The 72,089-nt window shown below is 38.6% G+C and overlaps 1 protein-coding gene, 1 long non-coding RNA gene and 2 pseudogenes across 2 annotated transcripts; 3 read left to right on the top strand and 1 right to left on the bottom strand.

The window, feature by feature from the left end:
- Positions 1 to 5,946: 5,946 nt before the first annotated feature.
- LOC138868168 (putative pentatricopeptide repeat-containing protein At1g12700, mitochondrial) lies at positions 5,947 to 7,739 on the top strand (annotated as a pseudogene).
- Positions 7,740 to 10,891: 3,152 nt separating this feature from the next.
- On the top strand, positions 10,892 to 13,154 carry LOC104216522 (uncharacterized). Its single transcript, XR_011402464.1, has 2 exons — positions 10,892 to 11,741; positions 11,939 to 13,154. It is a non-coding gene; the product is annotated as an uncharacterized lncRNA (long non-coding RNA).
- Positions 13,155 to 29,641: 16,487 nt separating this feature from the next.
- On the top strand, positions 29,642 to 40,574 carry LOC104216519 (protein Rf1, mitochondrial-like; annotated as a pseudogene).
- Positions 40,575 to 44,964: 4,390 nt separating this feature from the next.
- On the bottom strand, positions 44,965 to 47,788 carry LOC138877136 (inactive protein RESTRICTED TEV MOVEMENT 2-like). Its single transcript, XM_070156698.1, has 2 exons — positions 47,526 to 47,788; positions 44,965 to 46,543 (listed from the first exon to the last, which is right to left on the bottom strand). The coding sequence occupies exons 1-2, from the start codon at positions 47,638 to 47,640 to the stop codon at positions 45,783 to 45,785; spliced, it is 876 nt and encodes a 291-aa protein (XP_070012799.1). The 5' UTR covers positions 47,641 to 47,788; the 3' UTR covers positions 44,965 to 45,782.
- Between the last annotated feature and the right edge of the window lie 24,301 nt (positions 47,789 to 72,089).

The following is a 72,089-nucleotide window of genomic DNA, read 5'->3' as shown; positions in this document are numbered from 1 at the left end:
CGTGCCATCCTTCTTCTTCACAAACAAAACCGGTGCACCCCAAGGGGACACACTAGGCCGAATGAACCCCTTATCTAGGAGTTCCTGAAGTTGTTCCTTCAATTCTTTCAACTTCGTTGGTGCCATACGATACGGCAGAATAGAAATGGGCTGAGTGCCCGGCACCAGGTCAATACCAAAATCAATATCCCTTTCCGGTGGCATGCCCGACAGGTCTGCAGGAAAAACATCGGGAAAATCCCTCACAACTGGAACAAAATCAATGCTAGGAATCTCAGCTCCAACATCTCTCACAAACGCTAGATATGAAAGGCAACCTTTCCCAACCATACGCTGGGCCTTCAAGAAAGAGATCACTCTACTAGGAACATAATCAGTCATACCACGCCACTCGATCCGCGGTACACCCGGCATAGCCAATGTGATTGTCTTAGCATGACAGTCTAGAATAGCATGACATGGAGATAGCTAATCCATGCCCAAAATGACATCAAAATCCACCATGCTCAATAGCAATAGATCTACTCGGGTCTCCAGACCCCCAATAGTCACCACACATGACCGGTACACACGGTCTACAACAACAGTATCATTTACCGGGCTAGATACATGAATATGTAAAGCAAGAAACTCATAGGGCATACCCAAATAACGAGTAAAGTATGATGACACATAGGAAAAGGTGGAACCGGAATCAAATAATACATAGGCATCTCTGTAGTAGACTGAAACAATACCTGTAATGACAGCATCTGAAGCAATAACATCAGTCCTGCCTGGAATAGCATAAAGACGAGCTTGGCCACCGCCTGATTGACCTCCCCCTCTAGGGCGACCCCTGGCTGTGTGACCCCCACCCCTAGCTGGCTGGGCGGGTGGTGAAGTAACTGGAGCAGAAGTCGAGGGCTGACCCCTCTGCTGAAGCTGACCATCACGAAGTCGAGGGCACGACCTCCTCATATGTCCAAACTCTCCGCACTCATAACAACTACCCAGTGTTGGAGATGAGGACTGAAGGGAACCCCTAGCACCGGAATGACCAGTAGAAGGACCTGGCGTGGAAGAACCCTAAGCTGACGGGGCACGAAATGAACTCTAAGCTGGGAGGGCACTAAGTGATGACTGGCCCTGTTGAGTACCGTGATAACCATGACCTGAAGATTCCCCACGATAACCTGGGCGGGGTGACTGAGCAGGCCTGAAAGAACGACATCTACCCTGCTGGAACTGGCCCCTCGAAGGAGCACCACTGTAACTGCCAGATCCTCGAGACCTCTTGGCCTCCGTCTCCTCTCGCTCCCTACGGCGAACCGTCTCAATCTCATGAGCGATATCAACCACCTTCTCGAACGTAGCACCTAATACTGTCTCCCTAGTCATCAAAATACGGAGATGGTAGTTAAAGACATCCACAAATCTCCTGATCCTCTCACAATCTGTCGAAATCATCCAAATGGTATGACGAGCCAACTCAGAAAACCTCATCTCATACTGGGTCACGGTCATATCCCCCTGCGTCAACCACTCAAATTGCCTACGCAGCTCCTCTCTACGGGATTACGGTACATACTTCTCCAAGAAGAGAGCGGAGAATTGCTGCCAAGAACGGGGTGTTGCACCGACATGCCTACACCTTTCAAAATCCTCCCAAGTAAAGGCAGCCCCCGAGAACTGAAATGTGGTAAATGCTACACCACTAGACTCAAGGATCCCTGTTGTACGAAGCATCCGCTGACACTTGTCAAGAAAACCCTGGGCATCCTCGCCCCCAGCACCACTGAACAACGGAGGTTGGAGTCTACCAAACCTCTCAAGACAACGCTGCTCATCATCCGGTATAACTGGTACCATGAACTCCTGAACTGGTGTAACCGACTGAGTTGGAGGTGCCCCCGGCGTTTGTAGTCCCTGCACTACTTGCTCAGGTGTGCGAGTAGCGGGGGTTTGATTGCCTCCCCCGGCCTGTGAAGTAGCTGCTACTGTAGTGGCTGAAACTGCCTCAACCAGGCCAGTGCAGACTGATAAGATATATTCCAAGGCCTCCTGAAGACCCGGAATCACGATGGGCATAATTGGTGCTGTTGGAGCCTGATCTGAAGGCGGGGCAACTGGGGGATCAACAGGTGCTGCCCTCGCTGCTCTGCCTCTGCCACGTCCACGACCGCGTCCCCGGCCTATGGTGACCTTAGTGGGTGGCACTGGTGGTCGTCCACCTCATCCGGTAGCTCGCGTCCTCACCATCTGTAAGAGAATGAAATAACAGAAGTTTAATTCTCGGATCAACAAAGTCGCATGACCAGAATTTCAAGAATATGAAGTTTTTCCTAAAGGTTCTGCAGCCTCTCGAGGATAAATACAGACGTCTCCGTACCGATCCGCGCGACTCTACTAAACCGGCTCATGACTTGCGAGACATATGTAACCTAGGCTTTGATACCAACTTGTCACGACCCAGACCCTGGTCGTGATGGCGCCCAACACACTGCTAGGCAACCTCAACCCATTTCTTATATAGTTCATTATTAGCTAACACAATTAAATTTCCAAACACCATATTAACAGTCTGAAACCAGAGTTAAATAGGAGAAATTTCAAATGATAAAACTATTACTGCATAGCCCATATAGATCCGGTGTCACAAGTCCGAGCCTCTAATACCAGTTTATCACCCTAATACATATCAATCTAGAGAATATGGATAAAACAAAAGGATAAAAGGGAGAGATCAGGCCTGCAGACGCCATGCAACTACCTCGATGCTCCCGGATATGCGCTGCTCAAAACAGTAGTTCTCAGTCCAAAACATCATTTAATATATATCATTTTTGTTTCAAAACCGAGTAAAAGTGGTTGAGTTGTAAAACAATAAAAAACGGTAAGACTGAGTTCAAGTAGTAAATCAAAACAGTGAGGAAATAGTGATAAGACTCCCCAGAGGGCTCAAATAGTTGGCACGAAGCCCAAGTATGACAATCAGTCCAAACAATGATGATAACAAATAAGCTTCAATCAAAATGCGCGGTAAAAGCATCACTCGGGACTGACCAAGTCACAATCCCTAATAGAAAATGACCCACGCTCATCATCAAGCGCGTGTCTCACCTCAATATAGCACTGCGATATGCAAATCCGGGGTTTCAAACCCTCAGGACATCATTTACATTCATTACTCACCTCGAACCGGCTAACTCTCTAGCTCGCGACGCCTTTACCCCTCGAATTGGTCTCCACGCGCGTCGAATCTATCCAGAATTAGAACGAATACATCACAATATGCTAAGGGAATAAAGACCAAGCGAAAACATTCGAAAAATATCAAAAAATCAGAAATTAGCAAAACCCGATCCCCAGGCACATGTCTCGGAATCAGGTAAAATTTACATTTTCGGAGTCCTCATACCTTCACGAGTCTACCCATACCAAAATTATCCAATTCTGATACCATTTGGCCCTTCAAATCATCATTTTATATTTTTGAAAGGTTTCCCAATTTTCTTCCCAAATCATGAATTCGATGATTGATTCATGTACTCTAGCCAAATCTGAGTTAGAATCACTTACCTCGATGAATTTCTTGAAAAACTTTCGAAAAATTGCCAAAATCCGAGCTCTCTAGGTCAAAATATCAAATACAACCCAAAACCTAGTATTTATAGAGTACCCCTTAGATTTCAGCCTGCACGGGCCACACCAAATCGACCGCGGTCCACACAAGCCAGTGCGATCCGCGCAAAAACAACCGCGGTCGCATATGCCTTCCTTTGCAGTGACAAGCTTTAGTATTTTGGCCATAACTTGTCACAGATATCCAAATTGTGATATCTTTACCTTTCTGGAAACTAGACACGAAGGGTTACAACTTTTGTTTTTAAATCATCTCGAAAGTCCTTGTAGATCAAAAGATATGAGCTTCCGAAGTAGGACCAGTGAATCATTCCCCACCGCGGCCGCACACCATTTTGTGCGGTCCGCATGACACCTACCGCGGCCGCACTTCTTTTTGTGCGGTCCGCACAACACATACCGCGGCCGCACTTCTTTTTGTGCGTACCGCGCGGGTGATTTCCGAGGCCAGCAACCCTCCTAGACCTGCTACAACTATGATTTTCGGCCTAAAACATCCCGGAATCTACCCGGGACCCCCAAAATTTCAAACTAATTGTACCAACACATCCCATGATATCTTTTAAACTTGTTCCACACTTCGGAACACTTACAACAATATCAAATCACCAATTTAACATAGGATTCAAGCCTAAGAACTCCAAGAACTCTTAAATTATGCTTTCGCTCAAAAAGTCTATCAAATCTCGTCCGAATGACCTGAAATTTTGCACACATATCCCAAATGACACAACGAAGCTACTGCAATTCTCAGAATTCCATTCCGATCCTTATATCAAAATCTCGCCTATCAACCCAAAATTATCAAAATATCAATTTCGCCAATTCAAACCTAAATATCTTCTACAACTCCAAAACCCATTACGATCGCCGCTTCTAAGTCACAAATCACCTCCCAAAGCTAACCAAACCATCGGAACTCACTTCCGAGCCTTCTAACACATAAGCCAACATCCAGTTGACTTTTCCAACTTAAGCCTTCTTAAAATAGACTAACTGTCTCATTTCTTACCAAATTCTCTCCGAACTCGAACTAATCCACCCGATTACATAAAACACGGATAACGAAGCGTAAAGAAGCTAAAATAAGGGAAAACGGAGCGGTAGCTCAAGAGACGACTGGCCGGGTCGTCATAGGAAGGAATGGTTATGGGGGCACGCTATGATTTCCTCCTTTTACTGAAGGACGTGGGTTCGAGACTCCGTTCAAACTTTTCACCTTCCTATTCCTATTTTTTACACTAATTCCTATTTTGTACACTAAATCAAACAAGTTTAAATCACCCTCTTATTCCTATTGTGTACACTACTTCTTAGTGTACTAGAGAACTTTATTTATTATTTTTATATTTTGTTGAAGCAAATTATAGTTTAGTATTACTTAATTAATTTTATTCTCTTCAAATTCCTCCCTTAAAATTAAAAAGCTTCAAATTGCAACTTATTACTCCATAAATAAAAAAATACAAATCATTTTGCCACCGCCTTCTTTTTTTTTAGAAGAAGAAGGATGTGGCTTTATTTATTATTTTTATATTTTATTGAATTCAAATGTAGTTTAGTATTCATGCATAATAGTCAAGTTAATTAATTTTATTCTTTTTCAAATTCCTCCCTTAAAATTAAAAGCTTCAAATTACAACTTATCGCTCCACAAATAGAAAAATATAGATCATTCTACTACAACCTTCTTTAATAATCACTTTGACAAGGGAGCGGATATCCGTCAACTCCGACTCGGCAATGGAAACTAAGAGTTTGAGACTCTTTTTTAGTTCTTTGACTATTAATATGCCCTTAATCTTGATTTCTTTCGTAAGTTTTTGTTAATTTTTGAAGTTTGAACACCTTTTTGATCACTGACCCTTTTTTTATTTGAGAAAAAAAATTTAAAAATTTAAAGTTTGAAACAGGTTTAAATCAAACACTTTTCCTTCATGTAGCACCAATTTTGCTAAAAAAAATTCTTTCTTTCGGTGCTTTCTTTTTGTTTATACTTGGATGATTAGTCATAATACTTGTTAAGATTTCAAAGAGTTGCACATCAAATTTTATTGCTAATAATTAGTATACAATGGTACTCCTGCTGTGCTAAAATTCTGGGTCCATCTCTAGATGTATAAGGGGTAAACATGAACCTAATGTATAATTGTAGGGATATTTTTGATAGAAAACTTAAATGACTTATAAATAAGGCCTATTTATGATAACAAAGGGGGTAAATGAGACCCTTAACCGTATTTTAAATTAGGGGAAACCGCGATAGATCAGAACACCACCCGCTAAATTAGGGCACACCGCGATTCCTTAGCCAAATCGAAGATGAGGAGAATTCCTCTGCTGCATTACTGTTCCTATACTATTCGCTTTAGCTCATGCTTTGCTATTTCCCGTTCTGTTTCGGCATTTACAACCAGAGATTGTTCTTCTTCTCATAGCAATACATCCATTCCGCCAAAGGGTAAAATTGGGGTAGCTAGCAGGTTTGAGAACGTCAAGTGTTTAGATGAAGCTGTGAGTCTATTCCGTCGAATGCTAAGAAAGCAGCCTCTTCCTTCTGTTTTCGACTTCTCCCAATTATTAAAGACTCTGGTAAATATGAAGCATTACTCTTCTGTTGTTTCCCTTTTTCGAAAAATGCTGAAATTAGGCACCCAATTAGTGATTCCATCTTGAATATAACGATTAACAATTATTGCCTAATGCATTGTTCTGACTGTGGATTTTCAGTGTTAGCCATTTACTTGAAGAATGGCATACATTTGATGTTATCACCTTTAACACCTTATTAAGGGGACTCTTTGCTGAAAATAAGATCAAAGTTGCAGTTGTCTTGCTCAAAAAGTTAGTGAGAGAGAATATATGTGAGCCTAATGACGTCACATATTTGACCGTCATCAGTGGGCTTAGCAAAATGGGCCATACTCAGAAAACTTTTGATTTGCTTAAGGTAATGGAACAAGGAAGCGTTAAACCCGACACACGTATCTACAACATTGTTATAGATGCCCTATGCAAAGATAGAATGATAGATGCTGCTATTAGCCTTTTCGAAGAGATGAAACAAAAAGGCATGCCTCCGACAATTATCACATATAATGTGTTGATTGATGGTTTGTGTAAGTTTGGTAAGTGGGAAAAGGTTAGGACTTTGTTCTTAGAAATGATAAATCTTAATATTTATCCCGATGTGCACACCTTGACCATGGTGATAGATGGATTATGCAAAGAAGAAAAATTGAAGATGCTGAGAAGGTAATGAGACACATGATCGAAAAAGGTGTAGAGCCAGATGTGGTCACCTACAATGTGATAGTTGATGGATATTGCTTACGCGATCAAATGGATAGAGCAAGGAGAATTTTTTATTCCATGATTGATAAGGGCATTGAGCGTAGCATTATTAGCTATAACATATTAATAAATGGATACCGTAAGAAAAAGAAATTAGAAGAGGCCATGCATTTGTTTCACGATACTTCTCAAAATGGATTGAAAGCTAGTATTGTTACCTACAATACTATCTTGCCATATCTATTTTAAGTTGGAAGAACTGACATTGTGCAAAAATTCTATGATGATATGCTTTCTCAGACCTGATTTATGCACTAATTGTGTTTTGCTCTGTGGTTATATTCAGAATGGACTTGTTGAGAAAGCTATGTTGCTTTTTCATGAGTTGGAAAAAGAGAGAGAAGATATTGATATTAAACTTTACACTGTAATTATTGACGGATTGTGCAAAAATGGTTAGCTCGACAAAGCTCATGTTATTTTTGAGAAGCTTTCTTTGATTGGATTATTTCCCAATGTGATTACATACACTACAATAATAAATGGATTATGTCTATAAGGGTTGTTAGATGAAGCCAAAGATATGCTAAGAAAAAATGTAGGACAATGGTTGTTCGCCAAACAACTACACTTTCAATGTTATTGTGCGAGGATTTCTCAAGTTTGGCAAAACTAGTGAAATGACAACTTTTTTAAAGGAAATGACTGAAAGGGGATTCTCATGTGATGCAAGTACAGTAAAGTTACTAATAGATGCTATAGCGAATGATCCTTCTTTGCTTAACATGATACCTCAATTTTGCTTGGTAAATAAGAAGTGATTTATTTCACTTGATTTATTCAGCTATACTTATTTTCACATTTATCGTCTTCTTTTAACACAAGAGGCTGAACTGAATGAAGGATGATTCTACCATCTAGTTAAAGCACTTGTATATTTTATTTTCTCAAATATTAAAGTGTTGTGTGGAAGTTAAGTGGCTATTAATATGATCTTAACAGGGTAATTCTTTGTTATGCCCCTTAGTTATTCTTTTTGTTCTATTCGGTTGTGATTGCTGTCTTCTTCAGGATTAGGTGAAAAAAATATGACTTCGGGCTTGGAAATTCATCATGTTCCCACTATTGGTCTAGTCTAAGTTAACTCTGTCCATCTCTCTCTCTCTCTCTCTCTATCTATCTATCTATCTCTCTCTCTCTCTCATGTGGAGAAACAGATTAACTTGAGACAATCTTTGCATGCTGTGATTGAGCAGATTTAGCTTTTCAGAAGCACGCTAAGTCAGTTAATCTTTAGACACTTGTTCTGGAGAGAGATTATTGCAGAATATGTTTGCGCATATTTTGGATTAGAAATCCAAAAGATCATCAATAAGTAATCTATTAAGTTGTTGGTCAAACGTGCAAGCAGAGGCAGATGCAGCCTTATACACAATGGGTTCAAATGATCCAAGACCTCTAGTGAGCACACATGAGATGCATACCTCATTAGTGCATGATTTATTCTAATGATGGTTTTTTGATTCATAACAAATGGATTGATTACTTTTTAGAAATGAAAAGGGGATCCTTTGTTAGTTATTCTATTCACAATCATAGCTGGGAGGGAAATGCAAATATCCCAACCAAATTTGAGTTATAGAAGGGCTAGTCCTATTTCTTTTGCTTCGTTTGCAGACTTCATCATGTTGGTGACATAGAACCCAGTACCAATAACCAATAGAGCACCAAGAGTCATTTTCATCATTTTTCTTGGATTCTTCAGGTTTGCTGCCAAACCACTAGCATATCTGGTTGTTTCACCATCAGTCGCATCGTCTGATGATTACTCTCAGATTCACTCTAAGAACTACTTTTATCCGCTGGGGATATTTCTGGAAGACTTTTAGCTTCTTTTGCTGGCTCTTTAGCAGGGGTATTATTATCCTGCTTAGTGAATTCATCTCTAAAGGGGTACCCCTTTAAGGTTTTGGTACACTAATTTAAAAATTTATCCAGTAACAGTAGTCATTTGGGACTTTAAATTTTATTACTCTTATCTTTTCTTTAGACAAGTCAGTCATGACTATTGGCCTTCTTGGAGTAGTATGGGCGGAATTGGGAAGAATAGTTAATCCTTCTTATTTTCTAAAGTGACATATTTTGAACCAATTTTTGTTGTGTGACTAAAGTGGCAAATAAAAGCATGGGAGGGAGTCATATTTTTCTTTCTTTAACGAGATTCTAATCTTCTTGGCCCTTGTTTGTGACAGATTTAGACCCACGCTATTCAAAGTTCAATGACATCATCATCCATTCAATTATCGACATGGATGTTGACGTGATGGAAGCGAAGAAAGTGGCTTACCTACGGTTAGTGGGGAGCACTGGAGAGGAGGAGAAGAGAGCGAACATTGCGAGATATAAGGTTGCTAGGAAGGAGGCAAAGATGGCAGTGACGGTGGCAAAGACGGCAGCTTTTGCTCGTTTGTATGAGGAACTAGGGAACAAAGGCGGGGAGAAGAAGTTACTCCGACTCGCTAAGGTGAGAGAGAGGACGGCTCGGGATTTGGACCAAGTGAGGTGCATAAAAGATGAGGACGGCAAAGTTTTGTTGGGGGATGACCAGATAAAGAGGAGATGGCAGACCTACTTTCATAAACTTCTAAATGAGGAAGGGGATCAGGATATTGTACTAGATGAATTGAGGAACGCCAAAAGCCCCCATGTACTAAGTGATTGTCGAGACATTGAGGTCGATGAGGTCATGGAGGCAATGCGTAAGATGAGAAGGGGCAGAGCCACCGGACCAGATGAAATTTCGGTTGAGCTTTGGAGGTGTGTGGGTAGAGCAGACTTGGAATGGCTTACTAAGTTGCTTAATATTATATCCAAGACTAATAGGATGCCCGAAGAGTGGAGGTGGAGTACAATGGTCCCGTTGTATAAGAACAAAGGCGATATCCAGATCTGTAACAACTATAGGGGTATTAAATTACTAAGTCATACCATGAAAGTCTGGGAGAGAGTGGTAGAAATGAGAGTGCGAAGGACGGTGTCTATTTCAGACAACCAGTTCGGGTTCATGCCGGGGCGATCTACCACAGAAGCTATCCACCTTATTAGGAGGATGGTGGAACAATACAGGGATAAGAAGAAGGATCTCCACATGGTGTTTATCGATCTAGAGAAAGCGTACGACAGGGTTCCTAGGGAGGTCTTATGGAGATGCTTAGAGGCTAAAGGGGTCCCGGTTGCCTACATTAGGGCGATTAAGGACATGTATGATGGAGCTAAGACTCGGGTTAGGACAGCAGGAGGCGATTCAGATTATTTTCCGGTTAGTACGGGGTTGCACCAAGGGTCTGCATTCAGCCCTTTCCTATTTGCCCTGGTGATGGATGCTATAACGCATCATATTCAGGGGGAGGTGCCATGGTGCATGCTATTTGCTGATGACATAGTCCTAATCGACGAGACACGACGCGGTGTCAGCGAGAGGTTAGAGGTTTGGAGACATACCCTTGAGTGCAAAGGTTTCAGGTTGAGCAGGACGAAGACGGAATACCTTGAGTGCAAATTTGGGGCAGAGCCGACGGAAGCGGGAGTGGAAGTGAGGCTTGATTCTCAAGTCATCCCTAAGAGGGGTAGTTTCAAGTACCTGGGGTCGTTTATTCAGGGGTCCGGGGAGATCGACGAGGATGTCACACACCGTATAGGGGTGGGGTGGATGAAATGGAGGTTAGCGACGGGAGTCCTGTGTGACAAGAAAGTGCCACTGTTACTGAAAGGTAAATTTTATAGGGCAGTGGTTAGGCCTGCTATGTTGTATGGGACCGAGTGTTGGCCGGTGAAGATCTCACACATCCAGAGGATGAAAGTTGCAGAGATGAGGATGTTGAGGTGGATGTGCGGGCATACAAGGAAGGATAAGATTAGAAATGAAGATATTCGAGAGAAGGTGGGTGTGGCCCCCATGGAGGACAAGATGCGGGAAGCAAGACTCAGATGGTTCGGGCACATTCAGAGGAGGAACACTGATGCACCGGTGAGAAGGTGTGAACGACTGGCGGTGGTGGGTACGAGGAGAGGTAGAGGGAGACCTAAGAAGTATTGGGGAGAGGTGATCAGGCAGGATATGGCGCGACTTAGGGTTACTGAGGACATGGCCCTAAACAGGGAATTGTGGAGATCGAGCATTAAGGTTGTAGGTTAGGGGAAATTGTGATGTCTTTTTTACAGCGCACTAGAGTGAGACTAGCCAGTTAGGAATTAGTCTTAGGATGCTATTGATCAACTACTGATGATGGGCTTTATCTTCTGTGTATTAATACCTTACATCTTTCTCGTATTTCCTATATCTCTTATATTGCTGTTACTTTGTTTTTTATGGTATTTATGTTATGTTATGGATTTTATGGTATTTTATGTTGTTTTATTATGAGTCTATTGATAGTACTAATATAGTGTCTCTTGTTGCCTCTTTGAGCCGAGGGTCTCCTGGAAACAGCCTCTCTGCCCCTCGGGGTAGAGGTAAGGTCTGCGTACATATTACCCTCCCCAGACCCCACTTGTGGGATTACACTGGGTTGTTGTTGTTGTTGATGTTGACGTGATGCTCCGGTGAGGAGGTGTGAGCGGTTGACTTTGGTGGGTACGACAAGAGGTAGAGGACGGCCTAAAAGTATTGGGGAGAGGTGATCAGGCAGGACATGGCACGATTGCAGATTTCCCAGGACATGGTCCTTGATAGGAAGGTCTGGAGGTCGAGCATTAGGGTTGTAGGCTAGGGTGGTAATCGAGCTTCTCCTTCTCCATTCTGGGGCTGAAGCGAGTTTGAGTAGGTTAGTCTTAGACGGCGTGTGGTTAATGTAGAGTCCACACTACCCTTACTGTTTTCGATAGCTTTGGACCTTAGTTGTTGGTTATTGTTATTGCATGTCATCTATTTTATGATTTTTAGGATGTTGTCACTATTTCTATGGTTATGTTGACGATACTGATGAATTGTCTTTTCTTGTGTTATTTTCATCTTCCTCAGCCGAGGGTCTATTGGAAACAACCTCTCTGCCCTATCGGGATAGGGGTAAGGTCTGCGTACACACTATCCTCCCCAGACTCCACTTAGTGTGACTTTACTGGGTTGTTGTTGTTGTTGTTGGATGTTGACGTGATCACCATCGCGACCTTCAGGTCAGGTGAGAAGCTTATTTTTGTGTTCATCGAGGGAGTGAATTATGGTGTTGGGATTGCGCTGGAGTATACGACATCCATTAGCCAAGGATTCCATTGACAGAACAAATTGCTGACAGGATCAGCAAGATCCTTGCAGTCCTTGATACCAACATCCTCTGGGGTAACCCTGTCTATAGCTTCTAGACGCACAAGTCTACTGAAGTTAAGCCTCCACTCAACAACTTGGTTGCAGCTGCTAAGCTCCTCCGCGCACAGTTGGCCAGCACCAAGTGAGCTTGACTTACCTACACGACAATATCTGACATTTTGAAAGATGATGCTGTGCACAGCAGATGATACTATGTTATGATGCTATGAAGCGGGTAAATTTACATCTTGTTCTGCTTTATCTGTCCTCTGGGATATTCTGCTTCTTGGTCCCATTTCCCCTTATATCATAACTTGTTCTGCTTTATCTGTCATGTTGAATGAGCACACATGAGATGCAGATCATCTCACCTTATTAGCATTTATGATTTATTCAACTGATGATTTTAGATAGTGGTGACAGAGAGTCCAATACCAAGAACTTAAAAAGCAGCAGGAGTCATTTCGTCGCTTTCCTCGATTCATTTTCAGATTCACTGCAAGAACGTTCTCTCTCTCCATCTTCTGAAGTGCCACTTGTACTACTTTTCCTGGACGGATATTTTTCTGGTAGATTTTTAGCTTCTGGTTCCTCACTGGTTTTAGAACTACTATTCTTTGGCTTTTCTTCCGAGTATGTGGTTCATTGGCTGGTTTTTATGCTGGAGTTCTGTTTTGGCTGTTTAGCACAAAGAACGCCATTTTCAAACAATTTGTATGGTTGGCCAAGAAAACTATGAAGGAAACATCTGCATATCCCGGTGAATTCATTTCTCTGCTTCTTTTCTTACTTTTTAAAATCTGGCTTGTGCTATTCCTCTTCAAAAATGATTGCTTCCAATTTCCCATATGTATGAAACTGGGTGAGAAAATTACAGCGATGAGTACGTTTTGATGCCTTGATAGTGAAATTGTGAGAGAAGATGATTGCTCCACTCTCTTCTTTATGAACTTGGACTTCATTTTCATGCAGTTTGAACTACCACACTTCCAACTCGACGAATTTTTCTTCAGAGTTCGAACTTCACCTTTCAAACACTAGGAACATTTTGTGATAAATGTTACTGTATAAAAGTTCCTAGAGTTTTTCCGTATTTTAGCTAAGGATATTTTTGTTAAAAATTTATTTTCGCATTAAAGTGGCTAAATTTGAATAGCTTTGAAATGTTGGCTAAAATTTATTAAAACAAGTCATTTACTAATTTCTTCATATAATACTTATGCTTATTTATTGGCGATCACCACCTTGTAAATTTGCTAACCATTTTTCAAGAAATTAATGAACAACATAAAAAAAATGAATGGATGGAAATTATTTACACCTCCAAACTTTGTTAAAAATCAAATTGCCCCTCTACTTTAAATAATTGTCATTCTCTCCCTTATTTCTCATTTAACTTTTTAAAATGCATATTTCAACCTCTATAGTATCAACATTTATCTTTTTTATATTTTTTATTTTTTATTTTCTTAGAATATCAAGATATTTTTCTCTTTTTCGATATTTATGCTATAAACTTACCTATATAATAACTAAATTTTATTTTCAAAATGAAAAAAAATAAAAATGGTAATCAAGCATATAATTTAATGATGTTTCATAATGAAAAGGATGAGCAGAATAAATATAATAAAAATAATTTACTTTTATCAATAATTTTATTAGTAGCAATTAAATTTCAAAAATCTATTTACGCAATCGAGAATAAAAATAGTGAGAACCTTTTAAACATATAATTCAATACAGATAATATAAAAATTTTATAAATACTAAAAGCCAAGACAAATTTTATATAGTTGTTGGTTCTCCGCTTGGATCCCTAACCTCTCTCCACTTAGCTCTCTTATCCTGGAGAAATTCAAAAATAGCCAGATTTACAAGTGGTCAGTCAAAAACAACCACAGTTTCAAAAGTAATGGAAATTTAGCCACTTTTCATGTAAAGATAAATCTGAACGCAAATATTGTTCAAAATTCGGAAAAATACTCCAGTATATTATTATTAGAGTTCCAGTATAATATACCGGTCCAACATAATATACTGGAACTTTTCGCGTGTTGGAGTTACAACATAATATGCTGGAAGTACATACACAGGTGCACCGATCTCTAGTATATTATGCTGGAACTTTTTGTGTTGCAGCAAAATAGTGGCTATTTTTCAATGACCTTGCAAACGCTGGCTATTTTTGAATGGCCAATCCGAAAACTGGCTAGCCCCTGCTATTTTAACCTCTTATCCACGTACCTCTAAACCAACTAGATTCTTCCCTCAAAGTCAAAGATCTTTGGGATAATAATCGATGGGACCTCTCCAAGATTTCCTACGGTTTATCCCTCCATGTCATCCAAAAAAATCCGCTCTATTAGTATTTCCACCTTACAAGGTTCTAAAGATATACCAATTTGGGTTGTTACTCCTAATGGCTCCTTCTCTAGTAAAACATCCTATAAACTCATCTCGCCTCCAGCTCACATCTACTATATCTTCCACTAGATCTAGAAATTAAGTACTCTTAATAAAGTTAAGTATTTCCTATTGCAATGCTCTCATAACCGCCTACCTACTAAATCATATCTTCATCATATAGGCTTAGATATTGATATAGTTTGTTAAATATGTAAGGGAACCAATGAATCCATAATCCATATACTCTTTGAATGTCCAATAGCCCAATCCTTTTGGAAAGAAATAATCTCGCAGAACCAAACCCTAGACCTCAACTTTGACCACTGGCTCATTAATCTCAAAGACTTGCCTATTAATATTGACCACTTAAATCTCACCTGGAATGAATTCTTCCCTTTCGCCGTTTGGCACCTATCCCTCAATAGGAATAACAACCACTACAATAACCTGTGTAACCTACTCACCCTTAATTTTGTCGCCATGCGATGCATGGAATACAAATAAAGCACTAACTCACCAAACCAAAACAACAATGTCACCAAAAATAGCTGCAAAGTGGCATCCCCTACTGCAACAGAGTTAGAACTCAACATTGATGGGGTGTTCAAAGGTAGTTATAAAAAAGGTGGGATTGGTGGAATTTTTCGGAATAACTCTGAGGACTGGGTTCTAGGCTATCATATCCCCTCTTATGGCTACACATCAACCTACATGGAACTTCTTGCACTAAAGAATGGCCTCCATATTTCACAAACAAATAATTGAAACCGATGCTACAAAAATACTTCAATTGCTTTGCTATAACAACTATTCCCTCTATACTAACCTTGTTAATGAGAGCAAATTACTACTGAAGGAACTCGGTAATCTAATGATCCGGCATAACTTCCGAGAAGGAAATAAAGTTGCACATGTTTTAGCTACGGAAGGATCCAAGCAGTCAAGCACCACTCCCCTATCAACAATAATCTACCCGCCTAATGCATTTTAGAAACTATTTCATGAAGACAGAACTAGAGCACTTAGTATTAGACTAGTATCTACTAATGTATTAAATAGTTTGGCTGAACTTGAAAACCTTAATAGTATTTGTAATCCTATGTCAAGCAGCCCTACTGACTTAGGTACTTCAGATGCTCTCAATTAGAGGCGGATCTAGGATTTTTATAATATGGGTGCACCACTAAAAAAAGAAAAAAAAGAAAGTACTAAATGGGATTTGATCCTTGGTCCTCTAGGAGGATAACTCATCATTCAACCAAGTGCACCATTTAGCCCTTTTGGAGCATGGGTGCCAGCAGAGATACTAGACCAACTCCAAAAAATATATACATAAAATACCTAGTTTGACGGGAAGACCATGGATTCACGTGCCCCGTCAATTGGCCTACAAGTCCGCCCCTGCTCCCAATGAGACATCAATCCCATGTAATGTCACTAGTTAAGTATTAATAATATTTTGTCGTTCAACAAAAAAACAAAAAAAAACTCCAAAAAGATTATTTACCGCTTATAAAATGTAACTTAAATATATACTTAATACATATTATATTATAACAGAAATAATAAACTTTGTGATTAATTTATAAAAGGACCATTCTATTTATAATTTCAATAAATTTAAGTTGTAATTTATAATAAGGTATATAATAATAAAATTGCAGGTTCATAAAAATTATCATATAATTGTTTTTAAAATTTAGAAATTTTAATTAAGATGACACCATTAACTATTTACAATATACAAGGAGAATTAATTTAATTAAGGGAGAAGAAAATAATAAAAGAGTTAGGGGGCATCATCAAACTAATTAACATCGGAAGTACAATAATTTTTGTAGCAGAGTCAACGAGTTAGTCAAAATGGGAACTTTTGAGTACTCAATTATAAAATATTTACTATTATACACACTTAAAAGAGTGTAATGACCCGACCGATCGTTTTGAGCTTTTGCACTTTGATCGCCAGTTCAAGGGCATGACTTGCCTCGTGTGATGTATTATGACTTATGTTAATCGTTGGTTTTGATTTTCAGGGTAATCGAAATGAAATTTGGAAGAACAGTTCTCGGTTTAAAGCTTAAATTTGAAAGATTTGACCAAGATTTAACTTGTTTGTATATGATCTCAGATTGAAATTTTTATGGTTTGGTTAACTCCGTTAGGTAATTTGGGAATTAGGAGCGTGATCGGAATACATTTTGGAAGTCCGTGGAAGGTTTAGGCTTGAATTGACGAAATTGAGATTTCGGCGTTTTCCGGTTTATATGTGAGAATTTGATATAGAGGTCAGAATAAAATTCCGAGAGTTGCAGTAGCTGTATGGTGTCATTTGGGATGTGTATGTAAAATTTCAGGTCATTCGGACGTGGTTTGTTTGGGTTTTTGATCAAAAGCGTAATTCGGAAGATTTTAGAAAGTTTGGCTTGAATCCAATGTATTTTGGGTGATTTGATGTTGTTTGAGGTGTTTTGATGATTGGAATAAGTTTGAATAAGGTCTTAGGATATGTTGGTGCCTTTGGTTGAGGTCCCGGGGGCCTCGGGTGAGTTTCGGGTGGTCAATCGGACCATTTTGTGCCTTAAAACATTGCAGATTTTGAGTTTCAGCTGTTGCAGAGAAATTGCCCTTCGCGATCGCGTAGGGTGTATCGCAATCGCGTATAAGGATTTAGGAAGGCCAGAATTTAAGCCTTCACGCTCGCGTGAGGGGCTTTGCGTTCGCGAAAGGCTGGGAAGTTGTGCATCGCGTTCGCGAGAGGGCACTCGCGATCGCGTAGAGGAGTTTGGGTCTAAGGGTCCAAGGTGAATTGTTCATCGCGTTCGCGTAAGGGAGTCCGCGTTCGCGAAGGTGTTGGAGGCAGAAGCATCGCGTTCATGTAGGCTATGTCGCGATCGCGTAGGGTTATTTTGAGGAGTTTAAAATTTGTTCTTCGCGATCGCGAGGGAATTACCGCGATCGCGATGAAGGAAAGTTAGAGCTGGGCAGAATGTTTTTTTAAGTCGTCTTATTCGCGATTTTTGGGTCTATTTTCACCCATAACTGCTCATTTTTGGAGATTCTTGAAGGATATTAAAGAGGGATTTAAGGGAAATCGACTGGAGGTAAGATTCTTGGACTAAAAACTCAATTATTATGTGAATTCCACCTAGAAAATCATGAAAACTAAGCCTAAAATTGAAGAATTAGGGCTTGAGAAATTGGACTTTTGATTTGGGATTTGAAGGACCATTTGGGGTTGGATTTGAGAACTTTTGGTGTCTATGAACTCGTGAGGATATAAGGAACCCGTTGATGTGAAAATTTCTGAGTTTTGAGAAGTGGGCCCGGGGCTCGAGTTTTGCCAATTTCGGGATTTTTGGGTATTTTTCGATTGTTTTCGCGGGGGCTTTGTTCCCTTAGCATATTGTGACGTATTCGTTCTGTTTTTAGATAGATTCGACGTGCGTGGATGCCGATTCGAGGGGAAAAGGCATTGCGAGATAGAGATTTAGCCGGTTCGAGGTGAGTAATGATTGTAAATGATGCTCTGAGGGTTTGAAACCCCAGATTTGCACTTCGTTGTACTATATTGAGGTGAGACACACGCTTGATGACAAGCATGGTGTCGTGTACTATTGGCGATTGTGACTTGGTCCGTCCCGACTGATGATTTTACCGCGTATTTGACTGAAACTTATTTGCTATCATCATGTTTTGGGTTAATTACCATATTTGGGCTTTGTGCCAACTATTTGAACCTTTCGTGGATTCTTTTATCACTATTTCCTCACTGTTTTGACTTACTACTTGAACTCAGTCATGCTGTTTTCCACTGTTTTAATACTCAGCCATTTTTACTCAGTTTTGAAACTTAAATGATATTTTAAATGATGTTATGGGCTGATAACTACTGTTTTACTAATGCCCGAGGGGCTTGTGATGATTTTCGTACTGAGTACGGCCGAGGGCCAGATGTGAGGATACACTAATACTGATATGGGGCCAAGGGCCTGAGATATATTTATTCGCCACAAGGTGGATTTATTGATATGAGGCCGAGGGCCTGAGATACATTTATTCGCCGCGAGGTGTCTTGACTGATATGAGGCAGAAGGCCTAGATTTGATGCCACGAGATGGCTTGATATTGCGCTTGGACCGTAAGGGCCCTCTCCCGGAGTCTGTACACCCCCAGTAAGCGCGGGTACTCATTGTGATGTGAGATATAGCCCGAGGGGTTGATATTGTTCTATGTGATTGCCCGAGGGGCTGGTATTGTTCTATGTGATTGCTCGAGGGGCTGGTATTGTTCTGAGATATTGCCCGAGGGGCGGAATTGTAGACATTTTTGCCCGTGGGGCGAACCTTTATGTTTTTATCTTTCATATTTACTTGTTATTTTACCTATTAAACTGTGGTATTTGTGCCCGAGGGGCGGATTTCTATGCTTATCTGCACTATCTGTTTTGCAATCATTTGCGTAACTGTTGAAAAGCTATTTTCAAAGAACTTTAAACTGAGCTAAGATGTTTTAAGGGATTTTATAACTTCACTGTTTTCTTACTAGTTTTGAACTGCTTTTATACAGCATCTTGATATGCTTTACGTGATTTCTTGCCTTCAGTCTTTATTTACATTTGTTACTCACTGAGTTGGAGTACTCACTTTACTCCCTGCACCTTGTGTGCAGATTCAGGTATTTATATACCCGGTAGCGGGTTTTGGCTGATCGAAGGTAGAGTCATCGGAGTTTAGCAAGGTAGTTGCCGGCGTTTGTAGCACTGCTTCTCTCCCTTTCATTCATTAGTCTTGTTTTTTTGTATATTTCAGACCTTTAGTTGTATTTATACCCTAGTAGATGCTCATAACTTGTGACACCCCGGTTAGGGCTGTGTCGGGTTGTATTCCACTACTCATTATTGTTAAATCATGTATAGACTGCTTTTATATTGTTTAAATGTTTTAAAAAGTGAAATGGGTTTAATTGGCTAGCCTTATCTTCACGAGAGGCGCCATCACGACCGGCTTCAGGGTTAGGGTCGTGACAAGTTGGTATCAGAGCCTAGGTTACATAGGTCTCACGGGTCATGAGCAGGTTTAGTAGAGTCTCGAGGATCGGTATGGAGACGTCTGTATTTATCCTCGAGAGGTTGCAGAACCTTTAGGAAAAACTTCACAATCTTGGATTCTTATCGTGCGTCCTTGATTCAGCTTGGAATGTAACTTTTGAAATTCCTTCCACGCGTTCGCATGCGCGCATGAGCGCTCAGTATTAGATGTGCATTGATGGCTTGTGGTTCCCTGATCGAGGGGCGAGATGTGATCTTTGTGAGTTGATGTTGGGCCAGTCTGGAGGACTTGAGGCCGGATCTTTGCCTATGGCTTGAGCAGCGAGGTGCTGATTGTGTGAGCAAGTATTTTTGAACTTATATGTTCGGTATTGTCCCTATTAGTGAAGTGACGACTGGATATGTAAGTGATGAGTATGTTAGTACTGCGAGATGTATTTGTACGAATTGGAAGCGATGAGAAGGGTCTGTTGAAGGATAGAAGAACTATTAGGTGCTTGGATTCCATCTTCACTCGAGGTATAGCCCCGAGTTATAGGTGTGTGAAGAACCTTTTCATGTTTCCCAGTTGTGAGTAAAGTAAATTTCATGTTGCGGTATGAGTTCAGACTCAGGAAGACTAAGTGACTGTATACAGTTTATGACGAACAGGAATGTTAATTGAAGGCAAGCAGGTGGATTATCTCCTGCGGAGTGTTATGAGGTTGTGTAATCCTCATGTTGTCTACTAGAAGATCTCATGTACAAGTGAAATATAAGTGTTGAAATTTGAATTTTGGGTCGCTTAATAGAGTGGGATTAACTGTTACGAGAGTGAATGCGAGATTTGCAGAAGGTTTAAAGTACTAGATGATCTGTGTTTTCACAAGCCTACAAAGTATTGGAGTTTAATCTCACTGTGGTATTATGGCATCAATAGAGTATATACGTTATGATTATTGGGTGTGTGTTGATCTATGGCTTCGAGCCAAGTGGGGGAGTCTGCTATTGATTAGTTGACTGCACGGTTATGTGCTATATCGGTTCCAGTTTGAGGCATTCAGGTGAATCAGTTATAGCCTATGGAGATTGAGACCGAGGATGGCTCGAGTAAAGGAAAATTCTTAACAAAGGTTATATTATGCTTCATAGGTGTGTGAGAATCTTGGCATGTCTTGAGTCGTTGTTGGTAAAGGATGCTCGGTGCATAGAGTAGGAAGTTACTTGGTTGTAATAGAATGATGTCACATTCTACGGTGTCAGAGTGCCAACGAGGTACGGGTTGTTCGGTTCGTTCGATCAGGCTAATTACAGTTTGAGTAGAGTGAATAACTCGTGCGAATAATTATGAGAGTATTTAACGGCTTATTGGTCTCAGACGGTGGCTTATTGCTTGGGTACCATGTGGTAAGCTGGGTTGAGGAATTGTGATGTTATAGCAAGAGGGAGTATCAAGTTGAAGGTAAATTAGAAGGAAACTCGGATAGATGGTATAGCTTGGTAGTGGGTCGGATCGATATGGTAAGGATATGAGTAACTCTTTGGATGCTTATGGCGTAATGAGTCTCTGCAGGTGTTTTGCGGTAATTCTTTTGGGTTTTAGAGTCATGCGTAGCTCGGTTGAGTTAGAAGGATTCAGTCTTGATGAGTTAGGGTTGTGCAAATGGAATTCGGGAGTTCTCGATGGTTCCTACCTTGGTTGGAGATGTATATTTTCCTATTGGCATGAGGAGCATGGGATGTATAGTGGTTCCTTTCTAGATGGGATCTATGGAAAGTTCTTGGCTAGTGGAATGCATAGTTGCTTGCGGTTCGGAAGGGATATGAAGTTCTCATGGTTATCCTAGAATGGTATGGGTTACGTGGTATGTTGTAAATGATTGAGAATTGCGTGTGTGAGGTTGCGGTTCGGTTATGAAAGGAAGGTTATAAAATTCTTAGGCAACACGGGCAGTTTCAGATGATTAGAGAAATGAGCTTCAAATGATTAGGGGGATGGTCTTCAGATGATTAAGGAAATGGTATTGCTAATTGGAATGATTTGACGAGGGTATATGTTTCAGAAAAGGCAATGCGATGAAGTTGATGGTACTTCGGTAATATTGCAGCACTTTCTTGTTAGATCGACTGCGGATATTCGAGTTTGCTTGATGGAACAAGGGAATTTTAGAGTATCTTTCATGGAATGATTGGGTATTTGAGATGTGCTATGCATTCGGACGGCGAAATTGGGATCAGGTGTGTTGATTCATGTGCCATATGGATTTGGAGACGGGAAGTTCTCATATTCAGGCTATGTGTGGCTGTGGGTCGTGTGTATCAGCACGGTATGGTGACTATTGGGGTTTGGAGACCCGAGCGGATCTTTGTTTCTTGGGATGTTAGATTCTGGATGTGATATTGGGTTCAGACTGGTTGTCTCAGTGTTGTATTATTCTGGCCTATTGCGCTAAGGTGGCGATGTTGGCTATGCCGAAAATGCCACTGATTGAGTGGCGATGTTCGACGGATTATGTCCTATTTGAGTGGTTTTGTATGTCAAAGACCCAGCGGACGGCTGGGAAGGAGTGTTTTTCTTATTTGGGCTCTCGTGATGGGTGTCAGTGCAAAGGCTCCTCATATTTATTCAATTCTGGTGGTGAGGAACTTTTCGGATGTGTTTCATGTGGCCGGGCATGTCGCCAGGCAAGGTTGTTGATTTCGATATTGATTTGATGTCGGGCACCGCATAGTATGGCGCCGACAGAGTTAAAGGAAGAGCTGAAGAATTTTCTTGATAAAGAGTTCATTGGCAGGCCAAGGTGGATGCGTGTTCTAACTTGAGTCGACTTGGTTGGCATCAAATTGTATTATTGAGGGATGTGTTGATTCGATTGTTATTGAGCTTATCAGTAATCTAGGAAGGTCTATGAGTTACCTTTCTGTGTTGCGAGGTGTATGATTTGTTGGTTATAGGCACATATGGTGCGGTTCTATTGGGGCTTTATAGTGGAAGTTGAGTGGGAAGAGAAATTGGGTGTTGCTCGGTGAATGGTATATCGGTTATGTCCTTTCGCGTTTGTGTGGTGTAGGTTATTTGCTATTCCATAGGTATAATGATTTGCTTTAGTTCCAGACATCAAATTGTGCGTGGTTGTTGATTTCGAGCAAAGTGACTTGACGTGGTTCATGTGGAGCAGTATTGGATAGGATCGCGCATTGCAGCGAAGCTATGTGGAGATATGACCCTGCGGGTTAGATTCGTATGTTATATTTCGATGATGTGAGACGGGTTCTCATCCTTGTGTTGTGATAGTGCAGGTGAGCTTGAGGTACAACTCTTTCATTTGAATCAGTTTCATGATGTGAGTATGTTCAGATCGTTGCTTATTGGTGCACGTATTATGCAAGTTGTGGCTTAGGCCTGTATTGATGTGTCATGTCACTAGAGTAGTGTGTTGGGTTAGAAGAGATCGTTGGGATCATTAATGAATACAAATAGATTTGGTTTCAGTATGTTGGAAGGATAATATCGAGCCTCGACTCAAAAATTTGCTATGGTATTCGCCAAAGGAGAAGTGGGTTCGTGAATGGTTGATCTGGGAAATGGTTATGGCTTACTGCATGTTTTAGTGATCATTGGCAGTATGTGGAAGTGTTGGGATGAGACTTTAGTTGATAAGAGTTTTCTATCGGTATTCGGGCGTTATGAGTAGCTGTGTGATTAGAAGTCATCACTACAAGTGTTTGAGTCATGTGGTATATCATGTGGTTGCACTTGAGATAGCAGATATGGCTTGTTACAGCTTGTTCAGACTTATTCACAGTATAAATGTGGGATTCTGATCGTATTGATGATTTTAGAAGTGGAAATGTGGTTCTATGCTTTATGGGCTAGATTGGGTTGTGAAATTTCAGTTGCAATGTGTTATCGGACCTATATGAGATAGGGTGACATGGGATCACCCCCGGGTATATGCTTGATAAGGTTATTCAGTGATTGGTTGACTTTTAGGACAACTTTGGGCACATTCGAGGACGAACGTATGTTTAAGTGGGGAGGATGTAACGACCCGACCAGTCGTTTTGAGCTTTTGCACTTTGATCGTCAGTTCTCGGGCATGACTTGCCCCGTGTGATGTATTATGACTTATGTTAATCGTTGGTTTTGGTTTTCAGGGTAATCAGAATGAAATTTGGAAGAACAGTTGTTGGTTTAAAGCTTAAATTTGAAAGGTTTGACCAAGATTTGACTTGTTTGTATACGATCTCGGATTGGGATTTTTATGGTTTGGTTAGCTCTGTTAGGTAATTTGGGAATTAGGAGCGTGATCGGAATACATTTTTGGAGTTCCGTGGAAGGTTTAGGCTTGAATTGACGAAATTGAGATTTCGGTGTTTTCCGGTTGATAGGTGAGATTTTCATATAGAGGTCAGAATGAAATTCTGAGAGTTGCAGTAGCTTTGTGGTGTCATTTGGGAATGTGTGTAAAATTTCAGGTCATTCATACGTGGTTTGGTTGAGTTTTTGATCAAAAGCGTAATTCGGAAGATTTTAGAAAGTTTGGCTTAAATCCGATGTATTTTGGGTGATTTGATATTTTTTGAGGTGTTTTGATGATTGGAACAAGTTTGAATAAGATTTTAGGATATGTTGGTGTCTTTGGTTGAGGTCCAGGGGGCCTCGGGTGAGTTTCGGGTGGTCAATCGGACCATTTTGTGCCTTAAAAGATTGCAGGTTTTGAGTTTCAGCTGTTGCAGAGAAATTGGCCTTCACGATCGCGTAGGGTGTATCGCAATTGCGTAGAAGGATTTAAGGAAGGCCATAATTTAAGCCTTCGCGTTCGCATGAGGGGCTTCGCGTTCGCGGAAGGCTGGGGAGCTGTGCATCGCGTTCGCGAGAGGGCACTCGCGATCGCGTAGAGGAGTTTGGGTCTGAGGGTCCAAGGTGAATTGTTCATCACGTTCGCGTAAGGGAGTCCGCGTTCGCAAAGGTGTTGGAGGAAGAAGCATCGCGTTCGCGTAGGCTATGTCGCGATCGCATAGGGTTATTTTGAGGAGTTTAAAATTTGTTTTTCGTGATCACGAGGGAATTGCCGCGATCGCGATGAAGGAAAGTCAGGCCTGGGCAGAATGTTTTTTTAAGTCGTCTTGTCCGCGATTTTTGAGTCTATTTTCACCCATAACTGCTCATTTTTGGAGATTCTTGAAGGAGAGTAAAGAGGGATTCAAGGGAAATCGACTGGAGGTAAAATTCTTGGACTAAAAACTCGATTATTATGTGAATTCCACCTAGAAAATCATGAAAACTAAGCCTAAAATTGAAGAATTAGGGCTTGAGAAATTGGACTTTTGATTTGGGATTTGAAGGACCATTTGGGGTCGGATTTGAGAACTTTGTTGTCTATGAACTCGTGGGGAGATAAGGAACCCGTTGATGTAAAAATTTCTAAGTTTCGAGAAGTGGGACCGGGGCTCGGGTTTTGCCAATTTCGAGATTTTTGGGTATTTTTCGATTGTTTTCGCTTGGGCTTTGTTCCCTTAGCATATTGTGACGTATTCGTTCTATTTTTGGATAGATTCGACGCGCGTGGAGGCCGATTCGAGGGGCAAAGGTGTCACGAGCTAGAGATTTAGCCGGTTCAAGGTGAGTAATGATTGTAAATGATGCTCTGAGGGTTTGAAACCCCGGATTTGCATATCGTTGTGCTATATTGAGGTGATACACATGCTTGATGACAAGCGTGGGGTCGTGTACTATTGGGGATTGTGACTTGGTCCGTCCCGACTGATGATTTTACCGCGTATTTGACTGAAACTTATTTGCTATCATCATGTTTTGGGCTGATTACCATATTTGGGCTTCGTGCCAACTATTTGAACCTTTCATGGATTCTTTTATCAGTATTTCCTCACTGTTTTAACTTATTACTTGAACTCAGTCATGCTGTTTTCCACTGTTTTAATACTCAGTCATTTTTACTCAGTTTTGAAACTTAAATGATATTTTAAATGATGTTATGGGCTGAGAACTACTGTTTTACTAATGCCCGAGGGGCTTGTGATGATTTTCGGACTCAGTACGGCCGAGGGCCAAATGTGAGGATACACTTATACTGATATGGGACTGAGGGCCTGAGATACATTTATTCGCCACGGGGTGGCTTGATTGATATGAGGCCGAGGGCCTGAGATAGGGGTGTCAATGGTTCGGTTCGGCCGGTTATTTTATAAAATTTGTACCATACCAATTTTTTGGTTATTCTATTATCTATAACCAAAATTAGACTTTTCTAAACCGTCCCAATCATGTCGGTTTCTCTTCGGTATCGGTACGGTTCAGTTAATTTTCGGTATTTTTTTTATATCATGTAAAATTCACCAGTAGAAGTAGAATGCAATAACATACATTATTTTATTAGACTTAGCAAAACTATCTAGACATTTTTATTGTTTAAAGGGTGATGAATTAAAAAAAAAAGAAGAGATGGCTAGAGTATAGATCCATCAACTATTCTACAACAACGTAAAAGAAATCAAATAAAGGCAAAGAAAATATAAATCACACGAGTTAAAAGATATATCAAGCTGGGACTCAAGAATAAAATCTATAGAAGATTAAATATTCAAAAAGATAAATCCAAATTATATGAAAGGAAACATATTCAATACATTGTAGTTTGCTACTCATAATCGCTAGAATACTTTGTGTCTTACTAATAAAGATACTTGAAATAACTTAGTTTAAGTAGAAGTAGCATAATAGGTTTTAAAAATTAGTATTTTGAGTTTAATTACTTGTTGGCTTATAATAATTTTCATAATTCCAAGGCTCAAAGAAAATTTAATGCATTATTACTTTTAAACTTACTAAATAAATATATTTTCTATATGTAAAATTTATTCGGTACGGTTCAGTATTTTTTCGGTTTATTTTTATAAAATAAAAAACCTACCCTAATTATCGGTGCGTTTACAGATTTATATAAAAACCTACGGTTTCTTAAAAAGAAACCTAAAAATCAGTTCGGTGTGGTACAGTTCGGTCGGTATAGTCGGTTTTCGAATATCCATTGACACCCCTAGTCTGAGATACATTTATTCGCCACGAGGTGGCTTGACTGATATGAGGCTGAGGGCCTAGATTTGATGCCACGAGATGACTTGATATTGCGCTTGGGTCATAAAGGGCCCCTCCCAGAGTCTGTACACCCCCAGTGAGCGCGGGTACCCATTGTGATGTGAGATATAGCCCGAGGGGCTGATATTGTCCTATGTGATTGCCCGATGGGCTGGTATTGTTCTATGTGATTGCCCGATGGGCTGGTACCGTTCTATGTTATTGCCCGAGGGGCTGGTATTGTTCTGAGATATTGCTTGAGGGGCGAAGTTGTTGACATTTTTGCCCGAGGGGCGAACCTTTATGTTTTTATCTTTCATATTTACTTGCCATTTTACCTGTTAAACTGTGGTATTTGTGCCCGAGGGGTGGATTTCTGTGCTTATCTGCACTAACTGTTTTGCAATCATTTGCGTAACTGTTGATAAAGCTATTTTCAAATAACTTTAAACTGAGCTAAGATGTTTTAAGGGATTTTATAGCTTCATTGTTTTCTTATTGGTTTTGAACTGCTTCTATACATCATCTTGATATGTTTTACGTGATTTCTTGCCTTCAGTCTTTATTTACATTTGTTACTCACTAAGTTGGAGTACTCACTTTACTCCGTGTACCTTATGTGCAGATTCAGGTATTTATGCACCCGGTAGCGGATTTTGGCTGATCGAAGGTAGAGTCATCGGAGTTTAGCAAGGTAGCTGCCGGCGTTCGCAGCACCGCTTCTCTCCCTTTCATTCATTAGTCTTGTTTTTTTGTATATTTCAGACCTTTAGTTGTATTTATACCCTAGTAGATGCTCATGATTTGTGACACCCCGGTTAGGGCTGTGTCGGGTTGTATTCCGCTACTTATTATTGTTAAATCATGTATAGACTGCTTTTATATTGTTTAAATGTTTTAAAAACTGAAATGGGTTTAATTGGCTGGCCTTGTCTTCACGAGAGGCGCCATCACGATCGGGTTCAGGGTTAGGGTCGTGACAAAGAGTTTATAGAAATATCAAGCCTGAGTATGATAAATAAATTAACGTGATAAAAAGTTCGGCATATCAAATGAGCCTCTTGGTTTGTGACACAAATTTCTAAGAATTAAAATGGAATTCTAATAAAAAGAGTGCCGATCGTAGGGCATAATTATTATATCGAGGAATTAATCAAGCATGCACCCTTGTAATCGGGGCTTGGGACTTTTATGTAATTACAATGCTGTTTCAATTGATCTTATTTAAATGTATGTATGAGAGCAATTAGAGTTTAGTTTTAAGTCGAGAACAAATATATGAAAAAGAACTAGTTTAATCTAAGCATGCATTAATTACCATAATGAAATAAACACGAGATAAATTTATTCATATCGATTTGATTCATATTTTCTTAAATAATGGAAGAACATTTTGTTTTAATAAAAAATAATATATTAATCGAAATCAAGTAAATCTTAGTATTATCTAAGAGAGAAAGAAAAAGATACAAAAGAAGAATAAGGACGAATAAGAGAGAATATGGGTGTTTAATAGGTGGGCCGGGCCGAGTTGGGTAGGGAATTTTAGTACCCGTACGAGTTATGGTCCGGGCCGGTTACGGGTTGGGGCTTACCGGGTTTAACAGGTTCGGGTTCATTCGGGTAAAAATTGAACCGTAAGGGTTACGGGTTGAGGGAGCCGGGCCGGGCCGGGTTTATATTTTTTTTTTATTTTTTTTTGTATTTTGTATAACTATTGTAAGTTATATTCATAAAAGTAAAAATATAAAGAATACAAGAAAGATGGGAAAAAATTGCACTTATAAATTGCAAGTGCTACATTTATTTCAAAATTACAAAATTGAAGTTTGCATTTAAAAAGTAAATTAACAAAAAAATAGTAAAACTAAATTTTCATGCATAATAAATTAATAATATTTCAAATTAATCTAACAAACTAAAACATTAAGCATAAATACGTCTAATAATTTTAAAACAACACAAATTTTCTCAAAATCTTAAATACGATTTTTCGGAGGACGCTCAAGACAATACTTTATATGCCTCCTTAAACTGCCTGTGCCAGACTTTGAACGAAGATTTAAGACTTGATCACAGTTCTTGCACTTTACTTTCTGACCTTCTTCATTTTCTTCTACCACCTCAAAGTGTTACCAAACATATGAGCGCACTCTAGAAGTACGAGGCATGATTTAACTTGAATTGAGATTTGAGAATTGAGATTGAGAAATGAGAATTGAGAGATGAGTGTGAAGAAATGAGGAAGAGGGGGAGGGGGTATTTATAGTTTTTCAAAGGGGGGTTAATTTAAAAAAAAAAAACCAAAATTGAGCTATTTGTGCAATTTAGCCGTTGGGCAACGACCATTTTATGAAATTGACAGTTGCCAACAGTCAGATCTGGGCCCAATTTTAAAAAAAAATTATTTTTTTCCGTTAAACCGGTCTGGGCCGCTCCGGGCCGATTAACCGGTTTCATAACACTGTTCATCGATCGGGTTATACTGATCCGGGTAACCGGTATATCGTAGGTGAATGGTGCAAACTGAGAATCACCCTTAACCCAACCCAACCCAGCTCCCTTCTATTGGACCGGGCCGGTTCCGGTTTTAACCGGTCTGGGCCGGTCCGGAACCGGGCTAACCCGACCCATTTAACACCCTTAGGAGAGAAACAAGTTATAATCTCTCTTTTTTTGTTTTCTGTTTTCTTATCTCTTTTTTCAGTTGGGGCTTTAGGTGTGAAATATGTACGTAGAAACTAGTAAAATAATAAAAAAAGTATTACGTAAAGGAGGAAATTCAAAATAACAAGGGTAAAATATTATGCAATATATAGGGGGAGAATGATAATTATTTAAAGTTAAGGGCGAGTTTGATTTTTAGTGCCATTGTTGAAGGGAAAAAGCATTTTGTACTTCGGACTCTCTCTACTCATAAACTGTAGTAGTTGTTACGCAAAATTAGGGCACACCGAGATAGAGCAGAGCACCATCCTCAGCCAAATTGAAGATGACGACAATTCCTCTGTTGCGTTGCTCTTGCAATGGTATTTCCTTTGCTATTTCTCGTTGCGGTTCGGCATTTACCATCAGAAATTATTCTTCATCTCATACCAATATTGAGAATGTCAAGTGTTTAGATGATGCTTTGAGTCTCTTTCGTCAAATGGTCAGAACTCAGCCTCTTCCTTCTGTTTTTAGCTTCTCCAAATTATTAAAGACTATGGTAAATATGAAGCATTACTCTTCTGTTCTTTCCCTTTTTCGACAAATGCGGAAATTAGGCATCCCAATTAATGATTTCATCTTGAATATAGTGATTAACAATTATTGCCTAATGCATCGTTCTGATTGCGGATTTTCGGTGCTAGCCATTTACTTGAAGAATGGCATTCCATTTGATGTCGTCACCTTTAGCACCATACTAAGGGGACTCTTTGCGGAAAATAAGATAAAAGATGCGGTTAACTTGTTCAAAAAGTTGGTGAGAGAGAATATTTGTGAGCCTAATGAATTCATGTATTCAATTGTCATGAATGGGCTTAGCAAAAGGGGTCATACTCAAAAAACATTGGATTTGCTTAGGGTAATGGAACAAGGAAGCACTAAGCCCGATGCATGCATCTATAGCATTGTTATAGATGCCTTATGCAAAGATAGAATGGTACATGCTGCAATTAGCCTTTTGAAAGAAATGAAACAAAAAGGCATTCCTCCAAATGTTGTCACTTATAATTCATTGATTGATGGTCTTAGTAAGTTTGGTAAGTGGGAAAAGGTTAGGACTTTGTTCTTCGAAATGGTAAATCTTAATATTTATCCAGATGTGCAAACCTTGACCATACTGACTGATGGACTATGCAAAGAAGGGAAAGTTAAAGATGCTGAGGAGGTAATGAGACTCATGAATGGAAAAGGTGTGGAGCCTAATGTGGTCACCTACAATGTGATAATCGATGGATATTGCTTGTGCGGTCAAATGGATAGAGCAAGGAGCCTTTTCGATTCCATGATTGATAAGAGCTTTAAGCCTGACATTTTTAGCTATAACATATTAATAAATGGATATTGTAAGGTAAAGAAATTGGATGAGGCCATGCATTTGTTTTATGAAATTTCTCGAAATGGATTGGAACCTGACATCGTTACCTACAGTACTATCTTGCAATGCCTATTTGAAGTTGGAAGAACTGACTTTGCACAAAAATTCTTTGTTGAGATGCTTTCTACAGGGCTCAAACCTAATTTGTGCACTAATTGCATTTTGCTCCATGGTTATTTTCAGAATGGACTTGTCGAGAAAGCTATGTTGCTATTTCATGAGTTGGAAAAAAAGAGAGGAGATATTGATATTATGTTTTACAATGTTGTCATTAATGGATTGTGCAAAAATGGTAAACTTAACAAAGCTCATGCTATTTTTGAGAAGCTTTCTTTAATTGGATTACTTCCAAATGCGACAACATACAATACAATGATAAATGGATTTTGTCATGAAGGGTTGTTAGGTGAAGCTAAAGATATACTAAGAAAAATGGAGGATAATGGTTGTTTGCCTAACAATGTCACTTACAATGTTATTATGCAAGGATTTCTCAAGCGCAGGAGAATTAGTGAAATGACAACTTTTATGAAGGAAATGGCTGGAAAGAGCTTCTCATTTGATGCAGCTACAACTGAGTTACTGATAAATGTTATAAGGGAGAATCCTCCTGTCCTTGACATGATACCAGAGCTTCACTAGAAAAATAGGAAGTGAATATTTATTTCGCTTGGTTTATTCGGCTACACTATCACTGTGATACAATTCCTTTTACCTCTCTAAGAAATCACGTTGTATGCAATTGAGTGAGCTGAAAGAGCTTTCCTGATGGGCCTATTAAGGAGGTACATCAATTTGATATTTCGATTGTTTTTCGACTTTTCTTTATCTTAGAAATCAAATGTTATTGCACTCTTGGTAAGAGAAATAATGATGAGTATGCTGATAAAAAGAAAAGAGAGAATGATGAGTTTCCTTGCGTGTAGACTTATTAAGTTTCGGAATATCAGTGCTATTAGTATCATCATCTATTATCATTTTCTATCTTTTTTAAGAATCAATAATCATTTTCTGTAACTGAGAAAATTGCTCTGGAAACAATCTTTTTAATAGTTTCTAGGTCATAGTTACATCAACCATAAAGAACACTAGAACCATATAGTATGAATAATTTTGGTTTTCCTGAAATTGAAATAAAACTTGTTCAAACCTGATGTAGGATATACTATAGATGAAGGGTCAACATTATATTTGAATTACTTAAGAATATATTTGGAAGTTTATCTATGATCCATGAGTACTGGATGCCTATTGGGAATTCAGATTTTCATAGAGCAATTTATTGTCAGAGAAAAGTTCATTGGTCCTTTGACTAATTCAAAAAGGATTGTACTATGCATCATCCTTGTCAACTAACTTAGAAGATGGAGGGAACTGATTTCTTTTGAAGACGTAGAAATTTGTTTGCGGCTGTAATTTTTTTGTTTCTTTATTTTAGACTGTGTATTTTAACTATTAAGTTTAAATTATGATAGCTTTCATCTAGTTAGATTTTTTTTTCCTGCCTGATAGTCGCTATCACAAGGATCTTTAGAGCAAGACCTTAGGCTGCTATTATAAACAAATCTGTCTAAATCCAAAAGATGGTGTTCATAGGCAAAATTCAAGGAGCTAGGAGTTCAAGCAATCATTTTTCATGGAAATGTAATCAAGAATGCTGTTCTAAGACATCTCCGCTTACTGAATCCAGCAATGCAGCCACTTATGTTTTCATGTTATGACTCGACTTCAGCTGCTTGTATGGAAGGACATGGTCTTCTAAAGCACGACAATATCTGACATTTTGAAAGATGATGCTGTGCACAACAGATGATACTATGTTATGATGCTGTGCAGCGGGTAAATTTACATTTTGTATTTATATTCACGCTTATGTAACGTTGCTTCTGTAGTGAGGATTTGAGATAACTGATTGTTTGCTTCAATGCAGAATACAAACCGTATTGTTGGAGCCTCTGGTGGTTTTGGAAACTGAGGAAAATAAACCAATTGCTGGAATTATTAGAGAAAGAGGTGATACCTCTTTGCTTTTTTGTACTAATTTTGAATTTTGAACTATGATCATGCTTCCATGTGTAGCTTCGTCATGGTTTAAGATATTTTGTTGTCTATGAAATATTGAATCCCTCACATGAACTGTGGTAATTATATGTATTAGTGAGATTATTATGGCCACAGTATTGCAAGAAGGGGATTGAAAGATTATAAGCAACTTCATATATGTGAAATTTGTTCTTTCTTTCCAGTAGTTGTCCAGTAATTTTAAGAGCTGGATAGAACGGGGAGGTGTTTTGTGTTATTGGGGAAGTTCTTCGTTTAAGGTAGTATTTTTCTTCTTTGTCCACTGGGCTTTGGTTCAGTAGTAAGAGCGCAATTCGTGATGTTAGTCGCACGTCACGTGTTCGAACCTTACTGCAACAGAACTTTGTTATTTAAGTGAAGAAAGGTAGATGGGCGGGGTCATTTTCCACTGAGTTTCAAACCATGCATTAGTTGACCATCGGGGATTTCTCGATTATTAAAAAAAGAGTAGGTTTTTCTTCTTTTACGTGTTTCTAATCATCTTTGCCATTTTTTGTGACAGATTCACACTCGCATGTGCTATTCAAACTTCAATGACATGAGCTATTCCATTAAGGACATGGATGCTAGCGTGATCACCATCGAGGAATCCAGGTCTGATGAGAAGCTTCTTTCTGTGTTCCGCGGGGGAGTGAAGTACGGTGCTGGATTATACGCATCCATTCGCCAAACATTGAATCAACAGTAGAAATTGCTGACAGAATCAGCAAAATACTTGCAGTCCTTGATGCCAACATCCTCTCAGTCAACCCCGATGGTGGCCTTAAGATGTGCATGCATACTGAAGTTAAGCCTGCACTCAGCAACATGGTAGGTGCTACTAAGCTCCCCCTTGCACAGTTGGCCAACACCAAATGAGCTTGAATTACCTTAATTGATCCAACGAGAAGTCTGTTTGAAATTGCTATAACTGTTTTACTGTTATATGCGAATACTCTTCTTCAAGAAATAGTATGTAGGTTTCTGAGTTCCGGCAAATTGTCTAAGATTGCTATACCGGCTCCTCTAATCAAAGTGTATTTTGTATGTTCTTTAAAAATTGTTTATCTACCCTCTACATGATCCTAAAACTTATAACTAATATGTATTTTGATTTTTCTCTTCAAATTAGTATGTAGATATTTATCTATCAGTTAGTCAACTACCTTTCAGTTTCAGAGTTGTTTTATTGTGGTTCATTTCATTCCAAACAAAACAGATTCCTGTTAAATACGCGTGCTAGTGTTAGTGCAAGAAGAATAACTAAACCTTTATCTCAATTAACTATATAAATTATATGGGTCCTTTACTTCTATTTGTTCTTTTCTTTCCCCTCAGTTAAGTCCATATGGATTCCGGAATATTGTAGGTCTTTTGAGACAATTTCCTTTCATATGATTTTAGGTCTATTTCTTTTGATTTTAACAACTTTAATTACCATTACATTGCGTATGCAGATTGGTGCATTTGGAAGTTATGGAACACATGACAACCATTTCAGACACATTCTCATTTGAACATACTTGATGCATGAACCATGAATTGAAACTTTTGTTTTGGTGTTTGGGGTGGGGGTGGGGGGGTATTTCTTTGCGGACATATAATAGATAATGGAACATGAAAGCAAAAAACTTTGAAGAAGAGGAATAGCAGAAGCAGAGAAAACATGTACAAGTTGAGGAAGCATGCCAAACAGCCAAAGTCTGCAGGATAATCTAAATACTTCTGAGATCAAGCAAGGTGAAAAGCGTAAGATGTTCTGTTACTTTGATTTAAAAAAAATTCAAATCTTTTTGAGATTTTGGCGTCATACCATTGTTTTTGCTGCTTATTCATCCAAGCATCCTTCATTTAGAATAAAAGAATTTCCTTCTATTGTAAAACCTTGCTTCAAACAACAAGCACTTAGATATTTGGTGGACACTATTCTGCTTTATCAATTGTGACACCTTTTTTTGTTTTATACTCTCTGTAGTGTGTTTTTTGCATCTAGAAAGCTTTTACTAATATTTTTGTGTCTTCCAGGTAAACATACATCTCCACAGTGTCCACTGGTGCTGAAAAGGTTACTGCATCTTATGAGTACTTCAGTGGAATTGTTGTGCCATTTGCCTAGAGAAACTAAACTGTCAGCTGCAACGACACAATCCCGTTCCTTCTACTGTCTCGAATGCAAATTCTAGCACGAGGAAGACCGCAGAAACCAAAAGTTACCTCCTTTGTAACAGGGTCAGAGTGTACCAATCCATTACAGATAAGGTCTTCCCCACGGGTACTATTGTGCTTCCTATTAGTTGTGAGGTGCCGATAAAGACGTTAGGTTCAAGCCCTAACGCATTTCTATGATGGCGTGGCCATATTATCCCAAGATATTTGAGTAAGACATTGATTCGAGTCTTAGTGTACCATAGAAATGCGTTATTAGACGCCGTTGTCGTCATATGCTATGGATACGAGGGTGCATTGCGTTGTTAAGACGTGGCGTTCGAGTCCCGACACAATACCTGCTAGTTGCTATGTTGACGCCAATGCATTGGCATTGGTTTGATTAGGTATTACGGTTGTACTGCATATAGGCATTATATGGGTCATGTGCATACACATGTTTTATGTAATATGATATATACATGTATTCACACTTTTCATTTGCATACACTATTTACTGCATTATGTACTGATGTTCTCTTACTATTTCCGTTGTTTGGTTTTGGATTTTTCGATTTTTTATTTTGACAAAGTGCAATCCAATCCTAACCAAAATAAGTTTGATTTGTTGATTTTCCGACTTGGTTATTTGGTTGTCATATAAGATAACTAAGATAATTGAATATTTATATTTTATAACCAAAAAAATAAATATTACAGAGAATGAAAAGTAATAATATTTAGATTTCTTGAATATAATTTTTAATATTAGTCATGGGTAAAACTTTTACATATAATATTTAAAAGTAACATGTCCAAACATAAAATTCAAAATCTGAATCATAATTCAAGTTCAATAAGCTTGCTTGCAAACATTAAAGCCTGAAGAAACAGTGAAAATTTTGACAAAGTTTCGCAATCAAAATACTACTTAGTAAAGACGAATAAGGGTTATATTTTAAAGATGAAGAATGGGGTGTTATATACCCTAGTACAAATATGCCAATAAATAAACAAGGTTGAAAGTGACAAAATACTCAGACTCTAACTCCTATAAATTGTAAATCATAACTCATATATATATATATATAGAGATTTTTTTTTTTGGTTTTTCGATTTGTATTCTCTTAAATTCGAAACCAAACCAAAAAATTAAAAATTTTAATTTCTCAATCCAAAACCAAACCAACAAACCAAAAATCAATCCAAATTGAAATTTCGATTTGATTTTTCAGTTTAATCAGAATAACGCACACCCCTAATAGTAGGGCAAAACTTGCCCCACCATGTCCACCCCTATTTACATCCCTATTGTTAAGCTTATTTTAGTGGTAAAACTTATAAATAGAATATTCACACCATCTCAATAAAAAATATGATACATGTTTTCACATATACTCCTATCATAGTTAAGTAGCACACATTTTGATCTTAATTTATAATTTAACCACGATAAATTAATATATATTTGGTGTAAATATTGGGTGCATGTAAACTTTTACCAAGTTTCGTGAGTGATTTCGCTAAAAATATTCTTCAAACTAGTTTTTCAACTTTAAATTCTCTATTTCAAGTTAAAGTTGAAATAATGTGAATTAAGATTGGTTAAGAATATAAAATATATAAACTAATTTCAAGATTGCTTATGCTAAAATTAAAAATCCAACCAAACAAATTTTCTGAAGACTAAATTAAGCTTAATATCCCTTCTTCCACTTAGAACACGTGAGGACTAAAAGTGAAAAAAGGCACTAAAATGACTAGCCAAATGTGGAAATAATAAACATGAAGAGGGTCTAACTGTCAATAAGGGTACTTAATAATTAACTCGACAGCCCATTGTCGCATTTCAGCTCCTTCTTCAATTAGGGCACAGATATCGCACACAGAATTTACCGTCGGCAATTGCAATCAGATGACGAGAATTTCTCGGCTGCGTTACTCTTCCAATGGTATCTCATCTTATGCTATTTCACGTTCTGCTTCGGCAACCAGATATTATTCTTCATCTCATAGAAATATTGTGAATGTCAAGTGTTTAGATGATGCTCTGAGTCTTTTCCGTCGAATGGTCAGAACACAGCCTCTTCCTTCTGTTTTTAGCTTCTCCAAATTATTAAAGACTATGGTAAATATGAAGCATTACTCTTCTGTTCTTTCCCTTTTTCGACAAATGCTGAAATCTAATATCCCAATTGATGGTTTCATCTTGAGTATCGCGATCAACAATTATTGCCTAATGCATCGTTCTGACTGCGGATTTTCAGTGTTAGCCATTTACTTGAAGAATGGCATTCCATTTGATGTCGTCACCTTTAGCACCATACTAAGGGGACTCTTTGCGGAAAATAAGATAAAAGATGCGGTTAACTTGTTCAAAAAGTTGGTGAGAGAGAATATTTGTGAGCCTAATGAATTCATGTATTCAATTGTCATGAATGGGCTTAGCAAAAGGGGTCATACTCAAAAAACGTTCGATTTGCTTAGGGTAATGGAGCAAGGAAGCACTAAGCCCAATGCATACATCTATAGCATTGTTATAGATGCCCTATGCAAAGATAGGATGTTAGATGCTGCTATTAGCCTTTTTGAAGAGATGAAAGAAAAAGGCATTCCTCCGGACGTTGTCACTTATAATTCATTGATTGATGGTCTTAGTAAGTTTGGTAAGTGGGAAAAGGTTAGGAATTTGTTCTTAGAAATGGTAAATCTGAATATTTATCCAGATGTCTGCACCTTCAACATAGTTATAGATGGATTATGCAAAGAAGGGAAAGTTGAATATGCTGAGGAGGTAATGAGACACATGATTGAAAAAGGCGTAGAGCCTAATGTAATCACCTACAATGTGATAATTGATGGATATTGCTTGCGCGGTCAAATGGATAGAGCAAGGAGACTTTTCGATTCCATGATTGAAAAGAGCATTAAGCCTGACATTATTAGCTATAATATATTAATAAATGGATACTGTAAGAAAAAGAAATTGGATGAGGCCATGCATTTGTTTCATGAAATTTCTCGAAACGGATTGAAATTTAGCATTATTACCTACAATACTATCTTCCGAGGTCTATTTGAAGTTGGAAGAACTGACATTGTGCAAAAATTCTTTGCTGAGATGCTATCTACGGGGCTCAAGCCTGATATATGCACTAATCGGATTTTGCTCTATGGTTATTTCCAGAATGGACTTGTTGAGAAAGCTATGTTGCTATTTCATGAGTGGGAAGCAAAGAGAGAAGATATTGATATTGAACTGTACGGTATTGTAATTGACGGATTATGTAGAAATGGTAAGATCGACGAAGCTCGTGGTATTTTTGAGAAGCTTCCTTTAATTGGATTGTCTCCCAATGTGATAACTTACAGTATGATAATAAATGGGTTTTGTCTAGAAGGGTTGTTAGATGAAGCTAAAGATATGCTTAAAAAAATGGAAGATAATGGTTGTTCTCCAGATAATGCCACGTACAATATTATTGTTCAAGGATTTCTCAAGTTTCGCAGAACTAGTGAAATGACAACTCTTTTGAAGGAAATGACTGGAAGGGGCTTCTCATTTGATGCAGGTACAACAAAGTTACTTATACACCTTATCGCCGAGGATCCTTCTTTGTTTAACATGATACCACAGTTTCACTCACTCAACAACAACAAACCCAGTGAATTTTCACAATTGGGGATGATACCATAGTTTCACTCGGGAAGTAATAAGTGAATATTTATTTCACTTGGTTTATTCAGCTATATTTACCATTATGATGTAATTTCCTTTTACCTCTGCAAAGGAAATCACATCTAATGGAAATGTAGAAGGTGAAAGAATGGCAGTTAGAACATCCAAGTAAGCTTATTGAGGAGGTACATCGGTTCTAATGTTTGATTGTTATGCCACTCTACTTTATCTTGGATATCATATTTTATTTCACTCTTAATATGAGAAATGATGTGAGTTTTCTTTTCTATACACATCAAAAGTCTAAGAATAGTTTTTTCAGTGGTGTTTAGTAGTCGTCAGGTGTTATCATTTTCTATCATTTTGAGAATCAATAACAGCTTCCTGTCAGATGAGAAGCTTATTTCTCCATGACGGAGTGAAGCATGGCTGGTATATTATTCTCCAGGAAACAATACTCTTCTCCGACTTTAGAGCTAAGAAAACTTCGACTAGAATATAATGTGGCTTTAGAGATTATAAAACTTTCGACTAGAATAAAATGCGACTTTAGAGATAAGAAAATTTCGACTAGAATACAAGTCTAACAAGTTCACTATATACTAGTGTGGTTATTCCTTTTACAGAGGAAACCAGCAAAGTAGTCAAACTCCAGGAGAAGCTTTTACAGCGGAAGAATGGGTTTAATGTTATGGATGCCGCTGTTAAGCCTCGAATTATGGATGTCAGTCACACAAAACAAATGACTGTGTTCTGGTCTTCACTGCACAAAGCATGAGAAAGCGCCCAATGAAGGGAATGCTTACAGGCCGTGTTACCATTTTAAACTGAGATGACACACCGAGGTTTGTATTCTTAAGCTTCAACGCTTTTCTTTCCCCCATTTGGCATCACACACATCTATGTTGACTGATGTTTTATTGCTTTTCAGATTTTAGACTTGTTATCAAATTGTTTTGGCTATTAACGATGAGATTGAAGATCTTGAGCAGGCTGCATTAATGTCAAGAGAGGGTTTGCTGTTTAGAAAGTCCTGGGAAGCTTTCTACTTGAACTCGGATTTACATTCATTCAGGATACATTGTAAGTCTAGGAATAGCATTTCAGTGCTCTTTACTAGTCTTCAGGTATTATGCTGCCGAGGTTGCTTATATGGCTTTAACAAAATGTTCGTATTCTCTTCCGCCTTCTTTATACAAGCCAAATCGATGTTAAGGAGACTTTGTTCAAGCTAATAAATGTTTGTCTTGAGATTAACAAACAATGACATTTTAATGCTGTTGGAAGACTTCGAAAATTTCACTTTTGTACAGTAAATTGACATCTTTTCCCTTTTCAGGCAAATCCTTCCTTACCGATGATCGTTCAACTGTTTTCCCGGAATTGGAAGGTGAACTTATCAAAATTGAACCTTGCATGGATTCACTCTGTCCATTTCTGGCTGTCAAGAACAATTCAGAGGTATGCTCGTATTTTCACCATGTACCCGTTCCAACTAATGTGATTGGCTTATTATTACCGGTTCTGATGCAACTAAGTATTCATACCTTTGAAAGATGAAGAAGAGATGGCTCACTCTAAATATACATCTCTACAGTCCAAGGTGCTGAAAAGGTTGATGCATCTTGAATGTAAATGAGAAGCCACCTTCTGCGATGGAATCATTGTGCCATTTGCCTAGAGAAACTATATCGCCAGTTGCAATGACACCATCCGATTCATCTATCACCCCGAATGCAAATTCTACCATGACGAAGACTGCAGAGGCATGTTACTTACGTTTAGTGTCCTCTTGAACACAGAGGCTGGCAAGGATGATTATAGCTACCATCTATTTAAAGTATTTGTATAATTCTAGCTTTTCCCATAACTGTTTGGCCGTCTCTTCGGTACCCGTACTCACTTCACAAAGCACGTTAGGTGCAAGGGATAGTTGGATTGCACTCAATGCATCCCCTTCAATCTTCTCCTTGTCGGGAGCTGATATATCCGTAGGATACTTTCCGTCAATAGCATGGATTGAACCTTCCCTCCGCAGTAACGCCATCATCTGGATCTTCCAGATATTGAAGTTGTTGCGTCCATTGAATCTATCAATTTCAAACTTCATGGAACTCATATTTGCTTGTTCTTCCTCCTTGGATCGTTAAAGGATCCTGTCGCTCTGATACCAATTGTTAGCGGAAACGTAAAAGAAAGAACACAAGATTTAACGTGGTTCGGATCAAAATAATCCTACGTCCACCAGAGAACAATTGTCCTTTTAATATTAACAAAGGAAGGGGAGATTTCCCAATTACACTTAAGAGAATTTCTCTCTTAACTCTCTACTCACTACAATGTATTGTATTATTTTGGGATGATTTCTACAAGTGAAGGAGTGCATCTATTTATAGAGGTAAAGACCTCCTCTTGATGTCATTGCTGACATCAAACTACCTCCTCTTGATGTCATGGGTGACATCAAAGGAGGAAGCTTCCTCCTAGCATCCACACCAACTCTTTCCACCAACTCTTCCAATTGGCATGCCATTGTTGACTAAACATAAACCAACATTTTCAATCTCCACCTTGGTTTGCGTTTCGAGCGTGTGAACAACTCTGGCCAAAACTTCTAAGCTTACTGGGCAACCCCGTTGTAAGAAACAAGAAGAATCAAACCATTGTTGAACATGCCACCTCCACCTAGCAACTGTTCTCTTCGGAGTTGCATCAGTTGATGCACACCCCCGCCAAGTCCTTGCAGTGTGCAAACTTAGCGAGCGGGACTATCTTGGTCAACATGTCTGCAGCATTATCATCTGTGATAACCTTCACGACCTTGATAGTTCCCTCATCAATAACATCTCGAATAAAATGAAATCTGACATCAATGTGTTTAGTGCGCTCATGAAATCTCTGATTTTTCATTAGATGAATAGCACTCTGACTATCACATCTAAGAGTTGATTCCAGCTGAACTAAACTCAATTCCGCTACTAAACTTTTCAACCAGATAGCTTCCTTTACCGCCTCCGCTGCTGCCATGTATTCTGCTTCTGTCGTAGACAAAGCGACAATCGACTGCAAAGTCGACTTCCAACTGACGGCACTGCCAACGAGGGTAAAGATGTATCCAGTTGTGGACCTTCTTCTGTCAAGATCTCCTGCATAGTCAGAATCCACATAACCGAGAATTGAAATACCTGTACCACTTTTTCGAAAGGTAAGACCAACACCAGAAGCTCCTTTGAAATATCTCAATATCCACTTGACAGCTTCCCAATGCCTCTTTCCTGGGTTGGACATGTATCTACTTACCACACTTACAGATTGAGCAATATCTGGACGTGTGCATACCATAGCATACATAATACTACCAACTGCACTGGCATAAGGAATCTTTGACATATGCTCCACCTCATCCTCGGACTGAGGCATTTGTGACTCTGAAAGTTTAAAATGAGGAGCTAATGGTGTACTTACAGGCTTGCACGTTTGCATATTGAATCTCTCGAGAACCCTTTCAATATACCTCTTCTGAGAAAGATGTACAACATCGTCTTCTCTTGAAATCTCCATACCAAGGATTTTCTTTGCAGCTCCTAAATCCTTCATGTCAAATTCCTTACTCAATAGTTTCTTCAAAGCATTTATCTCTGTAATGTTGTTAGCAGCAATAAGCATATCATCAACATACAACAGTAAATAAATCATTGAGTTACCAGACATCTTCTTGTGATACACACAACTATCAAATGCACTCCTTGAGAATTCATGTGTAGTCATGAATGCATCAAACCTCTTGTACCACTGTCTAGGGGATTGCTTCAAACCATACAAAGACTTCTTTAGTTGGCATACGTGATCTTCTTTTCCCTCAGCTAGGAAACCTTCAGGTTGATCCATATAGATTGTCTCTTCTAGATCACCGTGTAAGAAAGCAGTTTTGACATCAAGCTGTTGAAGCTCCAAGTCAAATTGTGCAACCAATGCTAGTAGCACGCGAATTGAGCTATGCTTCACGACCGGAGAGAAAATCTCATTGTAGTCAATTCCCTCCTTTTGGCTGAAACCTTTTGCAACCAATCTCGCCTTGAACCTAACATCTTCCACTTCAGAAATTCCCTCTTTCTTTCGGTAGACCCACTTGCATCCAACTGTCCTCTTCCCCTTTTGTCTTTTCACTAAGACCCATGTCTGATTCTTGTGAAGAGACTCCATCTCTTCAGTCATGGCTAACCGCCATTGTGCGGCATCCTTGCAAGAAGTTGCTTCAATATACGAGGAGGGCTCCAGATCTTTAATCTCTTCTTGTGCAGCTACGAACGCATATGCAATCAAGTTTGCTTGATTTATAAGGCGTTCCGGTTCTCGTGTTTGCCTCTTCTCCCTCCCCTTCGCAATTGTGTATGGTTCATTGACAGCAAGTTCTTCAACGCCTACATCTTCTGACTCATCTTTAACCTGAGTCTCTTGATCCTTTTCCTTGGCAAGCTCCACCGGAAGCTCCACCTGCTCGTTGTTCTTGTTTCCTGAAAACTCCACGGAAACTTTACGGGAATCAAGTATAGAGGATTCATCGAAGGTGACATCTCTACTAACTATAAATTTGAGTAAAGACAAACACCAAAGTTTGTACCCTTTTACTCCATCCACATACCCTACGAATATGGCCTTCTTAGCCCTTGGTTCAAGCTTTCCTTCATTAACGTGATAATAAGCTGGACACCCAAATACTCGTAAGTATGAATAGTTAGAGGGTTCACCTGACCATACCTCATTCGGAGTCTTAAAGTCAATTGCCGATGCTGGAGATCGATTGACAATATGAGCAGCAGTGTGAACTGCTTCAGCCCAAAATACTTTGGACATTTTGGCTTGTAGGAGCATACAACGAGCCTTTTCAAGAAGAGTTCTGTTCATTCTCTCGGCAACTCCATTCTGCTGTGGGGTATGCCTGACAGTCCTATGTCTTGAGATCCCATGAACCTTGCAGAATTCATTATACTCTTCATTGCAAAACTCCAAGCCATTGTCTGTGCGAAGATACTTGATTTTCCGCTCCATTTGATTTTCAATCAAAATCTTCCACTCTTTAAATGCTTCAAAAGCATCACTTTTTGCCTTCAAAAAATACACCCAAACCTTTCGTGAGAAATCATCAATAAAAATGAGAAGATACCTCTTTCCGCCCTTCGATGGAAGTTTAGAAGGACCCCATAAATCTGAATGGATGTAGTCTAGCACTCCTCTTGTCTTGTGTTTGCCAGTGCTGAAGCTGACCTTCTTCTGCTTCCCTAGAACGCAGTGCTCACAGAAGTCAAGCGTGCTGATCTTCTCACCTTCCAAAAGTTTACGATTGCTCAACATCTCCAGTCCACGTGCGCTCATATGACCCAGTCTCATGTGCCATAGTCTTGCCTTGTCATCATTAGATAACTGCACTGTAGATGCATTTGCAGAGCCAACAATGGTGCTTCCGGCCAATGTGTAAAGGCCATTCTCCAGCTTGCCTTTCAGCATGACTAAAGAACCTTTAGTCACCTTCATAGTTCCTGCTTCGCTCATGTACCTGTAGCCTTGTTCATCCAGAGTACCCAAGGAGATCAAATTCTTCTTCAGATCAGGAACATGACGGACTTGTGTAATAGTCCTCACGATTCCATCATGGCAGCGAACCCGAACTGAGCCAATGCCAACTATTGCACAAGTTGCATTATTGCCCATTACTACGGTTCCTCCACTTTTCTCGTAGCTGCTAAACCAGTCTTTTCGGAACGTCATATGCAGAGTACAAGCAGAGTCTAACACCCATTTGTTTTCATAACTACTATTATTATTACACGATGTTGTTAGTACATAATCATTATCAAAATTATGTACCTGTTCAACTGTAGATGCACTCGCCTTTTCCTTGGACTTTGACATTGGGCAATCTCGTTCAAAGTGCCCCTTCTTGCCACAACCCCAACACTCTGTATTCTTCTTGTTCACACGAGACTTTGATCTGTGCTTTGATTTGGTCTTTCCCTGTTGGCTAGTCCGGCCTCTTACAAAGAGGCCACTTGCCTGGTCATCTCTATCTCCTTCAATGTGCCTCCGCACATCACTAGAGTTAAGTGCCTGCCGCACTTGCTCAAGCTTGATAGGCTCCTTGCTATACATCATTGAATTCTCAATATCACGATATCCTGAAGTCAATGAAAATAGCAAAGCACATGCAAGCGTCTCCTCCTCCCTTTTAATTCCTGCAATCTGTAAGTCCATGACAAGTTTATTAAACGCATCTAAATGATCTTGTAACGAAGTACCTGGCCCCATCTTAAATGTGTGAAGACGCCGTTGTAACAACATTCTTGTTGTCACTGATCGGTCTTGGTATAGCCCTTCTAGCTTTTCCCACAACTGTTTGGCCGTCTCTTCGGTACCCGTACTCACTTCACAAAGCACGTTAGGTGCAAGGGATAGTTGGATTGCACTCAATGCATCCCCTTCAATCTTCTCCTTGTCGGGAGCTGATATATCCGTAGGATACTTTCTGTCAATAGCATGGATTGAACCTTCCCTCCGCAGTAACGCCATCATCTGGATCTTCCAGATATTGAAGTTGTTGCGTCCATTGAATCTATCAATTTCAAACTTCATGGAACTCATATTTGCTTGTTCTTCCTCCTTGGATCGTTAAAGGATCCTGTCGCTCTGATACCAATTGTTAGCGGAAACGTAAAAGAAAGAACACAAGATTTAACGTGGTTCGGATCAAAATAATCCTACGTCCACCAGAGAACAATTGTCCTTTTAATATTAACAAAGGAAGGGGAGATTTCCCAATTACACTTAAGAGAATTTCTCTCTTAACTCTCTACTCACTACAATGTATTGTATTATTTTGGGATGATTTCTACAAGTGAAGGAGTGCATCTATTTATAGAGGTAAAGACCTCCTCTTGATGTCATTGCTGACATCAAACTACCTCCTCTTGATGTCATGGGTGACATCAAAGGAGGAAGCTTCCTCCTAGCATCCACACCAACTCTTTCCACCAACTCTTCCAATTGGCATGCCATTGTTGACTAAACATAAACCAACATTTTCAGCATGCCATTGTTAACTAAACATAAACCAACATTTTCAATCTCCACCTTGGTTTGCATAAAAACTAGATCCATTTCTTCAGCTTCGTTCGCAGACTTCATCATGTTGGCGACATAGACCCCACTACCAAGAATCAACAGAGCAACAAGAGTCATTTTCATCATTTTCCTTGGCTTCTTCGGGTTTGCAGCCAAACAGCTAGCGTTTCCGGTTGTTTCATCATCCGTCGAATCATCAGACGATTCATCACTTTCAGATTCACTGTAAGAACTACTTGAACTACTTTTATCTGCTAGTGATTTTTCTCCAATATTTCTACCCTCTGTTTGCTCACTGGTTTTAGGACTAGTGTTGTTTTGTTCTTCTTTTGCTGGCTCTTTCGCAGGGTTGTTTTGTTCTTCTTTTGCTGGCTCTTTCGCAGGGTTATTAATATCAGCATTATCCTGCTTAGTAAGTTCATCTCTTAAAGAGGTCTTCTGTCTTTTAGCAGGCGTATTCTCAGCTTCTGAGGCTGGCAATTCCTTATCCTTTTTCAGTGTTGAAGTTATCAGTTTCGGCTGTTTAACATGAAGAATGCCATTTTCAAACTTTGCACTGATTTTACTTTTGTCACAATTTTCTGCAACAGGAAAGTCCTTCTGAAACCTCTGCCGTTTGTTCTGCCTAATCGGCCTTTCTCCGCTGATCTTCAGAATTCCCGTTTTGGTCAGTTGAACCCTCACCTGTTCCTTCTTGAAACCTGATGATGTCAATCTTCATCAATGTGTTATCATATATGAAACATATGTTCCAGAGATAGAATTTCAATCTTTAAGTTTAGCTATGAAAATTATTAAGAAAATAACAGCAGTCGCGCCTGATGTGAATACATGACTTCTCAGATATCTTAGTTGACATAAGGCATGAAATAAGTTACTGTGAGATGCGACATCTTCATCCGGTTATGAACTTTTTCATTTTCTGGAGAATTGTTAACATTATTCTGACCATAGCGGAAAAAATCTCATATAGCAGTATAGCAAATTTCTCATATAACATTGTAAGGTTAATATCACCAGTGGTGAATCCAACATATACTAGTTGTGCGTGCACTAGATGGAGTCATCTGTATATATGTTCTGTAGAAATTTTAAAGAATTTTTTATTTAAAGTATCAATATATTGAGAGGTTCACCCACTGCTTTTAAATACTGGATCAGTCTATAACAGTGTATTGCATTCACCGTTTTGGCGGGAGAGCGGTGAATCCAGAGTTTAAGTTAGTTTGTTTTACTCTTTATATATGTGCCAACTTGTTTCTCACACGGGCGAGCACTTTACATATATTTAGTGCGAGTTAGATACAATACAGTCAAACCTCTCTATAACATAACAACATCGCTATATAACAACCATTCACTATAAAAGCCAAGTTTCTTTGGAACCAATTTTCATGCTATGTTATAATATATGTTCTGTATAACAACACTTCGCTATAACAATCCAAAAAATTCTGGAATAGATGAGGCTGTTATAGAGAGGTTTGACTGTATAATCTACTGGACCCACAACAATATATCCGGTGTGTTCCCACGTGTGGATTCCGGGAGGTGGAGTGTACGCAGACCTCACCCCTACCTTATGTGAGGTAGAGAGGCTATTCCCGATAACCCAATAAATCTACTGAATCCACATCTAGTATAAATCCGTCAGTGGTGGGAGGAATGAGTAAAGAATAGCACCTGGAATATTAAGGTGAAGAGTGTCAGAGAGTTCTTCTTGAACCAGTTTTGATGTTGGCACAAAATCTTCATATATTTGAGTTGGTGTAGCAGCTGAAGCTCCCTTTGAATTCATTTCCTGTATTTCTTTCCTTTCCTTTCTGCTAATATGTAATATTTCCTTTTACCCTTTTTTCTTCTTGTTGATGGATAGGATGAAGTTTGTAGTGTATATATACACATAGAAAATTCCTCAACGAGAACTTTCTTGAATTGCTTTCTTTGTTTTCTTTCAGATTACATATTCCTTAACTAATTTCCATTCCTGTTTTTGTAAACCTTTTCTTTACGCTACATAGTTTTTTGGATCAGAGTAAACAAGAATGTCGAATCAGGCCGCCCTTTGCCTTGAAAGAATTCACACGCGGCCACCAGCTTTCCCAAAATAAGGGGAGATCTGCTGCTTACTGCTCACGGAAACATCCGACCTATACTATAGTCAAGTCGTTCGCCTATCTTTCTGATCTCCTTTCCTTCTATTCATCAGATTTTAGGCTTTGACCCAGTGAAAAATGGGGTTGATGGTGTTGGCTAAAAAAGGGGGAGAGAGGAGAGCCTTAGGGTACGCTCACTTCTGCATTTTTGTTTAGGTTCTCGAGATTCTCAATTGCTCTTTTTAATGGGGAGGAATAGTATGTGAATGGCGGTTCTCAGACGAGGGAATCATTCCTCTCTAAATATGAAGTTCAAAATTTGCAGTTTCCTATTGAACAATTTTTCCCGTAGAAGTTTCTTTTGGTAACTTTGTGGTATTCCTCCTGCATGCTGAAAAGTATCTTTTGGCACGATAGAAGTTGGTACATTATTGGAGAAATGTATATCTTTAGCCCCACCCAAATATAATAGCCGACAGAATGTTTATTTTTTTGTATATATGTATATTATGTCCAAAAATTATACCTATTTTATACATTTTTTGGCTAGCGAATATAATTAGTGTCAACTGATCGACCAATTTTGTATTTTTTCCTATATTCTTCAATATGGGGTTCTTCATTTCTCCAACCTTCCCCTAAATTGTATACTCTTTCTTTGCATAAAAGTCCTACTTTATTCATTTTTCTTTACCATAATGTGCTTTATTGTGGAAATCAAAATTAGCACGTACCTGTCACAAGCCTTACCGGCTAACCGCGGAACAATTCTCATATTATATAACCCAACTCTGTTATTTAGGAATTAGTCAATGTGTCATGAATTTTAGTTTTTCAGTTCAATTTTTTCGGGTCACAAATATCTTGAAATTATAATTTTCAGTTTAAAATTTTAGGATAAAATAAATAGCACCCCTAGGATTAGTTGTTTATGTACTTCCCCGACCTATCCCCTATTATACGAGTCGCTTTCGAGTGCTTCAACGACTATCTGTGTAAATATTAATCCCCATATTACCATTAGAGAAATCAAAACAAAAAGGGGCTGAAAAAGAAAGCACACTAATAAATATATCTTGTAGTTATTAGAGGTAACATATTAAACTTGGATAATTCATTATATCTTACATAACTGACCATTGAAAATATATTCATAGAAGGAGACTGACATACATAACTCCAAACACGACATTATTTATTTCACACGGTGGCTAGCACTAGCCAATCTTGCCAAATATTCATCACACATACGAGCGCACACACATATATATAGATCTTTTATTTCTTGAGAAGGTGGGCATCTATATCTTTGGTCAAATCAAGGACTACACCCATGAAAGCGAGGGGCTCAGGGGTGCCTTCAGTTTTCTTCTCGTACACTAATGTCCATGTAGTCCACTGATCTTCACTAGATGTGATAACAGTGATAACAGTGGGGTCTGGGAAGGGTAATATGTACGCAGACCTTACCCCTATCCCGAGGGGCAGATAGGCTATTTTCAGGAAACCCTCGGCTCAAGACAGCAATAAGAGACACTTGTGAGATTATACTGGGTTGTTGTTGTTGACTTTCTTGGCAAAATTTAAAAGCAAAGATTTAATTATTTGACTTTCTTGTGCAAAAATGTGATGTTTGGATCTAGCTACTTGTGATTGCGAACTCAAGTTTTCCGAAGCGGGAGGAGCATTTGGTTACTTACCAAAGCTCGGTGGCGAAAACTCAAATTGACTATCTCCTCCTCAGGAGATGCGACAGAAGGTTTGCCAAGAAAGTCAAATAATTAAAATCCCCGCTTTCTTCATCTCTCTATCAATAAGGACCCTCTTCCGCTGTTCGTTTAAAATGCCGACTTTAAAATTTATTACTTCTTTCGTCTCATTTTATGTAACTAGTCTTATAACGCGCATGTATCCCACATTAAAAATATAAAACTGAAAATTATATTCAGTTATTAAATAATATATTTGAATTATAAAATTAAAAGTTAGAAAAACTTATGATGAATATTAACTCATAATGAATGGAGTAATTAAAACATAGGATATACAAAATTTATTCTGAAAGACTTCAAAAGCCTAATTATTAAGAGTAATTAATGGAGTTCTTATAAATTAATTTCTGCTCTTCTATAATTAAAATTTTTCCTTACTGTTAACTCCAATTCTTTACAAAAATTTTCTCACGTATTTAAACCATTCAGGCTAATTAATGGAGTTATTATAAATTAGTTGTAGCTCTTTCATACTTAAATTATTATTTTATTTTTATCTCTAAATCTTCTCAAAATCGTTATGTACGTATTTAAATCATTCACTCTTACTCTTATTTTTAGGTTTTCCATATTTCAGGATCTAATTATTTATTAAAAATTTAATAAAATTACAACTTTATTCGAATTGTATTTATGGAGGATAAGAAAGGTGAACTTTGCTAAAGCCCTCCGTACTTTTCATATATAGTATAGTATGTAAATATATTTTTGACCAAATACAAAGTATTTATGAAAACCGGGATCTAACTACTATCCATTTTACTTTTTGTTTTTAAGGGATTTTATACAAAAAGTAGATCGAATTCACTATTTACATTTTTTAGCCAATATACATAAATTATGCATGGATCATATATGGCTATTCTTATATATATATATATATATGTGTGTGTGTGTGTGTGTGTGAGAGAGAGAGAGAGAGAGAGAGAGAGAAAGAGAGAGAGAGAGAGAGAGATCTATCAGCTATTTTTAGTTTAAGCGTTTACGTGGAAAGTTATTTAGGTTAATTCTTTTTTTTTTTTTTTAAAAATATATGCTCTGATATGAACAATCAAGAAAACTAGAGCCTCGGCATTCATTCTATGTTTCCTATTTTACACATCTCATACTAGAAAATTATTGGTTAAACTCAATAACTTTAATCTAAATTATATATTTGTATTAAGAAATCAACTAAAGACGTATATGAATTAAATTTAGAACTCAATTATTAATATTTGATATGGCTATTCTAAAAGTCAGAATTTATAAAGTTAAATCTAGGCGTTGCATGCCTCTGCTTTTATGTATGGATATGACTATTTATCAAGTTTAGACTCTTTTTCTGGTTTCACAACTAGAAATTCGGCCAAAATCGTCCGTGACCAACCGATCGAAAACTGACCGAAGTCAGTCGATTTTTTGAAATATTTCTTTTTGATTTATATTTATTGAACCAACCGAATTTGGCTGTTTTTGGGCGCTAAATGCGGGAAACTAGTTTTGCGTCCCGAATAATTTATTTTTCAAAAAACCGACAAAATTCGGTCGATCTTTCATTTAAAATAAATTAAAAATTAGTATTTAGAAAACCAACCAATTTAAATCGATCGGTTATTTTAGTCGGTCATTTTTAAAAATCGACCAATTTCGATTGGTAATTTTAACTGATTGAAATCGGTTAGTTATTTTCATGCAAAAATGCGACAAAGAGTTTAAATAAAATAAAAACAAGTCTTAAACCAAAAAGCACCAACGGTCTAGTGGTAGAATAGTATCATGTCATAGTACAAACCCTAGTCCGATTTCGAGATGGTACATTTTTTAATTATATCATTTTTTTTTAAAAAAACGACTGAAGTTGGTCGACTTTTTTGGTCGTCTATTTTCTTTTGGGTCGAGTATGGAATTTAATTGACCGACCAAAATTGATCGTGTTATGACCCAAAATCCCACCTTAAGGATCGTGATGACATCTAGTCTCCAAAATTAGGTAAGCCAATCACTTACAAAAGTTAAACCAATTAACATGATATTTTTAAAGCAAAGTTTAATATAAATTAAACACTGAAATAAAAGTGATACAAGCCTACACGGAAATAATCACAATAATTTTCCCATCTATATCTATATTCTATATAAATATATAAAAGAAGGCAAAAAGATGCTGATGTGGCACCTCTCATAGACTAGGAAATGTATTTATCTAATTTCTCAATTTTTTGAGTTTTTCTTCCATTTATGATTTATATGTTATTTATCAAAATACCCAGAAGACATGACTCTTCATTAAACATTATATTTTCGTAAACAGTTACAAATCTTATTATTTTATATCAGTTGCAAAATTTTATGTGGTATATCAAAAATCAAAAAGCTGAAAAGACATCTCTTAATTAAACATGTAGTTCATTTGCTTTTTAGATTTGATTTGTTGGCTGATGTTCAACTATGTAGGCTTCAATAATTTCTTCTGTTTCATTAAGCTTTGATTTGTTGATTGAATTTGTCATCAACGTAATTTCTTTTTCTTTTCATTTGCATAGTTCATTTGCTTTTTAGATTGACATATAGTTACAATGTAAAGTTTAACAATCTTTATAGAAGAGAAGAATATTTTTGTTTTTTGTATTTTTCTGGTTTCAGGATTAATGATTCAAATTTTGGGAATTCTATTAGCATCATTGGTGTCACCTTTGTAAGTGAATCCTTCCATTGTCGCTAAATGTCTCATTTACTAGTGGTTTAGGAGTATATAAATAACCATTGTCTTCTTTATCTTGATAATTCGAACAATTGAACAACAACAACAACAATATCCCAGTATAATCCCACAAGTGGGGTCTGAGGCGGGTAATATGTACGCAGACCTTACCCCTACCCCGAAGGATAGAGAGACTATTTCCAGGAGACCCTCGGCTCAAAAGAGCAATTGAACAATTGAACATGATAGGAAAATCATTAATTTTCATGTTGTAGGTAAATCATTAGTTAGAAAAAATCAGGTTTATTTTAGGAGACTTTATTTTTCAGATTTACATAACTCTACTTGGTAATAAAAAAAATTATTTACGGAAAAAGGGGTTGGGTTGTAGAATAGAAACCTTTTTTTTTTTTTTTTTTTTTTTTAAAGCTATCTCATTTCTCCCTTGCTTTCTTTCTTGTGTCATGTTAGAATAGGGAAAAGTGATAAAAGTATATACCTACTTAAATTAAAGAATAATATGTATGTAAATAAGTGTAGACATTTATACTATACAAAGAAATAATGCAAAGCATTAGTTATATGGGAAATAAAATATAATATTTAATAAAATAAAGATAGATTCTAAAAATCATTAAAAATATTGAAATCAAGATTTGAATCATTATTTTAGTAATTTTTCTCAAAAATAAAAATAAAACATCAATAATATATTTACAACTTAAGGTCTCAAAAATTTTGTTAAAAAGTATTTTTCTTATATTCAAATGATAGAAAAAGTTGATCGTTCCATAATTTAATAAAGTGACTCATACACTATTCTACGATAATAACTTTTTTTTTACAATTTGCTTAACCATATACACTTTTGATATAATAAATGTGTAAAAAGTTTTGTTTTTAAATTACTGCTAAAGTTTTTGTATGATAATTTTTAAGTTATTTTAAATTGACATCTTTTATAACCGCATAAAGCGCAATTAATTTATTAGTTAATACTATTCCATTATTCTTGCTCCGCTTTTTAGAACTTTTGAAAAGGGAAGCAACAAGTTTTTCTTTTCAAAATTTGCAGTTCCCTATTGAACAATTCTCCCCCAAGAAGTTTCTTTAGGTAACTTGTGCTATTCTTCCTGCTGAAGAGAATTTCTTTTATTGTTGGAAAAGTATCTTTTGGCATGAGAGAAATTGGTATATTCTTGGAGAAACGTATATCTTAGCCATTTCTAAAAATAATAGCCAACAAAATGTGTGTGTATATGTATGTATGTATGTATGTGCATGTGAATGTATGTATGTATGTATGTATGTATGTATGTATGTATGTATGTATGTATGTATGTATGTATGTATGTATGTATGTATGTATGTATGTATGTATGTATGTATGTAGCATTGTCTCCATTTCTTGCACAAGGCAAAGCATTTCCCCTGTAATTGCGTAAGGCTACCTTTTCTTGAATGAGACTAAGCATTGTTTCCATTCTTGCCCAAGGGTAAGAACTACCTTTCCTTGCATGAGACTAAGCATAGTCTCCATTCTTATTTGAGTCTAAGTATTGCCTCCATAATGGCATAAGGCTAAGCACGACCTTTTTTTTTGCATGAGACTAAGTATTGTCCCCCTTTCCTTACCTGAGACTAAGCATTGTCTCCATTTCTTATATAAGGCTAAGCACTGCCTTTTATTTGTATGAGACTAAGCACTGTCTCCCCTTCTTTGCATAAGACTAAACACTGTCTCCGCTACACTACATAAGGCCATACACTATCCCCCTTAGGCTATGCACTGCCTTCATCTCAAACAAGACTAAGCCTTGTCATATCTCGTCCTTGCATATGACTAAGCATCATATCTTTACATAGGCTGAAATATTGTCATTTTTGTCCGAAGGCGTCATAGTCTGAAGGCACCATCCTTATAGCCAGAAGACACCATTCTATGTCTTGAGGATCTCTAGAAGTTGTACATCATTATTCAAAGGCGTCATAGTCCAGAGGAATCATCCTCATGGCCCGAGGACACCATTTCATGGCCTCTGAATCCCCTATCACATGCTTTGTGGCCCAGGACGCCATGGTCTAAGGACATTATCCTCATCGTCCAAAGACAATCTTCGTGGTCCAAAGAAAATTTGTATCATGTTTAAATTTTCGCAATAATCCATATATATTCGCATGCGTTGTGTTTTAAGTTTTGCAGGTAACTCGGGAGGTAACCGTTCTATAAATAGGAGCAATCCTTGCTCCGGTTCCGTTCAAAACATTCACATTCTTCGATCACCTCAAATGTAACCGATGATCAACAATTGATTACCTTTTGTTCTATAACAGTTTGAATATTTGCCTAGTACATCCGTAACATTCATTTCGCATTCATGGAACCACCTAAATATTTGTTACCTACAATGCTATCCTTTTCACAAAAGAACCTTTTCGAAACATATGACCATTCTTATAACAACTTCATCGATTTCGTTCGTTGTTGGATCCAGAACTACACACGGCTTGATTCCCGTAACACCAGGGATATGTAGGCAACTCAAAGACTAGGGTTCGACCCCATTTTCTTTCAAAACACGTCATGTCCCGCTCAACTCGGCCAAAATTGGTCATCATTTCTTTACCCAACAACTCTTTCATCATTCCCGAGTAAAGAGGGGCAACTGTTGATACCCAATTTTGCCCTCATATTTTTTTTCAAATTTTATATATATTTTTAAAAATGTCATTTTTGCATTATTACTTAATTTACAAGAATCATATAAGTGTTTTTATAGTTTTCCGCAATTTTTAGAGCTTTAAAACCAATCTTTCTTGCATTTAAATTACTTAAATATTTATTAATTATCCCTCAAAATTATTTTAATCGTCCAAATTACTATTTTCAACCACATATATGTTTCATAATATGTTTACTTTATTTTATATAATTATATTTGCATTTGTAAGCTATTTACACAATTTTACAATAATAGCCTATATGTTATGCATAAATACAATTATTACATTATTCATGCTACAATAGCATTCTTATATTTTTATAATGTTAAATTATTATTTTTAGTCATTTTATTGCATAAGTAATATTTTATTATTTATTAACTATTTTTATTTAAAATAATTTCTTGTATTTGATTCCTAGCCCAATTTCGGACCTAAGGAGGCCCAAAGCAGCTGGCCCATCCCCATTTAACCATTCAACAACCCAAACAAAACAACCCCTTTAAATATCCAATCACGAACCATTTTAAACCTGCCCCATCGCCCTCCGATCCTAGTCGTTGATCTCAGATGATCAACGACCCATAATAAACCCCTACCCCCTCTCATATCCCATAAACCAAACCCTAAAGACCCATTTTTCCTGACCAACCACCTCTCTGTTCTCTCATATCTCCACCCGCCTCTGTAAACCCTAGTCGTCATATTTCTAATCTTCAATGATTCCAACCCAAACATGGAATCAATCCATGATTTACTTACCTATTTTTGATACTCTACTATTATACGCGTGTCTAAGGTGTTACTTAGTTCTTGACCTATTTTTGGAAAGAACTACTTTTCAAGAACGAGACTGATTTACCTTATTTTTTGAAGATCTAGATAATCTTTCGTCCCTATACACGCCACAACTAACGATTCTTGCATTAATATTGGTTCGATTCAAGGCCGTTGGACCCAACTAGGGTTTAAGATTTTTCTTTTTCCTTACTGATTCTGGATTGGTGATACTCTTTCCTTTATTATGTTTAACTAATGATTTTTCTTATTTATTAGTCTAAATCCGCTACTATATAAACCCCTCCCCTAATTCCCCTAAAACAGACCTTAATCATTGTACTCTCATTCTCACTTGTCTGAGACTATTCTAAAACTCGAGCTCTTGGCCGACTAGAAGCCAAGGCCGCCGGAATTCAATTATTAGACCTCTCTCAGTGCGGGCACTGCCCCGGTTTCATCTGAAGCCCTTGGGAACTCTGACGCACTGAGAATTTCGGGGTTTCATTGTTCTTCTACAATCGCCTCTATTTCTGAGGTTTTGAGTTTTGCATTCTTTATTCGATTTGTTTGTAACTGGTTAGTACTGCATACCATTGCAATTCCTACTTCTTTCTGTTTAATATCATGTGCACTAGTGCTACTTGAATTTCTTTGAATTAACTTCGATATTATGCAATTTTGTATACGAGCCTGTTTGTCTTAATACCATTTTGTAGTAGCTTCAATAACTTGATCGATATTGGTTGCACCTTATTTGATTTCTTGTACTAAAACACTTAGTGAACTATGTTATTGCTCAAAATTGCTCTATTCTTGTCGAATATGTTGCTTCTCTGCATCTCCAGCGGTCCTACTGGTCCCGATCCATTTAGATCACTTGGCCCGTGGTCTCGGGCCCGAATCAGCCCACTTGCCACCCTTACACAGAAGAGAGGCCAGGGGTCTGATAAGAGGCCTTATCATTCCGGTGGTTTTAGTGGTGCCTCATCTGGAGGCAGGGGTACTTTTGGTGGGGCCATCCTCCCAGGCCATTTCAGTCGGTGCTTCAAGCATCCCATAGTGCTTCAGGGAGTCATGGTCCTTATATGCCTTATTATGGGCAGCCAACCTACAACACACCATCAGATTCTATCAGTTTGCCTCCGATTTAGAGTTATCTCCATGGTTATCCGGCTTGTTGGGGTTAGTCTCAGTTTCAACATCCACAACACCAGGATGGATGTTTTGAGTGTGGTGGTTTTGGGCATATCAAGAGGACATGTCCAAGATTATTAGGCGGGACGCCATAGCAGAGTTCATGTGCCATAATTCTGGCATCGTTTACACCATCGCCCGCTCAGCCAGCCAGAGGTAGGGGTCAGGCAGCCAAAGCTGGAGGTCAGACCGTTAGAAGTGGAGGTCAAGCCATTAGAGGTGGAGGTTAGCCAGCTAGAGCCCGTCCTAGGGATGTAATTTAGAGTGGTGGGCCCCAACCCCGATGTTATGCTTTCCCAGCCAGGCCTGAGGTTGAGTCATCTGATGTTATTATTTGATCTAGTCTCTTCTTATTCATACGTGTCATCCTATTTTGCTTCATATCTGGTTGTGCCTCGTGAGTCTTTGAGTGCTCCTGTGTATGTGTCCATGCCTGTGGGAGATTTTATTGTTGTAGATCGTATCTATCATTCGTGTATGGTTACTATCGGGGGTCTTGAGACTAGCATAGATCTCCTACTTCTCGACATTTTAGATTTTGATGTTTTCTTAGGTATGGATTGACTGTCACCTTATCATGCTAGATTGGATTGTCACACTATGATGGGGACCTTAGCCTTGTCGGGGTTGCCTTGCTTAGAGTGGAGGGGTACTCCTGACCATTCTACTAGTAGGATTATCTCTTATGTGAAGGCTCGACATATGGTCGAGGAGGGGTGTCTAGCGTATTTGGCTTACGTACGCGATTTTAGTGCGGAAGTTTCTTCCATGGATTCAGTACTAGTTGTTCGTGAGTTTCCAGAGGTGTTTCCTATAGATTTATTGGGGATGCCATCCGACAGAGATATTAACTTCTGTATTGATTTGGCTCCGGGCGCTCAACCCATTTCTATTCTGCCATACTATATGGGACCGCTAGAGTTGAAAGAATTGAAGGAGAAATTGCAAGATTTACTTGATAAGGGCTTTACTAGACCTAGTTTCTCGCCCTGGGGTGCGCCTATGTTGTTTGTGAAGAAGAAAGATGGATCAATGAGGATGTGCATAGATTACCGGCAGTTGAACAAAGTCACCATCAAGAACAAGTATCTTTGCCGAGGATTGATGACTTATTTGATTAACTTCAAGGTGCCAAGGTGTTTTCAAAGATTTATTTAAGGTCTGGATACCATCAATTGAGGATCATGGCATCCAATGTCTCTAAGATAGCTTTTCGGACTCGGTATGGGCATTATGAGTTTCTACTGATGTCATTTGGGCTGACAAATGCCCCAACAACATTTATGGATTTGATGAACCGGGTGTTCAAACCCTATTTGGATTCTTTTGTGTTTGTGTTTATTGACTATATCTTGATCTACTCCCACAGTCGAGATGAGCATGAGCAACATCTTTAGATTGTACTTCAGACGCTAAGAGACAGTCAATTATAAAAGTTTTCAAAGTGCGAGTTTTGTTTGGACTCGATCGCCTTCTTGGGGCACGTCGTATACAGATGGCATAAAGGTGGATTCTAAGAAGATTTAGGCAGTTCAGAACTGGCATCCGAAGTTTCTTGGGTTTGGTAGGATATTACCATCGGTTCGTGGAAGGGTTTTCATCTATAGCAGCCTCATTGACCAGGTTGACCCATAAGGGTTCCCCATTCAGATGGTCAGACGAGTGTGAGGTGAGCTTATAAAAGCTCAATACTGCTTTAACTACGGCTTTGTGTTACCCACAGGTTCAGAATCTTACACGGTGTATTGTGATGCATCTCGTATTGGGCTTGGTGCAGTATTGATGCCGGATGGCAGGGTAATTGCATATGTGTTGCGGCAGTTGAAGGTTCATGGGAAGAATTACCCTATTTATGAATTATAGTTGATAGCCATTATTCATGCGCTGAAGAGTTGGAGGAACAATCTTTACAGTGTGTCGTGTGAGGTATTCACGGATCATCAAAGCTTGCAATATTGTTCAAATAAAGGGATCTCAATTTGAGGTAGAGTAGGTGGTTGGATCTATTGAAAGACTATGATATCACCATCTTGTATCATCCCGGGAAGGCCAATACGGTGGTCGATGCCTTGAGTATAAAGGCATTGAATATGGGCAACATTGCATACATTCCAGTCGGTGAGAGATCGCTTGCATCAGATGTTCAGGCTTTGGCGAATCAGTTCGTGAGGTTGGATGTTTCAGAGCCCAGTCATGTTCTAGCTTGTACAGCCGCTCGGTCTTCCTTGTTTGAGCACATCAGAGAGCGGCAATATGATGACCCTCATTTTCTTGTTCTTAGGGACACAATGCGGCACAGTGGTGCAAAGCAGGTTACTGTTGGAGATGTTGGAGTTTTGAGGATGTATGGATGTATTTATGTGCCTAATGTAGATGGGCTTTGTGAATTGATTCTTAAGGAGGCCCATAGTTCCCGATATTCTATTCATCCTGCTGTCGCCAAGATGTATCAGAACTTGCGGCAACATTATTGGTGGAGAAGGATGAAGAAGGATATAGTTGCATATGTAGCTCGATATCAAAATTGTCAGCAAGTAAAGTATAAGCATCAGAGACCTGGTGGTTTGCTTTAGAAGTTAGAGATTCCTGAGTAGAAGTGGGAGCGTATCACTATAGATTTTGTTGTTGGACTCCCATGGACTTAGAGGAAGTTCGATAAATTATCGGTTATTGTGGACAGGCTGATCAAGTCAACACATTTCATTCCTGTGGTAGTTACCTATCTTACAGTGTGGTTGGTTGAGATTTACATCCACGAGATCGTTCATCTTCATGGTGTGCCCGTGTCTATTATTTCTGATCAAGGTACGTAGTTCACCTCACACTTCTGGAGGGCAGTATAGAGTGAGTTGGGCACTCAGGTTGATTTGAGCACTCCATTTCATCCTCAAATGGACGGATAGTCCGAGTGCACTATTCAGATATTGGAGGATATACGTCGTGCTTGTGTTATAGATTTTTGAGGTTCTTGGGATAAGTTCTTGCCACTTGGGAGTTTGCCTACAACAAGAGCTATCAGTCTAGCATTCAGATGGCTCCTTATGAGGCATTATACCAGAGGCAGTGCTGGTCGCCAGTTAGATGGTTCGAAACGGGGGAGGCTCGGTTGTTGGGTACATATTTGGTATAGGATGCCTTGGATAAGGTCAATATTATTCAGGATCGACTTTACACAGCTCAGTCTAGGCATAAGAGTTATGCCGACCGTAGGGTTCGTAATGTTTCACTCATGGTTGGAGAGAGTATATTGCTCCAGGTTTCACCCATGAAAGGTGTGATGATGTTCGGAAAGAAGAACAAGTTGAGCCCTAGGTATATTAGACTGTTTGAGATTCATGAGAGAGTGGGAAAGATGGCTTACATACTCGCACTACCACCTAGTTTATCAATAGTCCATCCGGTATTCCATGTGTCTATGCTCCGGAAGTATCATGGCGATCCGTCTCACGTTTTAGATTTTAGCTCAGTCCAATTAGACAAGGATTTGACTTATGAGGAGGATCTGGTGGCTATTTTAGCTTAGCAGGTTCAACAGTTGAGTTCAAAGAGTTATCCTTCAGTTCGAGTGCAGTGGAGAGGTCAGCCGATCGAGGCAACTACTTGGGAGTCCGAGTTGGACAAGTGGAGTAGATATCCACACATTTTCACCAGTCTAGGTACTTTTCTATGTTCATTCGAGGACGAATATTTGTTTTAAAAGTGGAGAATGTAATGACCTGATAGGTCATCTAGAGTTTTAAACCCTAATTTTGTATTTCGAAACCTCATATACCTTATTTTAGCCTTCCTCGATTTGCATGTGTAGTCCGTGTCTTTTTCTGGAAGGCTTTTATGTTAAAAATTGGTAAAATATAAAATTTTGCCTTAAAATCCATTTTAGTTGACTTTGATCAATGTTTTGAGCAAAAGGACACGAATCCGTGATTTGACAATCCCGGTGGGTTCGTATCGTGATTTGGGACTTGGGCGTATGCTCGAAATCGAATTCGGAGGTCCTTAGCTCGCGTTACCGCTTTTTGTTGAAATTTGAAGTTTAAAGGCTTAATGAATTTAAAGGTTAGACCAATGTTTGACTTTGTTATTACCGGGATTGTATTTTGGTTTAGGAACTCGGTATAGGTCCATTACTATATTTATGACTTGTCTGCCAAATTTGGTGAGAAACAGAGTTAGTTTGAGGTGATTCGGAAGTCCGACTGTTAAAATAGAAGTTCTAAAGTTTTCTTGAAAATTTCGTTTGATTTGGTGTTCGATTCGTAGTTCAAGGCATTATTTTGGTGTTTTGATCGCGCGAGCGAGTTCGTATGAGGTGTTTGGAATTGTGTGCATATTTGGTTTAGAGCCCCGAGGGCTGGGGTGAGTTTCAGATAGGCTACGGATGGTTTAAACTTAGAAAATTTCTGGTTTCTTGAGATTCTGTTGTATCTGATGTCACGTGCTCCGCGACCGCGAAGCCATTCTTGCGATCACGAAGGGGAGTTTGGTACAAGGGATATTTTCTTCATCGCGAATGCGATAGTTGGGTCACGAACGCGATAGTTGGGTCGCAAACGCGGAGTTTTGGGGTTTTACCCTCTGCGAACGCGTCCAGCTTCTCACGAACGCATAGGCTTGGGACCTGGGGGGGGCATTTGACCGTTATTCTTTGTGAAAGTGGAACAAGGCTCGTGAACGCGTAGGCAAGTGGGTGTAAGCTTACGCGAACGCGAAGGCTATCTCGCAAACGCATAGGCTAATTAAAATACTGCTTCGCGATCGCATCAGGCCCTTGGCGAACGCGAAGAAGGCCTGACGCCTAGTGATTTGAATATTAAAAAAATGGGATTTCTCAAAATTTTCATAAATCCTCCATTAGAGCTCGGCCTAGAGGTGATTTTGAAGAGAAAGCTCAACATCAATTCATAGGTTTGTACACTTTAACTAGTTTTCATTCATTTCTAATATCACCCATAAATTTCTAGCTCTAATCTTTGTCCTTCCATGGTAGAAAAGTAGGGATTTAGGAAGAATTGGGGGGTTTTGAAAATAAGGGATTTAGTCCTCAATTAGAGATCGGATTCCAAAACTAATTACATAATCGGGCTCGAGATGAATGGGTAAATGGGTTTTGGTCCAAACCTCGGGTTTTGACCAAGTGGGCCCGGGATCGATTTTTAACGTTTTGGGGAAAAGTGTAGAAATCGTAAATTTATGCATTTTATTTGATTTGCAGAGCATAGTATGAATACATCACATCGGTACCCAGTAAGTATCAAGCCTAACCTCAGTAGAGTAGTGACGAGGCCAGATCAAGACATTACTATGATATAAATAAATAAAATGAAACTAAGAGAGCGAATGATAATGAAAAGCGGAGAAATAACTGATATGAATAAAAAATCAAGATAATAGCATGAACTAATACCGGAAATTAAATATGGAAATAACATAAAAGAAGCAATTATAGAGAACCAAAATGATCATATACAGACAACAACTACTAGAACAAGGAAGAACAAAACAATAAGAAACGTTCCCACCAAAACTCTTTGCAACATGAGATAAACAACAAGAATCACAAAGAGGTACCGCCTCGTGTACAATAAGAATCACCACCGAGGTACCGCCTCGTATAAATCAAGAATCACAATCGAGGTACCGCCTCGTATTCACATTTTTCAATTTCAATCACAATCTTTCCTTGTACCGTCGAGTGAGCCTTACATTTAAAATAGGTTTTGAAAAAGGTTTTTCCGAAATAGCTACATACACTTTAGCCCACCTTATGACGCCGTGTGGCTTCACGTAGTTCCCCTAAAAGCAACACGCACATAAGTTGCCATATTATACTGCCACATGCATATTAACCCCAAGCCTTATACCGCCGCATATGCGTCAATAACACATCACAATAACAACCCGCACCACAAGTGACCAAATATCACAACTTTCCAACAATCAACAATATCGGTGTTTCCACAACAATAGCCCACGGCTCCACCACAACATGTACAAGAATATCAACAACAACAATGAATGTAAAATGCTCAACAAGGAAGAAGTTTCAACAACAAATATTTTTGCCTCAACGTGATAACAACTTTCACAACTTCAATACCAATAACTCAACAATGAGAGATTATCTATAACCACGTTATTAAATAAGAATAACTCACAAGGGAAGAGATAACATGTAACAATAACTTCAAATAATAAAAATCAACAAGGAAAGAGATAACATGAACAATAATAGAGGCAACAAGTTCAACTAAAGCATGAGAGCAATTTATCAATTAGGATGTAGAACAAGTGTTAACGAAATCATTTAAGGCATATAAGGATAGACTAACACAAGTAGGAATATATTGACTATGAGAATTTATAAAATGATATTACAATCCAATTAAAGCATGAAAAGAGTCTAAGTAGCCTAAACCGGTCAAATACCACGCACAACCCGTGTATCCACTTGTCACCTTGTGTATACGGCTTTCACATAGAACAAATAAATGGATCAATCAATACCAATCCTAAGGGTTACTTCTCCCACACAAAGTTATACAAGATACTTACCTCAACTACGCCAATTCAATACTCGAAAATATATTTTACCTCCAAAATCGACTTAATATCATCAAACAATGTTAGGGAAATCAATTACAATAGATAAAACTAAGATCTTTACACTTTTTCCAAAAAGTCAACAAAGGTCAACCCGGGGACTGCCCGGTCAAAAACTGGGTCCAATAGTAGATTTCGACTACTCATGACCCCACGAGTTCAAATATGTGATTAGTTTCAAAATCCGAGTCCAAATCGACTCTCAGAATTCAGTTTTTTATTTTTCAAAAACTTGACAAAGTTTCACAAATTTTCACTTTGATTCACATGATTTTGGTGTCAAAATCTAAGATATATTGATCGAATATGATTAGAAATAGATTAGAATCACTTACCCAAAGTTTGTCCGTGAAAATCCCCTCTAAATTGCCACCTACCGAGTCTAGAGTTAAAAAATAAGAGAATGTTTTAAAAAATCCTGTCCCTAGCCATTTAACCAGCTGTAGATGTCGCATTTGCGACACAGGGTTCGCAATGCGAACCTTGCAATTGCGAGAAAAGGCTTTCCAATTGTGAACTGGCCATCATTGCAAAAGTGAACACTTGCTCGCAAATGCGAACCAAGTTAAAATTCTGGTGCAATCGCAAATGCGAAGGGGAAGTCGCATTTGCGACATCTGACCCCCTACTGTCACCTTCGCAATTGCGAGGTTGGTGTTCCCAATTGCACTAAATGAGCACCAACACACCAGCAGTTCATTTTAAGTTCAAAACCATTTCGATATATGTTTGGAACTCATTCAAGAGCTCGATGCTCCAAATCAAACATCCACACAAGTCAAAAAATATCATACGAACTCGCTCTCGCGATCAAAACATAAAATAATATCTAAAACTATGAATTGAACTCCAAAACGCATGAATTTCAAAGTAAAGTCAATTTCTAGAATTACAACTAAACGTCCGAATCTTATCAAACCAAATCCAAATGACAACAAATTTAGCAGGTAAGTTCCAAATACCATAACAGACCTATCCCAAATCTCGAAATAAATTTCATACTCGATAGCTAAAAGTCAACCTATGGTCAAACCTTTGAACTTCAAATTGCCAAATTTTGGCAAATCAACATAAATCAACCTACGGACTTCCAAAATCAAATTTGGGTATACGCCAGAGTCCGGAATCACGATACGAAGCTATCAGAGCCATTAAAATATAGTTCTGAGGTCATTTTCAAAAAGTCAAAGTTTGATCAATATTTCTTAATTTAAACTTCTAAGTCAAGAATTATGGGTCCAAATCAACCCGAAATCTTCTCGAAACGAAACTAACCAATCCCGCTAGTCATAAAATCAAATACATATGTGAAGCATAAAAAGGGGTAACTAGGTGCAGTTACACAAAACGACCGATCAAGTCGTTACGTTTTTATATATAATACACACATACACACACATACATATATACATTCACACGCACATACATATATACATATATACGTACGTACGTACGTACATACATACATACTGTCACGACCCTAAACCCTAACCCAGTCGTGATGGCACCTCTCGTGAAGACAAGGCCAGCCAATTAAACCCAATTCACTTTTTAAACAGTTAAGCAACACAAAAGCAGTCTAAAATATGATATAGCAATACTAAGTAGCGGATAATGTTAATAAAGTACAGAAGTACAACCCAACACAGCCCTAACCGGGGTGTCACAAGTGACGAGCATATAACAATACAGAATCCTCAAATGTGACTACAGAGTTTTAAATACTGAACTAAGAACATAAAGGAAATAGATAGGGAGGAGCTCCAAGCAGCGAACGCCAACAGCTACCTAAAGACTCCTCGAAGATCCGCCTGAAGCTGGGATGAATTAGCACTCGGGAGCGGAACCAGCTACGCCTGAATCTGCACACAGGGGTATAGGGAGTAAAGTGTGTACTCCAACTTAGTGAGTAACAAATGTAAATAACGACTGAAAGTAAGAATACACGTAATGCACAAGACATTCTATAATGAAGCAGTAAAACCATTTAAAAACAGTAAAACAATGGAAAGTCAGGTAAAATCCTCTTTCAGTAAGTAAACAAGTAATTGACAGGTAATTAAGGTAAAGTAAACATATAGAATTTCACCCCTCAGGCACAATATCAACAAATCCGCCCTTCGAGAAACATCTCATAACAATACTAGCCCCTCGGGCTCAATCTCACATCACAATGGGTACCCGCGCTCACTGGGGTTGTGCAGACTCCTGGAGGGGCCCCTTGCATCCCAAGTGCAATAACAAGCCATCTCGTGGCATCAAAACTAGTCCCTCGTCCTCGTATCAATCAAACCACTTCGTGGCATATATATATATATATATATCAGGCCCTCGACCTCAAATCAGTATCAGTGTTTCCTCACAACATAGGCCCTCGGCCTTACTCAGTCAAAAATACTCACAAGCCCTTCGGGGCAATAGTAAAACAGTGTTTCTTAGCCCAAACATCCTTAAAATTATCATTTAAGTCTTAAAACTGAGTAAGCATGGCTGAGTATGAAAACAGTGAAAAATAACATGACTGAGTTTAAGTATAAAGTCAAAATAGTGAGGAAATAGCAATGAAAATCCCCGAAGGGTTCAAATAGTTGGCACTAGGCCCAAATATGGCATTCAGCCCAACTAATGATGATAGCAAATAATTTTCAATCAAATACGTGGTAAAATCATCAATCCGGACGGACCAAGTCACAATCCCAATAGTGCATGACCCCACGCTCGTCATCAAGCATGTGCCTCACCTCAATATAGCACTACGATGTGCAATCCAAGGTTTCAAACCCTCAGAACATCATTTACAATCATTACTCACCTCAAACCGGCTAAATCTCTAGCTCGCGATGCCTTTGCCCCTCAAATCAGCCTCCACGCGCGTTGAATCTATCCAAAATCAGAACGAGGACATCAAAATATGCTAAGGGAACAAAGCCCAAGCGAAAACAATCTATAAAGGGCACAAATCCCGAAATTACCAAAACCCGACCCCCGAGACCACGTCTCGGAATTCAGAAATTTTTACATCAATAGATTTCTTATCTCCCAATTAGTTCATACATATCAAAAGTTCTCAAATCCGACCCCAAATGGTCTTCCAAATCCCCAATCATAAGTCCAAAATTCAAAGCCCTAGTTCTTCAATATTTAGCTTAATTTCCATAATGTTCTAGGTGGAATTCACATAATAATCAAGTTTTAAGTCCGAAAATCTTACCTCCCAACGATTCCCCTTGAATCCCTCTTCAATCTCCTTCAAATATCTCCCAAAATGGCCAACTATGGAGGAAATAAACTCCAAAATCGCGGACAAGACGAGTTAAAAACATTCTGCACAGGCCTTAGTTTCCTTCTTCGTGAACATGGTCAAAGTCCCGCATTCACGAAGCACAAAAATAACGTTGACCAAAATCCTCTTATGTGAATGCGATACAACCCACGCGAACGTGGTCCTTCCATCGCGAACGCGATGGGTTAATTTTCACTGAAGCTTGACCATTCAATTCCTTCTATGTGAATGCGACTACAATTCCCGCGAACGCGATGCGCAACCTCCAACCCTTCGCGAACGCGTCACCTGCCTCGCAAACGCGAAGGCTAAACTTCCACCTCCCTCAGCAGACTCTTCGCGAACGCGAAGACCAAAATGTCTGCAACTGCTGGTACTCAAAATCTGCAATTTTTCAAACTTCAAAATGATCCGAATGACCACCTGAAACTCCCCCGAGGCCCCTGGGACCTCAACCAAAGGCACCAACATATCCTAAAACCTTATTCAAACTTGTTCCAATCATCAAAACACCTCAAACAAATCAAATCACCCAAAACACATCGGATTAAAGCCTAAGTTTCTAAAATCGTCCGAATTACGTTTTTGATCAAAACCTAACCAAACCACGTCCGAATGACCTGAAATTTTACACACACATCCCTAATGATACAATGAAGCTACTACAACTCTCGAAATTCCATTCCGACCCCTATATCAAAATCTAGGATATCAACAAGAAATCACCAAAATCTCAACTTAGCCAATTCAAGCCTAAAGCTAATTCGAACCTCCAAAACACATTCCAGTCATGCTTCTAAGTCATAAATCACCTTACGAAGCTAACCAAACCATCAGAACTCACATCTGAGCCCTCTAACACATAAGTAAACATCCAATTGACTTTTCCAACTTAAACTTCCTTAAAAGAGACTAAGTGTCTCAAACCTTACCAAAATCATTTCGGATTTGATCCGACCAACCCGATACCACAAAACACGGATAACGAAGCATAAAGAAGTAGAAATGGGGGAAACAGAGCGGTAACTCATGAGACGACTGGCCGGGCCATCACACATACATACATACACACTTACATACACACACACATACATATATACATGCAAGTCATAAAATCATAAATACACGTGTGAAGCATAAAAAGGGGTAATGGGGCGCAGTTACACAAAACGACCGATCAAGTCGTTTCTTTTTTATATATAATATACACATACATACATACATATATGCACACACATACATACACACATACATACATACATATATACATACATACATACATACATAGTCTCATACAAAGAAAAGACAATGCTTAGCCTTATGCAATTACAGAGGCAATGATTAGCCTCGTGCAAAAAATGGAGAAAACGCTTAGTATTATGCAAAGAAAAGGGAATGCTTAGCCTTATGCAAATACAGAGACAATGCTTAGCCTCGTTCAAGAAATAGAGACAATGCTTAGTCTCATGCAAATAAAAGGCAGTGTTTAGCCTTATGCAATTATGGAGGCAATGCTTAGATTCGTGTAAGAAATGGAGACAATGCTCAGTCTCATACAAAAAAAACGGTAATGCTTAACCTTATGCAATCACGGAGGCGATACTTAGCCTCATGCAAGAAATGGAGACAATGCTTAGTCTCATGCAAAGAAAATGCAGTGCTTAGCCTTATGCAATTATGGAGATAATACTTAGCCTCATGCAATAAATGGAGACAAGGCTTCGTATCATGCAAGGAAAGCAAAAACTTGCTGTGAAAGAGTAGAGTATTTGTTATCCTAATGTGTTTTGCGTTCATCAACTTTTGTCGTTATGAAAATAGTGATTTGCTGTGTGTATATATTTGCGAACATTCCTGTTGTGTTCATTGTGTCTTCATTCAAAGAAATATTTTGAGTTTTGCGGGGGGAAGGTTGGTCCATGCTCTTGATTTCTTGCTCCGCCTCAACTCTTGTTGAGGTCCTGCTTGGGTCACCCTAGGTAGCGTCTGGCTGTCGTAGAAACAATTTTTTCGAAAAACATGTATGTATTTGACAAATTATTTATAAAAATATAGTTGTTTGAAATATATGATAGTGCAAGAGATCAAGTAATTTAGATGAGCCAGTGATTGTGATGCATTTTAGAGACATTACAACCTCCTTGCCTTAGAATTTTGAGGGCCCCAGTTTAAGTGCATACTTCTGACAACACATTCCTTGGCTGTTCCAAACGTGAAATCAGGGCTGATCATGGGGAAATAAAGATTTTATTAGGATGTGACCAAACCCACAGGGCTGCCTACGTATCCCCTTTTAAACAAGAATCATGTCAAGCGTAGTTTAGTTATATCAAATGGAAAATACAAACAATTTTAAACATAGTATCTCTTGACTCCGTCTGAATTAATAGGTTTTGGCCAAATTTCGCCGTCCATTTCTGCAAGTGTAAGTGCTCCTCCCCTGTTAGTACTCTATGAACCATGTAGGGCCCTTGCCAGTTGGGTGAGAACTTTCCCTTGGCTTCATCTTAATATGGGAAGATTCACTTTAACGCCAATTTCCCCGGTATGAGTTACTTTGGTCTGACCTTTTTGTTGAAAGCTCTTGTCATTATGTTCTGGTAGAGTTGTCCGTAACATATCGTATTCATTGTCTTCCCGTAAATGAGAGCTTGTTGTTCATAGAAGCTCCGAACCCATTCTACATCGCTGAGCTCGGTTTCTTGTATGATCCTTAGAGAGTAGATTTCTACTTCGGCCGGAATAACCGCTTCACTACCATAAACCAATAGGTAGGGAGTTTCCCCAGTTGATATGTGAACTGTGGTACCATATCAAAGTAAAGCAAATGGCAGTTTCTCATGCCATTTTTTGTAATTGTCCACCATTTTCCTCAATATTTTCTTAATGTTCTTGTTGGTGGCTTCTACGGATCCGTTCATTTGCAGTGTGTATGTTGTGGAGTTCTTATGCTTGATCTTGAATGTTTCACACATGGCTTTCATCAAATTGCTGTTGAGATTGGAGGAATTGTCAGTAATGATTGTCTCTGGTACTCCAAATCAATAAACAAAATTACAACATTATAGGATGCGGCTTCAACCCATTTTGTGAAGTAGACTATGACCGCTAGAATGAATCTATGCCCATTTGAAGCAATAGGTTCGATTGGGCCGACAACATCAATACCCCAAGACGCAAAAGACCAGGGCGAAGTTGTCGAGTTGAGTTCATTGGGTGGTACTTGTATCACGTCAGCATTATTTGGCATTGGTGACATTTTTGAACATACTTGACGCAGTCTGTTTCCATGGTCATCCAGAAATATCCCGCTCTAAGTATCTTCTTGGATAAGGTGAACCCATTCATATGCGATCCGTAGGATCCAACATGTATTTCCTCGAGCAATCTAGATGCCTCCTTGGAATCGACACACCATAATAATCCCAGGTCTGGAGTTCTTCTATACAAAATTCTGACACTTTGAAAGAAGTGATTGGCTAATCTTCGAAGCGTGCGCTTCTGAGTATAGGTAGCAGTCTCTAGGTATTCTTTTATTTCGAGGTACATTTTGATATCATGGAACCACGGATTTTCATCAATCTCTTCTTCAACATGTACACAATAAGCTGATTATTTATGAATTCCTATTGGGATAAGATCAATGAAATTCTTGTCTAGATGTTGTATCATGGAAGACAAAGTGGCTAATGCATCTGCAAACACATTCTGATTTCTTGGAACATGTTTGAAGTCTATCTTTGTGAACCTCTTGATCAGTTTTTGTATGTAGTACAAATATGGCAATATTTTGGTGTTCTTTGTAGCCCATTATCCTAGAACCTAATGCACCAAAAGATCGAAATCTCCAATTACCAGCAGCTCCTGAACATTCATGTCAACAGCCAACCTGAGTCCAAGATGTAAGCCTCATATTCTGCCATATTGTTGGTGCATGGAATCCTGAGCTTTGCGGAAACCAGATAGTGTTGGCCGGTCTCTGATAGTAAGATAACTCTGATACCCACTCATTTGAAGTTTGTGGCTTTGTCGAAGAACATTCTCTAACCATCATATGCTTCAGTGATATCTTCTCCTACAAATGATACCTCCTCATCGGGAAATACATTTTCAATGGTTCGTATTCTCTATCTATGGGATTCTCTGCTAGATGATCTTCCAATACTTTCCCTTTTACTGCTTTCTGAGTTATGTAGACAATGTCGAACTCGCTCAATAGTATCTGCCATTTTGCTAGCTTACCCGTAGGCATGTGTTTCTAAAAGATGTACTTTAGCGGATCCATCCTTGATATGAGATATGTAGTGTATGTATAGAAATAATGTCTCAACTTCTGATCTATCCATGTCAAAGCACAGCAAGTGCATTCCAGCAAAGGATGTCGAGCTTCGTAAGGCGTGAATTTCTTGCTTAGATAATATATCGCCTATTACTTTCTTCCAGTTTCATCATGTTGTCCTAGAACACAACCAAAAGCTCCGTCTAATATGGACAAATAAGGCAACAAAGGTCTTACTGGTTCTGGTGGGTCCAGAACGGGTGTTAGATAAATATTCCTTGATTTTGTTGAAGGTTTTCTAGCATTCTTCAGTCCAACTTGTTGCAGTATCTTTCCTTATCATCCTAAAGACCGTTTCGCATATAACTGTTGAGTGCTATGAAGAGGGTGATGTAATTGAGATGCCCTAAAAAGCTCATCACATCTTTCTTAATCTTCAGAGGTGGAAAGTCCTGGATAGCTTTGACCTTTGATGGGTCTAATTCAATCACTCGGCATCTGACGATGAATCCTAACAACTTTCCAACAGGGACTCTAAAGACACACTTTGCAGGATTCAGTTTCGGATTGTACCTTCGAAGCCGATCAAAGAATTTCTTTAGGTATGCTCTGTGATCCGTACTCCTTTTGGATTTGATGATAACATCATCCATGTACACATCTATTTCCTTGTGTATCATGTCGTGGAAAATGGTTTTCATGGCTCTCATGTAGGTGGCTCCAACATTCTTTAGACCAAACGACATGATTTTGTAACAGTATATTCCCACAGTGTGATGAAGGCTGTCTTTTCACCATCCTCTTTATCCATCCAGATCTGATGGTATCCTGCAAAG

This window comes from Nicotiana sylvestris, chromosome 9 (genome assembly GCF_000393655.2).
Source record: "Nicotiana sylvestris chromosome 9, ASM39365v2, whole genome shotgun sequence".
Lineage (NCBI taxonomy): Eukaryota > Viridiplantae > Streptophyta > Magnoliopsida > Solanales > Solanaceae > Nicotiana > Nicotiana sylvestris.
Note: the sequence above shows the minus strand (reverse complement) of the source record. Positions and strands in the feature narration are given on the sequence as shown.

Excerpts from the sequence above, each read along its gene's own strand:
- LOC138877136 (XM_070156698.1), bottom strand. The coding sequence starts at position 47,640 with ATGAATTCAAAGGGAGCTTCAGCTGCTACACCAACTCAAATATATGAA. Across the intron at positions 46,544-47,525 it reads TCTTCACCTTAATATTCCAG|GTTTCAAGAAGGAACAGGTG; the intron begins GTGCTATTCTTT and ends TGACATCATCAG.